Here is a 60,018-nt window from a genome sequence, read left to right on the forward strand (position 1 = left end):
CAGAGTTGTGTAACGGCTGAGCTGACGTGTTGAGAAGGAGCTTGAAGAGAAACAGAGAAACCGAACTTCAACATCTGTACCATGTAAGATGTCCCCCAGCTCGTCCTCCATGTCTCCTTCTCTGCAGAGTCCTCCATGTCTCCTTCTCTGCAGTCCTTCATGTCTCCTTCTCTGCAGAGGGTTTTGGTGTCTCCATGTCTCCTTCTCTGCAGAGGGTTTTGGTGTCTCCATGTCTCCTTCTCTGCAGTCCTCCATGTCTCCTTCTCTGCAGAGTCCTCCATGTCTCCTTCTCTGCAGAGTCCTCCATGTCTCCTTCTCTGCAGAGGGTTTTGGTGTCTCCATGTCTCCTTCTCTGCAGAGTCCTCCATGTCTCCTTCTCTGCAGAGGGCTTTGGTGTCTCCATGTCTCCTTCTCTGCAGAGTCCTCCATGTCTCCTTCTCTGCAGAGGGTTTTGGTGTGTCCATGTCTCCTTCTCTGCAGAGGGTTTTGGTGTCTCCATGTCTCCTTCTCTGCAGAGGGTTTTGGTGTGTCCATGTCTCCTTCTCTGCAGAGGGTTTTGGTGTCTCCATGTCTCCTTCTCTGCAGAGGGTTTTGGTGTCTCCATGTCTCCTTCTCTGCAGAGGGTTTTGGTGTCTCCATGTCTCCTTCTCTGCAGAGGGTTTTGGTGTGTCCATGTCTCCTTCTCTGCAGAGGGTTTTGGTGTCTCCATGTCTCCTTCTCTGCAGAGGGTTTTGGTGTCTCCATGTCTCCTTCTCTGCAGAGGGTTTTGGTGTCTCCATGTCTCCTTCTCTGCAGAGGGTTTTGGTGTCTCCATGTCTCCTTCTCTGCAGAGGGTTTTGGTGTCCCCCATGTCTCCTTCTCTGCAGAGTCCTCCATGTCTCCTTCTCTGCAGAGGGTTTTGGTGTCCCCCATGTCTCCTTCTCTGCAGAGTCCTCCATGTCTCCTTCTCTGCAGTCCTCCATGTCTCCTTCTCTGCAGAGGGTTTTGGTGTCTCCATGTCTCCTTCACTGCAGAGTTCTCCATGTCTCCTTCTCTGCAGAGGGTTTTGGTGTGTCCATGTCTCCTTCTCTGCAGAGGGTTTTGGTGTCTCCATGTCTCCTTCTCTGCAGAGTCCTCCATGTCTCCTTCTCTGCAGAGGGTTTTGGTGTCTCCATGTCTCCTTCTCTGCAGAGGGTTTTGGTGTCTCCATGTCTCCTTCTCTGCAGAGGGTTTTGGTGTCTCCATGTCTCCTTCTCTGCAGAGGGTTTTGGTGTCTCCATGTCTCCTTCTCTGCAGAGGGTTTTGGTGTCTCCATGTCTCCTTCTCTGCAGAGGGTTTTGGTGTCTCCATGTCTCCTTCTCTGCAGAGAGTTTTGGTGTCTCCATGTCTCCTTCTCTGCAGAGGGTTTTGGTGTCTCCATGTCTCCTTCTCTGCAGAGGGTTTTGGTGTCGGAGGGACCGTTTGCTGCTCTGTTTATTCACTTCACATAATCTTAAAATATCAACTAACGGTAACACGCCTGAGCCGTACTGCTGCTCTACACTTCTCAGCAGCTGTGTGAGAGTTCAGCTCGTCTCACACAGCTGCTGATGTTGACTCACATCTGGAGACCAAAACATCTCGCTACCCTTTAATCTACACACACCCTTTGACACGACAGTGTGTGTGTGTGTGTGTGTGTGTGGTATGTGTGATCTCATAGAATCAGAATCATCTTTATTTGACCATGTATGTGTTAATATCCATCCATTATCTGAACTGCTTATCCTGCTCTCAGGGTCGCGGGGATGCTGAAGCCTAGCCCAGCAGCCATTGGGCGGCAGGCGGGGAGACACCCTGGACAGGCCGCCAGATCATCACAGGGCCACACACACACACACACACACACACACACACACACACACACACACACACACACACACACACACACACACACAGACACACACACACACACACGCACACACACACACACGCACACATCTGTATAATGTCCAGAAACCCATGGTGTACTTCTACATTCTCCATTACAAAGAAGGTGAAAGGAGGCTGAATCAGTTCATCTGGACACGACGCTCACTGACAGACACGCCCCACCAGCCATCCAAGCGTCCCCCCCCCAGTCCAAACTGACTGCAGGCATCCCGCCCCCACAAACAACACAGTGGCACGACGACCGAAACCAACGACCGGCTCCACATGCAAACATGGGCTCGACCACCAGCCACAGTCCCAACGGCCAGGTGCACCATTCACAGAGGACCAGGGAATCCTCAGCTGACTCAGCCCACAACCATCCCTGAACCGGAAGGAGGGGGGAGGGGGGGGGCTAAGAGTACATCTGGCACCATCTTACAATGCTGTGATTGCAAACACTCCCAAATCCTCTGTGGATAGTACACATGGCCACTGCAGCTCCAGCCAATGGCCAGGCCCATACCCACACTCGCTGGTCCCGGGCGCCGTGCCACTCCACTGTCCACAAGGGTGGGGGACGCCTGCAGTCAGCCCAGACCGAAGAGGTCACCCAGGTGAGCAACGACACGCACCCGCCAACAAACGCTGCACCCAGATGAACCGATTCAACCCCCCCCCCTGCCCCCCCCCCGCCCGGTTTTCTTCCCTGGATTACTGAGCATGCATAAAGAGATTCCAGAGTAAGGGATCCGGGTGTGGCTTCGGCAGTGAAAAGCTTTGTTCTCAGAATCTGACTGAGACAGCGAGGCCTGTTGACACGTCCCTGTCACATGCACAGCTATTACTTTACTGCTTGTGACGTCACAAGCAGTAAAGCTGCCGTTCATACGATAATGCCGAGCTTCCAGTAACAGAGCCGCTGTGCTTGGGTTCGGCCAGGACGTACTTCCTGACATGTGTCTCCAGCTGTGTATGAACATGTGCAGAACATCAACTGATAACACAGCGCACAACAAGGAAATCAGTTCGGACTTTCATCACAGAATCCGTCGCCCTACAAATTCGATTTGCTTCGTTTTAATTCCATTTCCCATATTGCCCGGACTAACTGTCTTGAGTTTACTCCAAGAGTGCAATGGTGTGAGTGAAATACCGCTGTCTAGTGATAAGAATGCACCGTGTAATATGTCTAAACATATACGGTCCAATGAACTGGACTGTGGTTTAGTGGCTGTCAGTGTACTTACATAGAATAACAACACAACAGTCTTCAGGAATATATACATGGAATGACTCTACAGGTGAACCAGGCAGGCAGTAGTGCAGTGGTGCAGAGTGCAAAGCTGCTAGCATGAATATGTCACCTACATCAACAGGAGGTAGGGGGACATGACAGAACATGCATGTATACGTCCAATACACCGTATATAAAGGGTGCTGAGATGTATTACGACAGTGTCAAGTGTTCATCACAGTGACAGCCTGCAGAAAGAATCTTTTTATATCTGGTTGTTTTGGGGGTACAGTGCTCTGTAGCGCCTACCAGAGGGGAGAAGTGGGAACAGGTTGTGACCAGGGTGTGATGGGTCTGCAGTGATGTTGCCTGCCCATTTCCTCACTCCGGAGGTGTGTAAGTCCTGAATGGAGGGCAGCTTGGCACCAGTGGTTTTCTCTGCAGTCCGGACTGTCCATGGTAGTCTGGCCCTGTCCTGTTTGGTGGCCGATCCAAACCAGACAGTGATGGATGTGCAGAGGACAGACTGGATTACTGCAGAGTAGAACTGGATCAGCAGCTTCTGAGGCAGGTTGAGCTTCCTGAGCTGATGGAGAAAGTACATCCTCTGCTGGGCCTTCTTGGTGTTTGGTTACTGTGTTTGACACCCACTTCAGGTCCTGGGAGACTGTGGATCCCGGAAACCCAAAGGTGTCTACAGCAGGCACTGTGCTGTTGAGTATGGTGAGGGGGGGCTGTATGTAGACTCGTCACCATCCAGGATGATTGCTGCGTCGTCTACAAACTTCAGGAGTTTAACAGACGGGTCTCTGAGATGCAGTGGTGTTTGTAGAGTGAGAAGAGCAGAGGGGAGAGCACAGATCCCTGGGGGGCGCCAGGGCTGATTTTCTGGTTACTGGATGTGATTTTCTCTAGCCTCACCTGCTGCCTCCTGTCTGTCAGGGAGTTTTCGATCCACTGACAGGTAAGGGCTGGTATAGTTGAGCTGGGTAAGTTTGGAGTGGAGGATGCCCGGGACCGTGGTGTTGAACACTGAGCTGAAATCCATTAACAGGACACTTGTGTGTGTCCTTGGGCAGTTGAGGAGTTGCAAGACGTAGTGCAGTCCTGTGTTGACTGCATCAGCCACTGACCTCTTTGCCTGGTATGCAAACTGCACGGGGTCCAGCAGGGGACCTGTGATGTCTTTCAGGTGGGCTACCACCAGTCTCTCCAAGGATTTCATGACCACAGATGTCAGGGCAATGAACCTGTAGTCACTTAATCGTGAGATACAGGGTTTCTTGGGAACTGGGATGATAGTGGAGCTTCTGAAGCCTGGGGGACTTCACACAGCTCCAGTGATCTGTTGAAGATCAGTGTGAAAATGGAGGCCAGCTGGTCAACACAGACTTTCAGACAGAAGGGAGACACGCTGTCTGGGCCTGGTGCCTACCTGATCTTCTGTCTCTGGGAGAGCTGACTCACATCCTCCTCACAGATCCTGAGTGCAGGTGGGGGGTCAGTGGGGAGGGGGGAGGGACTGGCAGGGGGTGCAGTTGGTTATGTGATGTGGTCAGAGAGAGTGAGAGGTGTGAGAGTGAGTTTATCAAGCCTGCAGTAAAGCACGTTGACGTCGTCAGCCATCTGATGGTCTCCTCTGGTTGGTGATGTCCTGCAGGCTTCTCCACACAAATGCAGGATCATTAGCTGCAAACCTGTTTTTCAGGATGGGCCCTTATGGCTACTCTGATCTCCTTTGTCAGTGTGTTTGTACAAGATCCCGTCTCCACTCCTGTAGGCCTCTTCCTTGGCCTGAGAGAGCTGCCTGAGCTTTGCTATGAACCAGGGCTGATACATATTTAAGGTGTGGGAAGTTTTGGTGGGCACACACATATCCTCACACAAGCTGATGTAAGATGTCACAGTCCCACAAAGCTGAATCAGTTCATCTGCACACAGGGTTTATCAGGAGAATGGCTTCATCATCATCTCAGTGACCTCTTCAGTCTCACCTGACTGCAGGTACCCCCACCCTTATAAACAATACAGTGACTGCAGGTACCCCCACCCTTATAAACAATACAGTGACTGCAGGTACCCCACCCTTATAAACAATACAGTGACTGCAGGTACCCCCACCCTTATAAACAATACAGTGTCTGCAGGTGTCCCACCCTTATAAACAATACAGTGACTGCAGGTGTCCCCACCCTTATAAACAATACAGTGGCTGCAGGTGTCCCCACCCTTATAAACAATACAGTGGCTGCAGGTGTCCCCACCCTTATAAACAATACAGTGACTGCAGGTACCCCCACCCTTATAGACAATACAGTGACTGCAGGTGTCCCCACCCTTATAAACAATACAGTGACTGCAGGTGTCCCCACCCTTATAAACAATACAGTGACTGCAGGTGTCCCTACCCTTATAAACAATACAGTGACTGCAGGTACCCCACCCTTATAAACAATACAGTGACTGCAGGTGTCCCTACCCTTATAAACAATACAGTGACTGCAGGTGTCCCCACCCTTATAAACAATACAGTGACTGCAGGTACCCCCACCCTTATAAACAATACAGTGACTGCAGGTACCCCCACCCTTATAAACAATACAGTGACTGCAGGTACCCCCACCCTTATAAACAATACAGTGACTGCAGGTACCCCCACCCTTATAAACAATACAGTGGCTGCAGGTGTCCCCACCCTTATAAACAATACAGTGACTGCAGGTGTCCCCACCCTTATAAACAATACAGTGGCTGCAGGTGTCCCCACCCTTATAAACAATACAGTGGCTGCAGGTACCCCACCCTTATAAACAATACAGTGACTGCAGGTACCCCCACCCTTATAAACAATACAGTGACTGCAGGTACCCCCACCCTTATAAACAATACAGTGGCTGCAGGTGTCCCCACCCTTATAAACAATACAGTGGCTGCAGGTGTCCCCACCCTTATAAACAATACAGTGACTGCAGGTACCCCCACCCTTATAAACAATACAGTGACTGCAGGTGTCCCCACCCTTATAAACAATACAGTGGCTGCAGGTACCCCCACCCTTATAAACAATACAGTGACTGCAGGTGTCCCCACCCTTATAAACAATACAGTGACTGCAGGTACCCCCACCCTTATAAACAATACAGTGACTGCAGGTACCCCCACCCTTATAAACAATACAGTGACTGCAAGTATCCCCACCCTTATAAACAATACAGTGACTGCAGGTACCCCCACCCTTATAAACAATACAGTGACTGCAGGTACCCCCACCCTTATAAACAATACAGTGACTGCAGGTACCCCCACCCTTATAAACAATACAGTGACTGCAGGTACCCCCACCCTTATAAACAATACAGTGAGTGCAGGTACCCCCACCCTTATAAACAATACAGTGACTGCAGGTACCCCCACCCTTATAAACAATACAGTGACTGCATGTACCCCCACCCTTATAAACAAGGGTGGGGGTACGTGCAGTCAGCTGAGACTGAAGAGGTCACTTAGATGATGATGAAACGTTTCTCTTAATAAACCTCAAGATGGACTGGTTCAACTCTCTGGGGTGTGTTTAGCTGGATTACTGAGCCTGCATCAAGACAAGATGTCACAGTGTCAGTAGGATCACCCAGGTTTTTGGATGCAGCCTCAGAAACACTCCTGTCGGTGCAGGTAAAGCGCGCCTGAAGCCCCCATTTTGGCTCGTTGGGCCGTCTCCTCACAGTTTTAAGCACGGGCTTTGCAGATTGCAGTTTCTGCCTGTAGGCTGGGGGAAGATGAGCCAGACAGAGCTCTGGGAGTCCCAGGGCTGCCCGGGGACAGAGCGATGGGCGTCCCTTTGTGTAGCAGGGATCCCCAGTGTTTTTGTCTTAATGTGCTGTCTGTAGTTGGTGGCTGAGGTTGGCTCGGATAAAATCCTCCAGGATCATGAGACGAGAGTCTGGATTTCTGTGCTCCGTGTTGTTATGTGGTCAGCCAGGTGTAGTAACGCCTCCCGAGCACAGGCCTGGGGCGGGACACGGACACCAGGACAGGCCTGGGGCGGGACACGGACACCAGGACAGGCCTGGGGTGGGACACGGACACCAGCACAGGCCTGGGGCGGGACACGGACACCAGCACAGGCCTGGGGTGGGACACGGACACCAGCACAGGCCTGGGGCGGGACACGGACACCAGCACAGGCCTGGGGCGGGACACGGACACCAGCACAGGCCTGGGGCGGGACACGGACACCAGCACAGACCTGGGGCGGGACACAGACACCAGGACAGACCTGGGGCGGGACACGGACACCAGGACAGACCTGGGGCGGGACACAGACACCAGGACAGACCTGGGGCGGGACACAGACACCAGCACAGACCTGGGGCGGGACACAGACACCAGGACAGGCCTGGGGTGGGACACGGACACCAGCACAGGCCTGGGGCGGGACACGGACACCAGCACAGACCTGGGGTGGGACACAGACACCAGCACAGACCTGGGGCGGGACACAGACACCAGCACAGACCTGGGGCGGGACACAGACACCAGCACAGGCCTGGGGCGGGACACGGACACCAGGACAGGCCTGGGGCGGGACACAGACACCAGCACAGGCCTGGGGTGGGACACAGACACCAGCACAGACCTGGGGCGGGACACGGACACCAGCACAGGCCTGGGGTGGGACACGGACACCAGCACAGGCCTGGGGTGGGACACAGACACCAGCACAGGCCTGGGGCGGGACACAGACACCAGCACAGGCCTGGGGTGGGACACGGACACCAGCACAGGCCTGGGGTGGGACACGGACACCAGCACAGACCTGGGGCGGGACACAGACACCAGCACAGACCTGGGGCGGGACACGGACACCAGCACAGACCTGGGGCGGGACACAGACACCAGCACAGACCCGGGGTGGGACACGGACACCAGCACAGACCTGGGGCGGGACACGGACACCAGCACAGACCCGGGGTGGGACACGGACACCAGGACAGGCCTGGGGCGGGACACGGACAACAGGACAGGCCTGGGGTGGGACACGGACACCAGCACAGACCTGGGGCGGGACACGGACAACAGGACAGGCCTGGGGTGGGACACGGACACCAGCACAGACCTGGGGCGGGACACGGACACCAGGACAGGCCTGGGGCGGGACACGGACACCAGCACAGACCTGGGGCGGGACACAGACACCAGCACAGGCCTGGGGCGGGACACGGACACCAGCACAGACCCGGGGTGGGACACGGACACCAGCACAGGCCTGGGGCGGGACACAGACACCAGCACAGGCCTGGGGCGGGACACGGACACCAGCACAGGCCTGGGGTGGGACACGGACACCAGCACAGACCTGGGGCGGGACACAGACACCAGCACAGGCCTGGGGCGGGACACGGACACCAGCACAGGCCTGGGGTGGGACACGGACACCAGCACAGACCTGGGGCGGGACACAGACACCAGCACAGACCCGGGGTGGGACACGGACACCAGGACAGGCCCGGGGCGGGACACGGACAACAGGACAGGCCTGGGGTGGGACACGGACACCAGCACAGACCTGGGGTGGGACACGGACACCAGGACAGGCCTGGGGCGGGACACGGACAACAGGACAGGCCTGGGGTGGGACACGGACAACAGGACAGGCCTGGGGCGGGACACGGACACCAGCACAGACCTGGGGCGGGACACGGACAACAGGACAGGCCTGGGGTGGGACACGGACAACAGGACAGGCCTGGGGCGGGACACGGACACCAGCACAGACCTGGGGTGGGACACGGACACCAGCACAGGCCTGGGGCGGGACACAGACACCAGCACAGACCCGGGGTGGGACACGGACACCAGCACAGACCTGGGGCGGGACACGGACACCAGCACAGGCCTGGGGTGGGACACGGACACCAGCACAGACCTGGGGCGGGACACGGACACCAGCACAGACCCGGGGTGGGACACGGACACCAGCACAGACCTGGGGTGGGACACGGACACCAGCACAGACCTGGGGCGGGACACGGACACCAGCACAGACCTGGGGCGGGACACGGACACCAGCACAGACCCGGGGCGGGACACAGACACCAGCACAGACCCGGGGTGGGACACAGACACCAGGACAGGCCTGGGGCGGGACACAGACACCAGGACAGGCCTGGGGTGGGACACAGACACCAGCACAGACCCGGGGTGGGACACAGACACCAGGACAGGCCTGGGGCGGGACACAGACACCAGCACAGGCCTGGGGCGGGACACGGACACCAGGACAGGCCTGGGGCGGGACACGGACACCAGCACAGGCCTGGGGCGGGACACGGACACCAGCACAGACCTGGGGCGGGACACGGACACCAGGACAGGCCTTGGGGTGGGACACGGACACCAGGACAGGCCTGGGGCGGGACACGGACACCAGGACAGGCCTTGGGGTGGGACACGGACACCAGGACAGGCCTGGGGCGGGACACGGACACCAGGACAGGCCTGGGGCGGGACACGGACACCAGGACAGGCCTTGGGGTGGGACACAGACACCAGCACAGGCCTGGGGCGGGACACGGACACCAGCACAGACCTGGGACGGGACACGGACACCAGCACAGGCCTGGGGCGGGACACAGACACCAGGACAGACCTGGGGCGGGACACAGACACCAGGACAGGCCTGGGGCGGGACATGGACACCAGGACAGACCTGGGGTGGGACACGGACACCAGCACAGACCTGGGGCGGGACACGGACACCAGGACAGACCTGGGGCGGGACACAGACACCAGGACAGACCTGGGGCGGGACACAGACACCAGGACAGACCTGGGGTGGGACACGGACACCAGGACAGACCTGGGGTGGGACACAGACACCAGCCACAATGCAAGATGAAACCTGGCACGGTGAATAAACGTTCGTTCAGGTCGTTTCCAGTAATCCCAGCTATGATTCCATGTGATGCCATCTAATTCCAGGTGATGCCAGCTGTAATTCCATGTGATCCCAGCTATGATTCCATGTGATCCCAGCTATGACTCTATTTGATCCCAGCTATGATTCCAGGTTATGCCAGCTACGATTCCATGTGATGCCAGCTACGATTCCATGTGATGCCAGCTATGATTCCATGTGATGCCAGCTATGATTCCATGATCCCAGCTATGATTCCATGTGATGCCAGCTGTAATTCCATGTGATGCCAGCTGTAATTCCATGTGATCCCAGCTAAGACTCTATTTGATCCCAGCTATGATTCCATGTGATCCCAGCTATGACTCTATTTGATCCCAGCTATGATTCCATGTGATCCCAGCTATGACTCTATTTGATCCCAGCTATGATTCCATGTGATGCCAGCTATGATTCCATGTGATGCCATCTAATTCCATGTGATCCCAGCTAAGATTCCATGTGATGCCAGCTGTAATTCCATGTGATCCCAGCTATGATTTCATGTGATGCCAGCTATGATTTCATGTGATGCCAGCTATGATTCCATGTGATCCCAGCTATGATTCCATGTGATCCCAGCTATGATTTCATGTGATGCCAGCTATGATTTCATGTGATGCCAGCTATGATTCCATGTGATGCCAGCTGTAATTCCATGTGATGCCAGCTGTAATTCCATGTGATGCCAGCTATAATTCCATGTGATCCCAGCTGTGATTCCATGTCGCATGAATAATAATTCCATATTTTAGAGCGACAGCCCCGTTTGTTTGTGGACATGAAAAGAAGAAAACTCAGTCACACGGCCCAGTTGTAAACCAGTGAACTACCCGCTGGATGGATCACACACCACCGGGCCACTGGCTAGTGTGTCGTCAAAAACTCACACTCCTTTTGGTGTGTGTGTGTGTGTGTGTGTGTGTGTGTGTGTGTGTGTGTGTGTGTGTGTGTGTGTGTGTGTGTGTGTGTAATCTAACTATAACGACCAAAAGTGTTGTGTTATTCCATCAGCGAGGAATAAGAGACAAAGGGGGGGGGCACAGAAAAAGTGTGTGTCCGGGAAACATGAGTGTGTGGGAGAAAGTGTTTGTAAGGTTTTTTTCGGTGTGTGTGTGTGTGTGTGTGTGTGTGTGTGTGTGTGTGACTGTAGGCCCTTGGCAGAGCTTTTGTGTTACATGAACAGTTGTGAAGGTCACTCCTGCTGAGATGAGCTGCTACGGTCTGAGCAGCTCTCAGGATCTCCACCGGAACACACACACACACACACACACACACACACACACACACACACACACACACACACACACACACACACACACACACACACACACACACACAACGAACGTTCATAAATGCCACGTGGGGACAGAGAGCGAGCTCAGTGTCACCGTGCTACAAATAAACAAATGATGGTCTGGGTTTTTAAACTCATTGCATTCCATCATCCACTCAAAGCCGTTACGCTCCCGTGGTAATCGGGTGGTCTACTGCGCCTCCATGTGGACAAAGCTGGTATTGCTACCCCAAAATAAACTTTTTCATTCCTTCATTCATGTTCAGCCGCTTCTCCGGGGTCGGGTCGCGGTGGCAGCAAGCCAAGTAGGGCACTACTCCAGACGTCCCTCTCCCTAGCAGTGCCCTCCAGCTCCTCCTGGGGGATCCCAAGGTGTTCCCAGGCCAGACTGGACATGTAGTCCCTCCAGGAAGTTTTGGGTCTATCTCGGGGTCTCCTCCCAGTTGGACGTGCCTGGAAAACCTCCAAAGGAAGGCGCCCAGGAGGCATCCTGATCAGATGCTGAACCACCTCAACTGGCTCCTTTCCATGTGAAGGAGCAGCGGCTCTACTCCGAGCTCCCTCCTCACCCTGTCTCTAAGGCTGAGCCCAGACACCCTACGGAGGAAACTCATTTCAACCCGTCCACATTACTGCTGATGCTGCACCAATCCACCTGTCAATCTCCTGCTCCATCCTACCCTCACTCGTGAGCAAGACCCCGAGATACTTGAACTCCTTCACTCGAGGCAACAACTCAACCCCAACCTGGAGGGAGCAATCCACCATTTTCTGGTAGAGAACCATGGCCTCAGACTTGGAGGTGCTGACTCTCATCCCGGCCATTTCCCGCTCAGCTGCAAACCGCCCCAGTACAGGCTGGAGGTCGCGTTCTGATGAAGCCAACAAAACCACCTCATCTGAGAAGAGTTCTGAGGTTCCCAAAACGGACACACTGCTCACCTTGGCTTTTATCAGCTAAACATAATTTGGGTCTGAGCAACTGTTGAATAAATGAAAAGACGGCATTTCCACTTCTTTATTGAGTCCATACAAAAAAGAAAAATAGACAAAGGCTGAATACGTTAAACAACCGGTTTTAAACGGTGAAGACTGGTCTCGGAGGAGGTCATTCTTTCCTCGTCTTGGGCTTGGGAGCTGGAAGACACACAGAAAACAACGTTAGTTTGTTTCCTGTCTCCCGCCAAACCAGTCTGGATTAATCCGAGGAAAACACAGAGACGAAGAGGAGAGGAAGAGGAGGATCTTCACCGTTTGGGTTCTCCTGTTTGTAAAACGTCTTCAGCATCTCCACAGCTTCCTCTGCTCTGTAACCCGGCACACACTGCAGCACAAGAAGAGACTGGATCAGACACACACCCACACACACACACACATACACACACACACACACACACACACACACACACACACACACACACACACACACACACACACACACACACACACACACACACACACACACACACACACACACACACACACACCGCTGTGCTCTACAGTACCTTAAAGGTGGTTCCAGTATGGGGTAAATGAGCGGCTGAAATGTCCAACACAGAACCACAACCTCCAAACCTCTCGTTCCCACAACCATAAACAACAACTGGGATATCTGACGCAGCCGTTAATGAAACCATCAACACATCCTGTAGTGTAAACTTTGTTCTTCTTGTGCGTTTATGTTGCTTTTAAACTTGTAACACTGAGGCTTATAATCCTTCAATAAAATACATTTTTACTAAACGCTAATATGCATGCACACACATGCACACACATGCACACACATGCACACACATGCACACACATGCACACACATGCACACACATGCATGCAGAGGGAGGACAGTTGAATGGTGAGGATGCAAGGAGTAGAGGTGATGAAGGCATATGAGTTTAAATACTTGGGGTCAGCTGTGCAAAGTAACGGGGAGTGCAGGAGGGAGGTGAAGAAGAGAGTGCAGGCAGGGTGGAGCGGGTGGAGAAGAGTGTCAGGAGTGATGTGTGACAGAAGGGTACCAGCAAGAGTTAAAGGGAAGGTTTACAAGATGGTGCTGAGACCAGCTGTGTTGTATGGTGTGGAGACAGTGGCGCTGATGAAAAGACAGGAGGAGGAGCTGGAGGTGGTGGAGGTGAAGATGATAAGATTTTCATTGGGAGTGATGAAGAAGGACAGGATTAGGAAGGAGTATATTAGAGGGACAGCTCAGGTTGGACGGTTTGGAGACAAAGCAAGAGAGACAAGATGGAGATGGTTTGGACATGTGTGGAGGAGAGATGCTGGGTATACTGGGAGAAGGATGCTGAATATGGAGCTGCCAGGGAAGAGGAGAAGAGGAAGGCCAAAGAGGAGGTTTATGGATGTGGGGAGGGAGGACATGCAGGTGGCTGGTGTGACAGAGGAAGATGCAGAGGACAGGAAGAGATGGAGACAGATGATCCGCTGTGGCGCCCCCTAACGGGAGCAGCTGAACGTAGTAGTAGTAGTAGTAGTAGTAGTAGTAGTAGTAGTAGTAGTAGTTTGCATGCACACACACCCACACACACCCACACACACACACACACACACACACACACACACACACACACACACACACACACACACACAGTGAGGATACTGAGCAGGCGCAGAGCTCCGGCACACATGATGCACGGCTCCACGGTGACGTAAAGAACCGTTCGCTCACACACGCCCTTCAGCTCTAGGTTTCTATGACGACACCAATCCATCAGCTGGTCCAGGGCCACCATCTCTGCGTGGCGAGTAGCCTAGGAAACAAACCAACATGCATGTGAACGCACAAAAGCAAAGCTCCACTTTCGATGCCCTACATTACATCTCAGCACGGCCCCAGTGTGTGCAGCGTTCCTCTCCATGCAGGAGGAGTCTTCATATTCTCCTGGAGGAGTCTTCATATTCTCCAGGAGGAGTCTTCATATTCTCCTGGAGGAGTCTTCATATTCTCCAGGAGGAGTTTTCATATTCTCCTGGAGGAGTCTTCATATTCTCCTGGCCAAGTTCCAAACCAGCTGGAATAAAGCTCACAGCCCTGTCTAGAGTCTGGATTTACCAGGAAACCCAAGACAATTTCAGCATTCCTCATGGGTTCACGTGTTGCTCCTCCAGTCTCCCCCCCCCCCCCTCTTTTTCTCCCCAATTGTATCCGGCCAATTTCCCCACTCTTCCGAGTCGTCCCGGTCGCTGCTCCACCCCCTCTGCTGATCCAGGAGGGCTGCAGACTACCACATGCCTCCTCCCATACATGTGGAGTCACCAGCCACTTCTTTTCACCTGACAGTGAGGAGTTTCACCAGGGGGACGTAGCGCGTGGGAGGATCATGCTATTCCCCCCAGTTCCCCCTCCCCCCTGAACAGGCGCTCCGACCAACCAGAGGAGGCGCTAGTGCAGCGACCAGGACACATACCCACATCCAGCTTCCTACCCGCAGACACGGCCAATTATGTCTGTAGGGATGCCCGACCAAGCTGGAGGTAACACTGGGATTCGAACCGGCGAGCCCTGCGTTAGTAGGCAACAGAATAGACCGCCACGCCACCTGGACGCTCCTACCTCTGGTCTTTTTCACCCACAACACTTTGTGGAGTACAGTAGCAAATAGTGACTTTAACGGGGTGACCGTGAGCAAATGTGAGTGTCCTACATTTTTGCTCTCGTTGACTTCATTTCTTCCCCTGCCCACGACCTCGCCGCTGTAGACCATGAGACAACCCACGGGCACCTCTCCGTTCTCCAGAGCATCTCCAGCCTGCCAACACAGCCTCAGTATCAACGGACGTGACAGAATCAGTGGCAAAATGCATAAATACGCTAGGGTGGAAAGACGACAACACATCCATGCCCTCTGAGTAACGTTAATGTCCGTCAACAGATCCTGACTGAAAACCGGGCAGGCCGCTGAGACCACAGAACGCTGTCGGGCTGAAAAACAACAACCCATCCCCCAAGTGAACTGCTCGTTCTTCCCTCCCAACCACCGCCCTTTATACCACTTACCATCTCAAATGCACTGGCCATCCACCGCTGAATTTCCTCATCGGCTGGATGAAAACCTCCCCTCTCCGTCGTCATAGCGACTCTACAGCGACACCGTCCCAGTAGCTTTTTTGTTCCCACTACAACAAAGGAGAAATGATATTTGCTTTTGGCCTCATTTCTACATGTCATTTGCAGGGAGACCACCCAGTCGCTGCACACACGTGTACAGCATCCACGCAACACCGATGTCCTGCTCTACGCTGCACCGTATCCATAAGCTCACATCACATGACCGGACCCGTCTCTTTAACTGTATTTACTGGAGCACGCCATTTACACTACACTACTCCCGTTACACATCCCCACTCCGGCTCTACTCACACTGCAAACACAACACACAATATTTCAGCTATACCATCTCATTGCTAGTAGCATCAGAAGTGCGTAACACCTTTGTTTGTCACAACATGACCAACATGTGCATCGTTCAACCCCTCATCTCGTTGTTGGCCTTCCATGCACTTTGAGCAATGGCAGTTTAGTGGAGTAGAAGTGACCGAAGGGGGAAGGTAACATGCGTCGGACCACCGTCAGTGTCCCAACTCAGGGGCTGCAACTTTGGAAGGCCGCCTCCTCTGCAGGTGTGGTCTGCGGAGGACAGGAGCGAGGAGCTAGCTAACAGCCTACCGAGGCGTCACCATCGGTCCCCGCCCCGGCACTGCCGTGTCAGTAGTAACACCCGCCCTCCCTGTTTGTTAACGCCTCCACAACAACAAACCTGCAGGTGGAAATCAGCGACTCGGCCACTGTTTAATTTAATTTTCTATCTGCTGGAAGAAGTAGAGGAACGGAGAAGAAATGCCAATCGTCACACCCGCTGTAGGTTGGAGACAGGATGTGTCTGTTTTTGGCTTGAAGCACAAGAATGCACGGTCAGATTCTGACGTCGGTCAGATTCTGCAGCAAGTAACGACGACGTTGAACCTACCTCTTTACCTCCAAAGAGGCAACTCTCTAAACATCACACGAACATTAACAATCGCTCTACATGCTTTGTTTTAAGGTTGCCCCATTTCTTTTTGGCTCGCAAGGGAGTCACTCGGTCGGTCTTTCAGGCCCTGTAGAACCTGATAATGTAATAAATCCCCGGTGATGTCATAACCCTGATAATGTAATAAATCCCCCGGTGATGTCATAACCCTGATAATGTAATAAATCCCCGGTGATGTCATAACCCTGATAATGTAATAAATCCCCGATGATGTCATAACCCTGATAATGTAATAAAAAAATGCACTTGAGGCCATTGAAAATGCGATAAAACCTGATAATGTAATAACTTCCTGATAATGTAATAAAATGATCCAACTGAGGAAAAACATGTGTGGAAGTAGCTTGGAGGAAGAGTAGAGCATTCATGACCTCTCGAGCTTGCGTTGCTTAAACAGTATCAGCACTTGAATCCATTTATGGGTGGTCTGCTGTTAAATTATTACAATATTGGGGAATTATTACATTATCAGGACCAGGGAAATGAAGGCTAGCCTGATCATGTAATAACGTCCCGTTAATGTAACACATTATTACATTAATGGTAAAAAGTTTATTACATTATTGGGACATGCACTTTATTACATTATCGGGAAGGTATTACATTATCAGGTTTTATTGCATTTTCAATGGACTGAAGAGCAGATTTTTATTACATTATTGGGGTTATTACATTATTGGGAATTTATTACATTATCAGGTTCTACGGGCCCGTTTTCCCCAGAACCACCCGGATCACACAAAGCCACTCACTTAATCACACAAAGGAAACGGGTAAAACTGCAGCCAGCGGATACCAACTCATAAGCGACCTGACGTGACTCAGGGCACCGCCATGTGAAGGTAACACAGCATGCAGCTGGGTTACATCCTCAGCTACTGACATTACGGGTCTGTGGTGACGCTTCTCACGTTTTAATGCTTCGACTGTACATTGAAACTGCTATTATTATAAACACAACATAAACCTACATTTGAACATGAAATCCCCCTCGGTGCCGGGAGAGTTTTGACTTGCCGCCATACTTATTATTAGATTTACAATCACAGGCGGTTGAATCAGTTCCTCTGGACACAACGTTTATGAACGACTTTCTTACCTGGATTACTGAACCTGCATAAAGACATTAGATCTACTGTCTGCACACGGTGACAGATGAGACCGCCAGCCATGCAAAGGATACTGCCATCCATCCATTACCCGGACCCCTTACCCTGCTCTCAGGGTCGCGGGCATGCTGGAGCCCGTCCCAGCAGTCACTGGGCGGCAGGCGGGGAGACACCCTGGACAGGCCGCCAGGCCATCACACACACACACTCATACACACACACACACTCATACCTAGGGGTAATTTAATATGGCCGATTCACCTGACCTACATGTCTTTGGACTGTGGGAGGAAACTGGAGCACCCGGAGGAAACCCACGCAGACACGGGGAGAACATGCAAACTCCACACAGAGGACGACCTGGGACGACCCCCAGGTTGGGTTACCCCGGGGCTCGAACCCAGAACCTTCTTGCTTCTTGCAAAGGACACAACTGTTCTTCAATTTCTGACAAACTACTACTACTCCTTACAGCTGCTCCCGTTAGGGGGCGCCACAGCGGATCATCCGTCTCCATCTCTTCCTGTCCTCTGCATCTTCCTCTGTCCCACCAGCCACCTGCATGTCCTCCCTCACCACATCCATAAACCTCCTCTTTGGCCTTCCTCTTCTCCTCTTCCCTGGCAGCTCCATATTCAGCATCCTTCTCCCAGTATACCCAGCATCTCTCCTCCACACATGTCCAAACCATGTCCATCTTGTCTCTCTTGCTTTGTCTCCAAACCGTCCAACCTGAGCTGTCCCTCTAATATACTCCTTCCTAATCCTGTCCTTCTTCATCACTCCCAATGAAAATCTTATCATCTTCACCTCCACCACCTCCAGCTCCACCTCCTGTATTTTCATCAGTGCCACTGTCTCCAAACCATACAACATAGCTGGTCTCACTACCATCTTGTAAACCTTCCCTTTAACTCTTGCTGGTACCCTTCTGTCACACATCACTCCTGACACTCTTCTCCACCCACTCCACCCTGCCTGCACTCTCTTCTCCACCCACTCCACCCTGCCTGCACTCTCTTCTCCACCCACTCCACCCTGCCTGCACTCTCTCCTCCACCCACTCCACCCTGCCTGCACTCTCTTCTCCACCCACTCCACCCTGCCTGCACTGTCTCCTCCGCCTCTCTTCTGCACCCCCCGTTACTTTGCACAGGTGACCCCAGGTATTTAAACTCGTACTCCTTCGTCACCTCCACTCCTTGCGTCCTCGCCATGCCGCTGTCCTCCCTCTCCTTCACATTTCTGACAAACGAAGGCCACAGTTGACAGCCGTGGCCTTCGACGGATCCGGCCGGCCGCTGAACCGGGACACAGATAATACCACACAGCGACAGCCGCCTTCCTCCCGCTACCCGCTACACGCCGCTACCGCTGCCGTACTTGCGCCGGAGACGTGACCACACCTCGGCTCCGCCATTAGCATGACTGGTAGGTAGCATTAGCCACCGCCAGGCACGCGCAGTCGATGTCGGAACGTCCGATGGGCGCTGTGAGGTAAGGCGGCGCGCATGCGCGTCCCCGCTCCTGCCAGCTAGCATGGCGGCAGCGACGAGCTAGCGGCGATGAGTTAGCAGTGCGGGCGATGGCAGACAAGTAGCGAGGCCGGGTCAAAGCTCGCAGCGTGTCCGTGCCGCGGTCGGGTGAACGCTTCGCACCGCACCGCGCCAGCATGTTTTCGTCCGCCTGGAATTTTGTCAAGCGCCACAGAAGGAAATTCATCTTGGCCGGAGCCGTCGTGGGAGGTAACTGGTTAACCACCAGCTAGTTAGCTGCTAGTTAGCTTGGTTAGCGAGCAGCTAACTAGCCGACAACCGAGCTCCGTCATTTTCCAGCGATAATCGGCCCGTGTTGTTGGTGCTCAGTCAGCCCGACACGCTGAGAGAGAGGTGCGCGTAACGGGTACGGCACGTTTGGCACGTAATGCGGAGTGGTGCGCTTTGCCTTGGGTACAGGACACGTAGTAACGGGAGGTAATGGCAAACCGAGAAGACAGACAGAACCAAAGCAGAGCGTGTTTCTCTCGTACGGGGTTTAGTCGTCCTGTCAACCTCTGGGACTCGAACCCTATTCCTTCTCGGTGGGAATCAAACCTTCTGGGACGCGAAACCCAGTTCTGTTTAGGTGGGACTAAACCCCTCAGACGTTGGCTGTAGCGATGGTGGTCTTTAACCCACTCAGTCACCTTTTACAACGACAGTATATCTTGGGAGGTGGAGCAGATCGTCTGTTAACTGGAGGGTTGCCGGTTCGATCCTCGGGTACTCCTGGCAAATATTTGGAGGTGTCCCTGAGCAAGACCCCTAACCCCTGACTGCTCCAGATGAGCCGGATGTTACCTTGCATCGTTGACACTAACGTCAGTGTGTGGGTGGGTGTGTGTGTGTGGGGTGGGGGTGGAGGGGGTGAATGCGAGGCATTAATTAATCATAAAGCACCTTGAGTGGCTACTGCAGCTGGAAAGGCGATATATAAATACAGTCCATTTACAGTATATCTTCATTCCTGTGTGTCAGCCACTGGAGATGTTTCAGTCACTACATTGTACTGCACAGCCATGTTCCAGCTAGCTAGCTAGCATGCGTGGGTCTCTGTATGAGATACAAAGTGATGGGGGGAGGGGGATTAACCTTAATATGTTTCTCCTCAGTCTGTTGTCACTTAGTATAGTTTGTCTACAGAATAAAAATGAGTCCCTTATCGTTTTATTCTGCATCTGTTGTGTCAGTTCTACAGTTTACAGTTGTCAGAGCCAGCAACCACTGAGCAGGTCACACTCCTTGTTGCACCTGCGATGGATGTTGGGTCCATTTAAATAGACTCTTTAACAGCTGTATGAGCTTAATGTTTTCTCTCTTCCGGACTCTTCCCCCCAGGAGTGTACTTCCTGGGTAAGTATGCCCAGAAGAAGATGAGAGAGATCCAGGAGAGGGAGGCAACAGAATACATCGCCCAGGCCAGACGGCAGTTCCACTTTGAGAGTAACCAGAGGACGTGCAACATGACAGGTGAGGGGTTCACATCAACCTTCCAACAATTAAGCTGACTCAGCTGTCAACTGTAGACACAATGTAATACATTTCACTTGACATGGGATGGGCAAAGCACAATGGTGAGGTCAAGGGTCATAGTGACAGCGTCCTGACAACAGATGGCACAATACATTCCTGTCACCCCAGAGTTACTCTCTGTGACAGCTATGTTTTAAGTTCACGGGTCAAAGTTAACACACCAGCCAGATACTTAAAGGTAAAAACCCTTCCCAAAAGTTGCCTAAATATTATTACACAGTTTTTAGGTATTTAGTGGACACTGTACTCCAGACCACCTTTTAATAAGTTCAACGGTTAAATGAGATTCAGTTCCCGAAGTTTCGGCTCAAAAAACCTCATACTCATTAGGTTCAAATTAGGTGAAAGGTAATAACCTCAGTACCCATCTAATAGATACTGCAAATGTCTTTGTGACCCCAGAATAGTTGTGCGTGCTAGAAAAGTGTTACGGAAAGAAATGCAAGTAAGGGAGAAAAGTTATTTTGTTTTTCCAGATGTTCCTGTTTCATATCTTTCTTTCTGTGTGTGTGTGTGTGTGTGTGTGTGTGTGTGTGTGTGTTGGGGGGGGGGGTGTTGTGGGGGTTTACAGTACTGTCTATGCTCCCTACATTAAAGGAAGCCATCACTCACCATCTAAACTCGGAAAGCCTTACCGCCCTGCTAAAAACCAAGTAAGTACACAACTGAGAGATTTGAAATGTGATTATTTTAACTGTGCACAAATAACACCTGTTTAAATATTACACTGGAAGTGTCTATGAAAGAAATTCCTGTGCTTGTGACTGTTACACTCATTATAGCATTATTGCACCACACGTCCATATTGTATTCATGATAAGCTGTCCCAATAATCACTTGTAATATGACGATGGTTCTGTCTCCTTACTGACATGTCCTGTTTCCTACAGACCTGCCAATAAACTGGAGATCTGGGAGGACCTTAAGATCATCAGTAAGTTCCAGATTCAAGCATGACACGTTGTTCCAGTACAGTGTGGCACGCACCAGTTTTACTTCCACATGAGATCCAGTACTATTAGGAACCAGTTACTTCCACTTGAGATCCAGTACTATTAGGAACCAGTCACTTCCACATGGTATCCAGCACTATTAGGAACCAGTTACTTCCACATGGTATCCAGCACTATTAGGAACCAGTTACTTCCACATGGTATCCAGCACTATTAGGAACCATTTACTTCCACATGGTATCCAGTACTATTAGGAACCAGTTACTTCCACATGGTATCCAGCACTATTAGGAACCAGTTACTTCCACATGGTATCCAGTACTATTAGGCACCAGTTACTTCCACATGGTATCCAGCACTATTAGGAACCAGTTACTTCCACATGGTATCCAGCACTATTAGGAACCAGTTACTTCCACATGGTATCCAGTACTATTAGGAACCAGTTACTTCCACATGGTATCCAGCACTATTAGGCACCAGTTACTTCCACATGGTATCCAGTACTATTAGGCACCAGTTACTTCCACATGGTATCCAGCACTATTAGGAACCAGTTACTTCCACATGGTATCCAGCACTATTAGGAACCAGTTACTTCCACATGGTATCCAGTACTATTAGGAACCAGTTACTTCCACATGGTATCCAGTACTATTAGGCACCAGTTACTTCCACATGGTATCCAGCACTATTAGGAACCAGTTACTTCCACATGGTATCCAGCACTATTAGGAACCAGTTACTTCCACATGGTATCCAGTACTATTAGGCACCAGTTACTTCCACATGATATCCAGTACTATTAGGCACACATGAGTTTTACTTCCACATGGTATCCAGTACTATTAGGCACCAGTTACTTCCACATGGTATCCAGTACTATTAGGCACCAGTTACTTCCACATGATATGCAGTACTATTAGGCACACATGAGTTTTACTTCCACATGGTATCCAGTACTATTAGGCACCAGTTACTTCCACATGGTATCCAGTACTATTAGGCACACATGAGTTTTACTTCCACATGGTATCCAGTACTATTTGACATGCACGAGTTTTACTTCCACATGGTGTCCATCCCCACAGCCACGGGGACCTTGTCACAAATCAGAGCAAAACGACAAACTTTTACACATTTAGAGTTGTCATTTTACTGACAGTTATACAAAATACACCAGAATGTGTCCAACATCAGAATAAGTACATAATAATAACAATAATAATAATAATAATAAGCAGTAATAAGTAATGCGTATCAGATGTACGTCACTTTGGGTAAAAGCGTCCGCTAAATGAAATTGTGATTCTAACAAGTTTCAGGGACTGATCAGACGTTTTTATTTGTACTGTAGCAGACTTAACGTCTTTTTTTAGGGAGTTATTCCTTATCCGATGCCAGGGTCTCTGGACAGGATGTTGTGTTGCTGAGGCACGTTTGTCGTGTGTGTTATTGGGCTATACAACTGAAACTGACTTGACTTGAGAAAGCTGTGTACACCAGGGGAGGGCAGGGGAGGTGTTGACCTTGTTGTTGTGCTGGCTAGGTTTCACCCGTAGTATCGTGGCCGTGTACAGCACCTGTATGTTGGTCGTCCTCCTGAGGGTTCAGCTGAACATCATAGGAGGATACCTCTACCTGGAAAACTCCGTGGGGAGCAGCGGGAAGGTAGGGACGCACGTGTGCGAGGGATTAGACCCCTGTGCATTTTTCCATGTTTATTTATCATGGAGTAGGAGATGGCTGATCTGACTTGCATGTAAATCTGTGTGTGTGTGTCCTCCTCCTCCAGACTTCCTTGGCTCCTCCAGATGTCCAGCAGCAGTACCTATCCAGTATCCAGCACCTACTGGGAGATGGTTAGCAGCACACACGTACACACTCGCATGCATGTATGCACACAGCTAAAGACTCACACGACACACAAACGGACCAACACGGAGTTGGTGACGGAAGACAGAGACAGACATTCGCACATTTATAGACATAAACATACAAATACACTTATGTTTGGAGTCAGTGGCGTGCTCAGTCCTCTCTGTAGTTAAGTAATATATTTGTTGGGTACTCTTTGGTCCAAGGTTAGTAGTTTCAGATGAGAAAAAGAGAACAAATCTCTCTGACCAAGACACTCCGTGTAATTAAAAATGTCTTTATTGAAACTTAGACATATCCAAAAGGACCTAAAAATGGCCACGCGTAGCGGCTCGGGCCTTCTTCAGTACACACTGTCTCCACCCTGTCTTTCTCCTCCATCTCTTCTGTCTCTCCACCCTTTCCTCCACCAAGGGTCGTTGTCACAGTTTAATTAGAGGCTGTTTTGGTGTCACTGTCAAAAGTCAGTAAACTTGGACTAGTGGTTTACACCACCAGACTGGGTCTCTGTGTCTCTTACCCTTTTCTTTCTCTCTCTTTCTCATTGTGGATCTGTGCTTCTTTCTCTCTCTTTCTCACTGTGGATCTGTGCTTCTTTCTCTCTTTGTCACTATGTATCTGTCCTTCTTTCTCTCTCTCTCTCTCTTTCTCACTGTGGATCTGTCGTTTCTCTTTCTCACTGTGGATCTGTCCTTTCTCTCTCTTTCTCACTATGTATCTGTCCTTCTTTCTCTCTCTTTCTCACTGTGGATCTGTCCTTCTTTCTCTCTCTTTCTCACTGTGGATCTGTCCTTCTTTCTCTCTCTTTCTCACTGTGGATCTGTGCTTCTTTCTCTCTCTCTTTTTCACTGTGGATCTGTGCTTCTTTCTCTCTTTGTCACTATGTATCTGTCCTTCTTTCTCTCTCTCTCTTTCTCACTGTGGATCTGTCGTTTCTCTTTTTCACTGTGGATCTGTCCTTTCTCTCTCTTTCTCACTATGTATCTGTCCTTCTTTCTCTCTCTTTCTCACTGTGGATCTGTCCTTTCTCTCTCTTTCTCACTGTGGATCTGTCCTTCTTTCTCTCTCTCTCTTTCTCACTATGGATCTGTCCTTTCTCTTTTTCACTGTGGATCTGTCCTTTCTGTCTCTTTCTCACTATGTATCTGTCCTTCTTTCTCTCTCTTTCTCACTGTGGATCTGTCCTTTCTCTCTCTTTTTCACTGTGGATCTGTCCTTCTTTCTCTCTCTCTCTCTTTCTCACTGTGTATCTGTCCTTCTTGCTGTCTCTCACTTTCTCTGACTCCCTTTGTCTCGCTCCCTGCCTTTTCCTCTGCCTCCGCCATGCCCTCTCATCCTGTCATGCCCTCCCGTCCTGTCTTTTGCAGGTTTGATAGAGTTAATGACAGTGGTGAAGCGAGCAGTACAGGACACACTAGGAGGGTGAGTGTCTGCCTGCCTGTCTGTCCAGCCGTCTCTGTCCGTGTGTGTGGTGGGGACGCTAAAAAACAATATACAGCAAAATCCTCTAGGTGAGGGTCAGACCGCAAACACAAACAGGTGTGTGTGTGCGTGTGTCTGTCTGTGTGTGTCTGTGTGTGTGTGTGTGTTTGTGTTTTGTTTTGTTTGTTTGCAGGATGTCTCTTAAACAGAACATGTCCCTCTTGGAGTTGGAGCAGCAGTTGAACTGGATCAGAGCTCAGGTGGAGGGGGGGTCTCTCCTGGACCAAGGGGCCAGCGCGGAGCCCGGTGCCCAGCGTCCCTTAACGTGCTACATGATGACTGATGAGGAAAACAGTCTTTCTGACCAGGTCCGTACGACATTCACAGCAACTGTATGTGGTTGTACACTCACTTAACCACAACACTCCATGTGGTTGCGTAACACCCCACTACACACAAACTGCATTTCATTTAAGTTTTCCATTTGCTGAACTTGCAACAATGATGACTGGGCGTCCGTGTGGCGTGGCGGTCTATTCCGTTATCTACCAACACGGGGATCACCGGTTCAAATCCCTGTGTTGCCTCCGGCTTGGTCAGGCGTCCCTACAGACACAATTGGCCGTGTCTGTGGGTGGGAAGCCGGATGTAGGTATGTGTCCATTTGCTGCACTAGCGTCTCCTCTGGTCGGTTGGGGCACCTGTTCGGGGGGGACTGGGGGGAATAGCTTGATCCTCCCACGCGCTACATCCCCCTGGTGAAACACCTCACTGTCAGGTGAAAAGTCAAGTCAATTTTATTTGTATAGCCCAATATCACAAATTACAAATTTGCCTCAAGGGGCTTAAGAAGCAGCTGGCGACTCCACATATGTGGGAGGAGGCATGTGGTAGTCTGCAGCCCTCCCCTGATCAGCAGAGGGGGTGGAGCAGCGACTGGGGCGGATGGCTCAGAAGAGTGGGGTAATTAGCTTGATACAATTGGGGGGAAATACAAAAAAACAAAACATCTCTTCTCTTGCCTTGTTTTCTGTTCTAATCTATTCCCTCTACTCTGTTGTTTGACCAGGCATGTGGGCTGACAGAGAGTGATGTTATGACCATCAAGCTGCTAAATGAGACAAGAGACATGTTGGACAGGTATATGGTGTCTATCTGTGTCTATGTATGTATTCTGTGTTGGTAACTGGCACATACACTGTATCGATCAATCGATCAATCAATCAATCAATCAATCAGATTTTATTTGTATAGCACTTTTCATACAAACAAATGTAACACAAACTGCTTCACACAATACAACAATGAAATCAATAACCCCCCCCCCACAAAAACTGAATAAATAAAAGTACAGGCAAATTTTAGAAAAGTACAAACAAGTTTAAAACTGAGTTAGTAAAATAAATAAAAGTGCTACAAACACGGATTAATTAAAATTAACAACAGAGCAGAACATATAAAAATAGCAGAATATATAAAAAACATACACACACACATATTATGAACTTAGCTGTAGGCTGTTTTAAAAAGTAAGGTTTTTAACCTGCTTCTAAATGTATCCAGTGTGGAGGCCTCTCTCAGGTCCTCAGACAGGGTGTCCAGTGTGGGGGCCTCTCTCAGGTCCTCAGGCAGGGTGTCCAGTGTGGGGGCTTCTCAGTTTCTCAGGCAGGGTGTTCCATCTACTTGGGGTGTAAAGAGAAAATGCAGCTTCCCCTGCTCTAGACCTAGCACGAGGGATGGTTAAAAGACCACTGCCGTTGGACCTGAGAGTTCTTGCTGGTTTATAAGGAATTAACATATCTTTTATATAGTGTGGTGCAAGGCCATTTAGCGCTTTGTGTACAATTAAAAGAAAATCAATTGCAGTTTTAATGGGGAGCCAATGCAGAGATCTAAGAACAGGTTTAATGTGCTCATACTTTTTAGTTCTGGTGAGATCACGTGCTGCCGCATTTTGAATTAACTGTAGTTGGTGCACAACTGATTTTGGGAGGCCGGTGAATGGTCCATTGCAGTAGTCTAGTCTACTTGTTATAAATGCATGGATTAATTTCTCACAGTCTGATGTTGATAGAAATCCCCTTAGTTTTGAAATTTTTTTAAGATGGTAGAAGGCTGATCTTGTGAGATGATTGATGTGGCTCTTAAAATTTATATCACTGTCCATGATTACACCAAGATTTCTAGCTTCACCTTTGCATGGACAGAAGTATTGGGACACACTTCTTAATCATTGAATATCAGGTGTTTCATTCAGACTCATTGCCACAGGTTTATAAAATCAAGCAACTAGCCATGCAGTTTGCATTTACACACATTTGTGAAAGAATGGGTCGTTCTGAAGAGCTCAGTGAATTCAAGTGTGGTACTGTCATAGGATGCCACCTTTGCAATAAGTCAGCTCATGAAATTTCTTCCCTGCTAGATATTCCATGGTCAACTGTAAGTGGTATTATTGAAAAGTGGAAGCCTTTAGGAACAACTGCAACTCAGCCAGGAAGTGGCAGACCACATAAAGTCACACAGCGGGGTCAACGAGTGCTGAGGCGTGTAGTGCGTAAAAGTTGCCAACGCTCTGTTGACTCAGTAACTGCAGAGTTCCAAACTTCCTCTGGCATTAACATCAGCACAAAAACTGTGTGCCAGGAGCTTCATAGAATGGGTTTCCATGGCCGAGCAGCTGCATGCAAGCCTTGCATCACCAAGCACAATGCCAATCATCGGATGGATGGTGTAAAGCACGCCGCCACTGGACTCTGGAGCAGTGGAAACGTGTTCTGTGGAGTGATGAATAACACTTCTCTGTCTGGCAGTCTGATGGACGAGTCTGGGTTCGGTGGATGCCAAGAGAACGTTACCTGCCTGACTGCATTGTGCCAACTGTACAGTTTGGTGGAGGAGGGATAATGGTATGGGGTTGTTTTTCAGGGGTTGGGCTGGGCCCCTTAGTTCCAGTGAAGGGAAATCTTAATGCTTCAGCATACCAGGACATTTTGGACAATTCTATGCTTCCAACTTTGTGGGAATAGTTTGGGGAGGGCCCTTTTCTGTTCCAGCATGACTGTGCTCCAGTGCACAAAGCAAGGTCCATTAAGACATGGTTGGGTGAGTTTGGTGTGGAAGAACGTGACTGGCCCACACAGAGCCCTGACCTCAACCCCATCCAACACCTTTGGGATGAAGTAGAACGGAGATTGTGAGCCAGGTCTTCTCGTCCAACATCAGTGCCTGACCTCACAAATGCTCTTCTGGATGAATGGGCAAAAATTCTCAGAGACACACTCCCAAATCTTGTGGAAATCCTTCTCAGAAGAGTGGAAGCTGTTATAGCTGCAAAGAGGGGACCAACTCCATATTAATGCCTATGGATTTAGAATGGGATATCATAAAAGCTCCTGTAGGTGTAATGGCCAGGTGTCCCAATACTTTTGTCCATATAGCTTATATCATACACACATTTGTGTCTGTATACATGCATGCACATGTGATTGTGCTTGTGAACACACGTTCGGTCCTAACGTGTGTGTGTGTGTGTGTGTGTGTGTGTGTGTGTGTGTGTGTGTGTGTTTTCGTTCAGTCCGGACTTAAGCACTGTTCTCAACACTTGTCTGAACCGAGGCTTCTCTCGTCTCCTCGACAACCTGGCCGAATTCTTCCGCCCACCTCCTGGTGACCCCACCTTTTGCTCAGCTCCTGATAGGTCAGCTGCTTGATTGGCATCTTTGTTGATCAAAAACATTTTTGGCTTTGGCATCTTTGCAGTTTGTTGAGATTCCATCCATCATTTGATCAAAATTAACTATTAATATTTGAGGACTGTGTTTATTTATGATATTGGATTGTACATACATCATTTGGTATCGGTCTGAACTGACGTCTGTCAGCCTCTCTACCCTTTTGTCTGTTTCTTTCCATACATCTCTGTCTTGTCTGTCCTTGCAGCCTGTCTGCTGTCAGCCTACCGCTGGCCAAGATCATCCCCATCGTCAATGGTCAGATCAACACTATCTGCAGTGAGAACCCAAGTCACTTTGTCCAGGTGAGACTAGTCGACATTCACCAGCCTCTCTGGCCTGACCCAGAAATATAACAGCATTAAGCTAACATGTTCATCCAAACAAAGCAACACCATGAGTGCACCCGAACATCACACCTACATCACACCTATATGTGCTTGCTGAACATCTCATTCTAAAAGCATGGACATTTATATGGAGCTGGTCCTCCCTTTGCTGCTATAACGGCCTCCACTCCCCTGGGAAGGCTTTCCACTAGATTTTGGAACATGACGTCTGGGATTTGCTCCCAGTCAGCCACAAGAGCATTAGTGAGGTTGGGTACTGATGTTGGAGAGAGGGCCTGGTTTACCATCGGCATTCCAATTCATCCCAAAGGTTTTGGATAAGAATGAGGTCAGGGCTCTGTGCAGGCCAGTCAAGTTCTCCCAAACCAAGCTCAGCAGACCATGTCTTTATGGACCTCACTTTGTGCACGGGAGCATTGTCATGCTGAAACAGGAAAGGGCCTTGTTATTGTATAATGTAGCATTAAGTTTTCCCTTCACTTGCCTGCCAACACGGGGATCGCCGGTTCGAATCCCCGTGTTACCTCCAGCTTGGTTGGGCGTCCCTACAGACACAATTGGCCGTATCTGCAGATGGGAAGCCGGATGTGGGTATGTGCACTAGCGCCTCCTCTGGTCAGTCGGGGCGCCTGTTTGGGGGGGGACTGGGGGGAATAGCATGATCCTCCATGTACTCCGTCCCCCTGGTGAAACTCCTCACTGTCAGGTGAAAAGAAGCGGCTGGTGACTCCACTTGAATGGGAGGAGGCATGTGGTAGTCTGCAGCCCTCCCCGGATCAGCAGAGGGGATGGAGCAGCGACCGGGACGGCTCGGAAGAGTGGGGTAATTGTCTGGATACAATTGGAGAGAAAAAAAGGGGGGGGGAGCAAAAAAAAGTTTTCCCTTTGCTGGAACTAAGGGGCCTAACCCAAACCATGAAAAGTAGCTCCAGACCATTATTCCTCCTCCAACAACATTGAAAGAGGATAACGGTAATAATGGTATTATAAGACATGTGAAGAATATGATGAGGTGGATGCCAAGCAGCGTCCAGATGCCACTGGAACAGCCTAGGTCCTGAGCCACACGACCACCATCACCATGTAGACCATTATTCCTCTTCCACCAAACTGTACAGTTGGCACTATGCATGCAGGCAGGTAGCGTTGTCCTCATTCGCCAAACCCAGACTGGTGCATTAGACTGCCAGGTAGTGAAGTGTCACGTAGTTTATCTGTATGCATACACAATAGAGTGAATGAATCAGAATAACCAGTGACCCTGACTATCTCTCTGTCTCTGTCGCTCGATAGGATTTGCTGATGATTGATCAGGTGAAGGAGTTTGCGGCCATCGTGTATGACACCTTCAGCACCCCAGCACTTCAGAAGTAATGTGACAGAGACGTATTCATCTTCTCTCCCCCTTGGGAGAAACCAACATGACGACGTTCCTCTTCTGGACTCTGCACAACAAACACTCTCTCTCTCTCTGTCTGTCTGTCCCTTTTTCTATCGTCATCTCTCTTTTCCTCCCTCTTTCCGTTTCTGTCTTTCTGTCTCTGACGATGAAGAGTTGTGCTGCGAGCGAGCTATGCAGACTGTAGGACTCACGTGACCTTAAGGCCAGCATTTTGACTGGTCCTTCTTTTGCAGTCAAATGCATCTTGGGAAGTGGAGTGTTATTTGGCCTAGGATATGGTTCTGTTAAAAAGATCTGCATCCGGTCCTGTACAGGACTAGAGGTCTGCACGCTGGTGAAACCTCTGGAGCAGACCACGACCTGCTGCCTGATGATGCTGAGGTAATGTGGGGTGTTTCTCTTGATCTTGCCTGTTTTAAAATACCATGGCAGTCATAACCTTTTTCACAACTAACTGCTCGATCTCCAGCTGTTGGTTGTGTACTTCTGTACTTACTTTTGTCACCCACTAGATGTCACTGCTGTTTAGTAGGTTGGCGTCATTTTAAAACACTATCATCCATTGAGCGTAAAGGTTTTCATGTTAAACCCTCCATGACTTTTTTTTAAAAGGCAAAAATCTGAAAAACTCATCCCTCAATAGTTAACAAAAGTATTTTTGTACTATTCCAGTGTTCAGATATGTCGGTATTTGGGAAACGGGTATTGAAACGGGCAACAATTTTAGATGTTTCTTTTGAAGGCGATACTCATGTCGGCAGTTATTCTGTAAGACTTCTTGTTTTTCTCTCCTGGAAGCGGCGGGGATCTCGTCTAGAAACTTCTTCACTCTTTTATTTCCTTCATGTTGTTTTTTTACAAGAACTGTTTCTTCGTGCGCAGTCGTAAGTCAAATGGAATGAATGACTGGTTCAAGGTTCTTTTTTTGCATCCAGGAATTTGGGAAACTTGGTTTTATAAAGCTACCAACTCGGTCCTTGAGGTGAGGTTTTCTCTAGACGTCGTGTAATAATTGATCATTTTAGTCAGGCGATGTGAATCTGTCAGAGACAGTTGGCACCCATTCAAATGGCCCTCCAGGGAGTCGGTCAGAGATGTCTACTTTTTGTTTTTGTCGAAGTGATCCAGTTGTTCGGGACATCTTTTCTGTGGTTGCACCTTGCGTGCATGTTTGTCGCAGATAGAAATACATTCCTGGGTGTTGTCGTCATTCTCCGTGGAGGCTCTGGCTCAAACACAACAGTACTTTGCTTTTTTTCTTTTTATTTATGGTTTTTGTCGCTCTTCGGTGACGGGTTGGTGCATCCAGGGCAAATCTGTCTTTATTTTTAGACAATCGGTCCGGTGTTTGTGAGTAAATGCAACACGTTTCTCTGATTGGCTGCTGACATAATAATTTTTAATTCACCCTGTTGAGATCACACGCATCTGTCTGGTGCTCCAACACGAACGCCGTGGACCACATGGAAAACCCTGTGACGGAGGAGCCCCCCGTGCCCCCTTATTAATCACACCAGTCCCCACGTGTTACGTCTGTCGTTGTCCTCTGTATACGACAGACCAACCATCCAAAAACGTTTCAGCTATGTTAAATGTACAGTTTCATTTATAGGTTATGGTAGATTCATTCTTTCCCATCTGATTGGTCGGAAGGCCTCAGCATCAGTTACACATTACTGGGCGAAGCTTTAAATTCCCTCCTTCCGTTACTCCAGTGAAGAAAGGTAGAAACCAGATAAGCTGACCATGTGGAGGTCCGGTCTGTCTGGAAAGTGGGCTGGTTAGGTAACCACTGGGATGAAGGGGAATGGGACAAAGTGGCCTGTGGACTGGGAAGTGTTTGTTCCCCTCCCGGCTGATGAAAGTGGGGGATAGTGTAAGGTTGTTGAGACTTTTTTGTTTCTTTATTTCTGTTTTCTGCTTTGGTCGCCACAGGCTGGGGCAGGTGGGAATGTCAGATCCGGTTGGTGTTAATGTGATGGTATGCCTTTTTGTAACATAGCGCTCAGAATGACAACGGAAATGTATGTTTGTAGTAATTCGTTGAAAATAAATAAAGTATGTTATTTGATACATTTCATGTATATGTGTGTGCGTGTGTGTGTGTGTGCGTGTGTGTGTGTGTGTGTGTGTGTGTGTGTGTGGTTGAGATCCAAAGTCAGATTTTTTTTATGAATTAAAGGGCAAATCCATAAAAGCGAAAAACAAGACTGCTGACGACTTGAAAAACACCCATAAAATATAAAGTATGTGTCCTGAGGAGAGGGTAAAGGAATTAAAACCAATGTCTTACCTCGTTTATGTACCTGTTTCATAAGCCAATTACCCCACTCCTCCGAGCCGTCCCGGTCTCTGCTCCACCCCTCTGCTGATCCGGGGAGGGCTGCAGACTACCACATGTCTCCTCCCATACATGTGGAGTCACCAGCCGCTTCTTTTCACCTGACAGTGAGGAGTTTCACCAGGGGGACGTAGCGCGTGGGAGGATCATGCTATTCCCCCCAGTTCCCCCTCCCCCCTGAACAGACGCCCCGACCGACCAGAGGAGGCGCACATACCCACATCCAGCTCCCCACCTGCAGACACGGCCAATTGTGTCTATATGGACACCCGACCAAGCCGGAGGTAACACGGGGATTCGAACCGGCGATCCCTGTATTGGTAGGCAGCAAAATGGACCGCCACACCACCTGGATGCCCTTGTGTCCCCCTTTGTGTGGAACGGTAAGGCAACTAGAATTAGAAAAGAGACAAAGCAGGAGGTGGATTAAGTCTCTCTAATCTAAGAACTTATTACAGTCCCTGGATCCAGGAACCTAAATTAAATTGGTGTGAAACTGGACAATCCAGTTGTTACGCACCACCCTTAGGTGGCCCTATGGAGCGAACAACACTCCACCACTGACCCACATCAGCCACAGGAATAACGCCTTTAAAACAACCCAAATCCTTGGGATTTATTAACATAAAGACATACAAACAACCTACATATAAAAGACACTCTTAGCCCCCCCCCCCCCCCCCCGGTTCAGGTCTGGTCGTTCTCTCTTCACATAGATGGCCTCTTTGACTCCCCATTCAAACCAGCGTCCCTCCCTACCAAGGATGTGCACATCCTCATCCTTGAAAGAGTGGCCACTGGCCTGTTGATGGTGTAGACTGTGGAGTCCTGGCCTGTAGATGGTGTAGGCTGTGTAGATGGTGTAGACTGTGTAGATGGTGTAGATTGTGGAGTCCTGGTCTGACGTGTTAGCTCTCCTGTGTTATGTCATCCTCTTGGCCAGTGTGTGTTGAGTTTCCCCGATGTACAAGTCACGAGAATCCTCCTGGCGCTGAACAGCTACACTATATTGCTCCGTTTGTGCCGGGTTACCTGATCCTTGGGGTGGACCAACTTCTGGTGCAGCGTGTTTTGGGGTTTGAAAGCAACGGAGACACGGTGTTTGGAAAATACGGGTCTCAACTGTTCCGACACTCCCACCACATACAGAATCACCACTGGTTTACTCTCCTCCTCCTCTCTTCGATCGGCTGGTGCACTGTTTGGGGTCTTCCTGGCTTTGACAAACGCCCAGTTAGGATAACCACACTTAACCAGGACCTGTTTAATGTGGGGTTTCTCCTCTTCCCCGGCCGCTGTGTCGGTGGGGGCCTTGTCAGCTCGGTGGTCCAGCGTCCTGGTGACTCCTAGTTTGTGTTCCAGTGGATGATGAGAGTCAAACCTTAAGTACTGATCAGTATGTGTTGGTTTATGGTAAACATCAACAATCAAATGTCCCCATCACCAACTGCTGAGAAGGCTACCCTGCCATGTTCCACATCCTCCCTGGTGAACCTGATGTGGTGTCCACAGAGTTAATGTGGTCGGTGAAATGTGGTACCTCCTGAGATTTAATTTTAACCCAGGTGTCGTCCACAAATCTGAACCAATGGCTAGGTGGTGTCTCTGGATAGGACATCAGAGCCTCTTTTCCACTTCCTCCATGTACAAGTTGGCCACTACAGGTGAGACTGGGAACCCCATAGCACACCCCTGCCTCTGCCTATAGTACTGCCCCCTGTATGTGAAGTACGTGGACTGAAGACACAGCTTCAGGAGCAGACACACTTGGTCAGTGTTAAGAGTGGTCCTATTGCTAAGGGTGGGGTCGTCCTGTAGTTTCATATGGACTACCCCCACTGCTTCATCAACAGGAACGCATGTGAGGAGAGACGTACCATCATAAGACACCATTGTTTCATCCTCTCCATGATGACGTCCCTCACCGTGTCCACAACATCCATAGTGTTCTGATGTGATGTTCATTACTGCCTCCCAACGGGTTCAGAACAGATTCCAGAAACTTAGAGAGGTCATAGGTCACTGACTTAATCATACTAACAATAGGCCGTAATGGCACATCCTGTTTATGTATCTTCAGTAAACCATACAGAGTAGGTGTAGCGCCCCCTGGGTATAATGTGTGGCACAACATCCTGACAATAGCATTGTCCTGTTCTAACAGCTTCAGACAACTCATCACCTTTTTCTTTTAACCAGTCTGGATCTCGTTTCAGGGGCTCATAAGTATTCATGTTGCTAAGTAACGTCATAACTTTCCCTGTCAGTGATAGGGAGGAACGCTGGTTTGAACGGGGAGTCAAAGAGGCCATCTATGTGAAGAGGGAACAACCAGACCTGAACCGGGGGGGCTAAGCGTACATCTGTCACCATCTTACAATGCTGTGATTGCAACTATTCCCCAATCCTCTGTGAATCCACATGGCCATTGTAACTCTAATTGATGGTCATAGTAATTTGCATATGAAACTGATTGTTAGTTGGGTTGTAGGTATTCAGATAAGTGGTTGAGGAGGATGGTGTGGGAAACAGTGTCGAAGGCTGCAGAGAGGTCCAGGAGGATCAGAATACTGATGTGACAGGAATCAGCAGCAATGAGGAGGTCATTGGTGATTCTGATAAGGGCCGTCTCCGTGCTGTGGCGGGCTCTGAAGCCAGATTGGAGGGGTTCATAGAGCTCACAGTTGGACACGTGCTGATGGAGTTGGGCAGCAACTGCTCTTTCCGGGGTTTTACTGAGAAATGGAAGGTTGGAGATCGGCTGGCAGTTAGTGAGGTCATCTGGGTTCAGGCCTGGCTTTTTGAGGATGGGTGTGACTGCAGCCATTTTGAAGCTGGAGGGTACCATGCCAGATTCCAAAGAGGAGTTGATAATGTCCACAACTGTGGGGCACAGGGTAGGTAAACATGCCTTGACCAGGATGGTGGGCATGGGGTCCAGGGAAGAGGTGGAAGCCTCGGCCATGGTGACCAACTTAGCAACTTGAGGAGCTTCCACAGGGGAGAAAGAGGAGAGACAGGCATGCAGTGGGGGGAGCAGCATCCTGCAACTGAGGTGCGTGCAGGGGAGGGGAGGTGCAAGTACCAGAAGCTGCTGGTGGATAGAATCCACTTTGGCCTGGAAGAAGTCCAGGAACTTGGAGCAGAGGTCAGGGGCACCTGAAGGGTGGGGGGCATCAAGGGGCGAAGTAGTCGACTGATGGTGGAGAAGAGCATTCTGGGGTGATTTTGCTGGTTGCCAATGGTAGTGGAGTTGATCTGGGGGAGAGCTTCTTCATGTGATCTTGAAAGGCCTCGAGACGGACAGTGAAGCCAGACCTTTTATAGCACAGGGACCATTTAGCACAGGGAACACACACAGATGTAACAACCACATGCTTAAAACAATGAATAAATAGGTTGTCACAGGTGTCCGGGTAGCATAGCGGGCTATTCCGTTGCCTACCAATACGGAGATTGTGGGTTCGAATCCCCGTGTTACCGCCAGCTTGGTCGGGCGCCCCTACAGACACAATTGGCCGTGTCTGCGGATGGGAAGCCGGATGTGGGTATGTGTCCTGGTCGCTGCACTAGCGCCTCCTCTGGTGGGAGGGGAAACTGAGGGCAATAGCGTGATCCTCCCACGCGCTACCTCCCCCCGGTGAAACTCCTCACTGTCAGGTGAAAAGAAGCGGCTGGTGACTCCACATGTATGGGAGGAGGCATGTGGTAGTCTGCAGCCCTCCCTGGATCGGTGAAGGGGGTGGAGCAGAGACCGGGACGGCTCGGAAGAGTGGGGTAATTGGCCAAGTGCAATTGGGGAGAAGTCCAAATAAATGAATAAATAAATAGGTTGTCGCACATCACTCACACAAATACCGAAAACATTTAAACAGCACTAATGTGGCGCCAGAGTTCGCCGTGACAAGTAACCACGGTGCTGTTGGGTCATGAGATGAAGTGTAGCACTGAAAATGAGGAAACGAGAGCTACTCACCAAGTCTGCTAAAGATGAAACGAAGCCAAGCGCACAGACTAAAACCACTCAGTCCCCAAGACTAAGAAAAGCAACACCTCCCTACCTCTGAGCATGTGGACTCATCCAGACTGAACTCGATGTCTGGCACCTAGCAATGCTGCGCACAGGGCCCTGCGCTGCACACAACACAACGCTTCACACCTCAGTACCAAGCAAGCAATATGCATCAAGTCACACAACCAACTGAGACTTTACTCCACTTTATCAAGCACACGACAAGGCCAGCTGAGACGCTGCCAGGGGTTACGAAAAGCAGCAACCGCACCTGTAGCCAAATCAGAGGGTGCCGCTCCCCCTGGGTTCAATATGGCTACCACAAACATGGAGTTACTGCGTTTAAAAACAAACAAGTAGTAACACAGGTGAGCAACACAAAAGTGGAGTGCAACAGCCACAAACCAGAAAGGGTCAAAACAAGCAGACCGACTACACAGTTGCTGCCATACACCAACAGCAACACCCAAAGACCCAACACAAATGAAGTGCCACTACTACAACACACAAATGAACACCATGTGGTCTTTCACAACATACACGTTACAACACACAACAGCAGTAACATACAAGTGACCCCGCCAAAAGTGGACTGCAACAATCACAACACACAACGGTCACGCTGTAGTCAACCACTACACACCAGTGATACCGACGTGCACCTAAGCAGCAACCAACAAGTGACCCAACAAATGTGTAGTGCAGTTACCACAACACAAAGGTCAGAAACCACGAGTTACTGCACACAAAAGTATGTATCACAGCTACACAAGACGAAGTCACCAAACAGTAAGTACAGTCATCTCACACCAAAAAGATCACAACCAAGTTGCTGTGCAAAGTGCAAAAAACCAGGGAGACGAGCTGCAGAGAGGCACCCCAAGCCCTACCTACCTGCCAAGGCGGCTGTCTAACCTAGCTAGTCTTCAGGGGCTTGCCGAGCCCGAGGCGACTTTAAACGCTGAACTCAGTGCATCACCAAAGACCAGAGATGTAGCCAACTGCAACACACTAAAGTGTGCCCCCACCAGGAGCACCGGTAAGAATTCCCCCCACAGCCCAGACACATGCAGGTCCGGTGACTCGTTGTCCCTAGGAGTGTGTGAGTCGGCCCTGTGGTGGACTGGCGGCCTGTCCAGGGTGTCTCCCCACCTGCCGCCCAATGACAGCTGGGATAGGCTCCAGCATCCCGTGACCCCAACTAGAATAAGCAGCTTGCATAATGGATGGATGGATGGACGGATGGAAAACAACAACAAGGCAAGCTCTTCAAACCTGCCCAGTGGCTACCTAGTCAGGGTGCTCAAGACTGCAACTCCAGGCTACTAAAGCACTGCACTCAACACAAAGGCCACTAGAGACACATGTTTACCTCACCTCATGGGCAGCGTGCTGGAAGGGCACGGTACTCCAGGCACCTTTCACCTACAGGACACCTGGGAAAGGGAAGCCATCACAGAGATTATGGATGATGCTTGGGAGGGTACAAACCCTTGAGTGTCTGTAACAGAGTAAAAGCAAATCAACTCGAGGTTTTACACAGAGCCCATGCATCCCCCTCTCAGCGCCTTAGCTTTAACATGGACTCCTCCCCCCGGTGTCCCACGTACAGAGCAGACCAGTAGTCTCCCCCATGGCCTGTCATGGTGCTGGAAAACACAGCGATTGTGGCAGATTAAAGGGCAGCAAATGAACAAACTCTCATCTGTTTCTATAGAGGGTGATGTGTGTAACTGGGATGTGGAGTGGATGTGGAGTGGATGTGGAGTGGTGGATGTGGAGCGGATGTGGAGCGGATGTGGATGTGGAGTGGTGGATGTGGAGTGGATGTGGAGTGGTGGACGTGGAGTGGATGTGGAGTGGATGTGGAGTGGTGGATGTGGAGTGGATGTGGATGTGGAGTGGTGGATGTGGAGTGGATGTGGAGTGGTGGATGTGGAGTGGTGGATGTGGAGCGGATGTGGAGCGGATGTGGATGTAGAGTGGTGGATGTGGAGTGGAGTGGATGTGGAGTGGATGTGGAGTGGTGGACGTGGAGTGGATGTGGAGTGGATGTGGAGTGGATGGGGAGTAGTGGACGTGGAGTGGATGTGGATGTGGAGTGGATGTGGATGTGGAGTGGTGGACGTGGAGTGGATGTGGAGTGGTGGATGTGGAGTGGATGTGGAGTGGCCTTATGCTGCTCAGTATAAAGGGAACCTCTACAAAATGCTAACGTTCTGTGCAAGGACACGCACCCTTTTCAACTGGACAACAGACAAAGTTCCATCATCTAGAACATATTAGCATAAGGTCATGCATCTGTTCCAACACCTCCCCTCTGGTGGGCGCTACTGAGCACTGTACACCGTAATTACCAGACATAAGAACAGTTTCTTTCAACGGGCTGTCAATCAAATTAATGCTTAACATTATCAAATAAATCCAGCCACGTGGTACATACTGTACTGTACATGTGGTACATACTGTACTGTACATGTACATACGGTAGTGTACATGTTGTATATACAGTAATGTACATATTGTATATACAGTACTGTACATGTGGTATATACTGTACTGTACATATTGTATATATGGTACTGTACATGTGGTATATACTGTACTGTACATGTGGTACAGAGAAGAGGTTGGGGCAGGACAGAGAAGACTTGGGGCAGAACAGAGAAGAGGTTGGGGCAGAACAGAGAAGAGCTTGGGGCAGGACAGAGAAGAGGTTGGGGCAGAACAGAGAAGAGGTTGGGGCAGAACAGAGAAGAGGTTGGGGCAGAACAGAGAAGACTTGGGGCAGAACAGAGAAGAGGTTGGGGCAGAACAGAGAAGAGGTTAGGGCAGAACAGAGAAGAGGTTGGGGCAGAACAGAGAAGAGGTTGGGGCAGAACAGAGAAGACTTGTGGCATAACAGAGAAGAGGTTGGGGCAGAACAGAGAAGAGGTTAGGGCAGAACAGAGAAGAGGTTAGGGCAGAACATAGAAGAGGTTGGGGCAGAACAGAGAAGAGGTTAGGGCCGAACAGAGAAGACTTGGGGCAGAACAGAGAAGAGGTTAGGGCAGAACAGAGAAGAGGTTGGGGCAGAACAGAGAAGAGGTTAGGGCAGGACAGAGAAGAGGTTGGGGCAGAACAGAGAAGAGGTTGGGGCAGAACAGAGAAGAGGTTGGGGCAGAACAGAGAAGAGGTTAGGGCAGAACAGAGAAGAGGTTGGGGCAGAATTGGGGCAGAACAGAGAAGAGGTTGGGGCAGAACAGAGAAGACTTGTGGCATAACAGAGAAGAGGTTAGGGCCGAACAGAGAAGACTTGGGGCAGAACAGAGAAGAGGTTAGGGCAGAACAGAGAAGAGGTTGGGGCAGAACAGAGAAGAGGTTGGGGCAGGACAGAGAAGAGGTTGGGGCAGAACAGAGAAGAGGTTGGGGCAGAACATAGAAGAGGTTGGGGCAGGACAGAGAAGAGGTTGGGGCAGAACAGAGAACAGGTTGGGGCAGAACAGAGAAGAGGTTGGGGCAGAACAGAGAAGACTTGTGGCATAACAGAGAAGAGGTTAGGGCCGAACAGAGAAGACTTGGGGCAGAACAGAGAAGAGGTTAGGGCAGAACAGAGAAGAGGTTGGGGCAGAACAGAGAAGAGGTTGGGGCAGGACAGAGAAGAGGTTGGGGCAGAACAGAGAAGAGGTTGGGGCAGAACATAGAAGAGGTTGGGGCAGGACAGAGAACAGGTTGGGGCAGAACAGAGAACAGGTTGGGGCAGAACAGAGAAGAGGTTGGGGCAGAACAGAGAAGAGGTTAGGGCAGAACAGAGAAGAGGTTGGGGCAGAACAGAGAAGAGGTTGGGGCAGAACAGAGAAGAGGTTAGGGTAGAACAGAGAAGAGGTTGGGGCAGAACCGAGAAGAGGTTGGGGCAGAACAGAGAAGAGCTTGGGGCAGAACAGAGAAGAGGTTGGGGCAGAACAGAGAAGAGGAGAAAGAGAATAAACGGCAGGTATCGATCACACGAAGCCGGAAGTCTGTTCTGTGTACCACATTACAATAAGACTACCCTTATAAAGCATTCATGAATGGTTTATAATTAGTCTATTAATGAGGTTGTGAGCACTATTAATAAGCTGTTATAACACATCCAATAAAAACGGCAACCGTGACCCGGTGCTTGCCAAATAGTGAGCCCACATTTATCTGTACTGTTAAGCCTCAGCTCTCAGGATGAGTGCGGCAGTAACTTGATCATGCCAAATAGTGAGCCTGCCCTGCGTCGACGTAGGAAAACTGTGTTATAACTTGTTTATTAATGATTTATAAAGTGTTTTGACTTCCACTTGACCTCGGACACGTGACTGCATGCAGCTGACATGAGCGTGACTCTGGAATGACTCAGCACTTCCTGTCCAGCACTCGTCTCACAACACCAAACTTCCTCCTTCCTTGTTCCAGATCTTTCTAAATCTCTTTTTTAATTCCTTTCTTTACAATGCAACTCAAGACGTCAATCAATCAATCAACCAATCAATCAATCAATCAATCAATGAAATTACACCATCACTCGTTTTTTAAAAGAATACAGTTTGAAATAAAAATGGAGGAAATAATGTCGATGATATAATTCATGTAAGTAGAGTGTTTCGATAGAGGGGACACGTGGTGAGAGGGACAGGCGGTGAGAGGGACACGTGGTGAGAGGGACGGGTGGTGAGAGGGACGGGTGGTGAGGGACGGGCGCTGAGAGGGACACGTGGTGAGAGGGACGGGTGGTGAGAGGGACACGTGGTGAGGGGGACAGGCGGTGAGAGGGACGGGTGGTGAGAGGGACGGGCGGTGAGAGGGACGGGTGGTGAGAGGGACGGGCGGTGAGAGGGACACGTGGTGAGAGGGACGGGCGGTGAGAGGGACACGTGGTGAGAGGGACGGGCGGTGAGAGGGACACGTGGTGAGGGGGACAGGCGGTGAGAGGGACGGGTGGTGAGAGGGACGGGCGGTGAGAGGGACGGGTGGTGAGAGGGACGGGCGGTGAGAGGGACACGTGGTGAGGGGGACAGGCGGTGAGAGGGACGGGTGGTGAGAGGGACGGGTGGGGAGAGGGACGGGTGGTGAGAGGGACAGGCGGTGAGAGAGACGGGTGGGGAGAGGGACGGGTGGGGAGGGACGGGGACAGAAAGACAGCGAGTCTAAGCTGATGAAAGGGACGCAGCGCGTGTTATTCAGATTTAACATGTGACTCTAGAAACCAGTCAAACCGAGGAGCTGAGCAGCAGCACGAGTCTCCAACCAATCAGTAAAACCCACGTCCCCCTGGTTTCCGGTGGGGCCAACTTTAAAGACAACAGACAACCCCTCCACAGACAGACAGACAGACAGACGGGGATCCGGGGCCAGGCGTGCAGCATGCTAGCTTGTCTCTGGCCAGATGTTTCTGTTATCCGTCCTTAACAATACACAGTCACACGCTGAGAGAGCAACAGCTGGAAACGCATGAGGCCGTTTAACGTGTTTGACCCTGAAGGTCTGTTTAACACAGGAAAATCCAAAACCAGATGGGGACTAAACACACAACGAGAGGAAGATACCGTTCAGACAGTGGTGGTAATAATGTTACACCAAATACAAACACACACAAACGAAAGGAAACAGTTGGGTAAACAGCTGGAGAGCAGAGAGGAGCGGGTTTAGAGGAGCTACAACAGCAGGACCGACACACAGAAGCCCCGCCCCCCCCTCCACCTTCTCTTGTTGTTGTTGTTGTTGTTGTTGTTGTTGTTGTTGTTGTTGCTTTTCTATTCGTTGTTTCCAAATGTTTCAATGACTTGAAGTCATTTACAGATGTATATCGAGCCTAAAGGTCGCCTAGGACCTTCCGGTTTCAGCTCCGCTCTCAGCTGATCGGACCGTCCAGCGGCCCGGCGACCTCTGACCCGCCGCTGAGAAGGACCACGTGACGCTGTCTCTGACAGCGTGCCTTTGTAAAACGGGCCAGTCAAAACGAAACCAATCGGGGGGGGGGGGGGGTTGAATGACGCATACGGTGGAAGAAAGCGTGGAGAGTCTGTGATCAATACTCTATCCATAACAAGTTTCAGCAAAACCTTGTGATCAATTTTCTATCCATAACAAGTTTCAGGAAGGGTCTTTAAACTTTGTGATCAATACTCTATCCATAACAAGTTTCAGGAAGTGTCTTTAAGCCTTGTGATCAATACTCTATCCATAACAAGTTTCAGGAAGTGTCTTTAAGCCTTGTGATCAATACTCTATCTATAACAAGTTTCAGCAAAGCCTTGTGATCAATACTCTATCCATAACAAGTTTCAGCAAGTTTCTTTAAGCCTTGTGATCAATACTCTATCCGTAACAAGTTTCAGGAAGTGTCTTTAAGCCTTGTGATCAATACTCTATCCGTCACAAGTTTCAGGAAGGGTCTTTAAGCCTTGTGATCAATACTCTATCCTTGACACGTTTCAGGAAGGGTCTTTAAGCCTTGTGATCAATACTCTATCCATGACAAGTTTCAGGAAGGGTCTTTAAGCCTTGTGATCAATACTCTATCCATAACAAGTTTCAGGAAGGGTCTTTAAGCCTTGTGATCAATACTCTATCCATTACAAGTTTCAGCAAGTGTCTTTAAGCCTTGTGATCAATACTCTATCCATAACAAGTTTCAGCAAGTGTCTTTAAGCCTTGTGATCAATACTCTATCCACGACAAGTTTCAGGTAGGGTCTTTAAGCCTTGTGATCAATACTCTATCCGTAACAAGTTTCAGGAAGGGTCTTTAAGCCTTGTTATCAATACTCTATTCATGACAAGTTTCAGGAAGGGTCTTTAAGCCTTGTGATCTATACTCTATCCACGACAAGTTTCAGGAAGGGTCTTTAAGCCTTGTGATCAATACTCTATCCGTAACAAGTTTCAGGAAGGGTCTTTAAGCCTTGTGATCAATACTCTATCCATAACAAGTTTCAGGAAGGGTCTTTAAGCCTTGTTATCCATACTCTATCCATGACAAGTTTCAGGAAGGGTCTTCAAGCCTTGTGATCAATACTCTATCCACGACAAGTTTCAGGAAGTGTCTTTAAGCCTTGTGATCAATACTCTATCCGTAACAAGTTTCAGCAAGGGTCGTTAAGCCTTGTGATCAATACTCTATCCGTAACAAGTTTCAGGAAGGGTCTTTAAGCCTTGTGATCAATACTCTATTCATGACAAGTTTCAGGAAGGGTCTTTAAGCCTTGTGATCAATACTCTATCCATGACAAGTTTCAGGAAGGGTCTTTAAGCCTTGTGATCAATACTCTATCCGTAACAAGTTTCAGGAAGTGTCTTTAAGCCTTGTGATCAATACTCTATCCATAACAAGTTTCAGGAAGGGTCTTTAAGCCTTGTGATCAATACTCTATCCATAACAAGTTTCAGGAAGGGTCTTTAAGCCTTGTGATCAATACTCTATCCACGACAAGTTTCAGGAAGCTTCTTTAAGCCTTGTGATCAATACTCTATCCGTAACAAGTTTCAGGAAGGGTCTTTAAGCCTTGTGATCAATACTCTATCCGTGACAAGTTTCAGGAAGGGTCTTTAAGCCTTGTGATCAATACTCTATTCATGACAAGTTTCAGGAAGGGTCTTTAAGCCTTGTGATCAATACTCTATCCACGACAAGTTTCAGGAAGGGTCTTTAAGCCTTGTGATCAATACTCTATCCTTGACAAGTTTCAGGAAGGCTCTTTAAGCCTTGTGATCAATACTCTATCCTTGACAAGTTTCAGGAAGGGTCTTTAAGCCTTGTGATCAATACTCTATCCTTGAGAAGTTTCAGGAAGGGTCTTTAAGCCTTGTGATCAATACTCTATCCATGACAAGTTTCAGGAAGGGTATTTAAGCCCGGTGATCAATACTCTATCCGTAACAAGTTTCAGGAAGTGTCTTTAAGCCTTGTGATCAATACTCTATCCATGACAAGTTTCAGGAAGGGTCTCTAACCTTGCAGCACAGACGTGGTCCGGTAGAGTTTGTGTTAGAGAGATTTAAACTACCCACTGTTATCAGCATGATTTCTGTGGACTAGAAAAAGAGACTATTACCCATTTCCTCTTCCGGTGTACATATACCAGAATGTTCTGGACTGATGTGGCCGGCTTTGTAAAAAAAGAGACTGAGGCTGAATCTTGAAATTGTGGAGTTAGAAAACAACGAGACAGGAGACGTGAGAGTAGACGTAGTCGAGGTAGTTTACTAGCTCCAACTTTGCATGTCATACGTTCGACAACGACACTGAACTCTGTGTACCGGAAGCGGAAGTGCATTATCTGACCTCTTAGGTGAATGTCTCTAGTTATATAGATGTGGTTCACCACAGAATATACATATTTGATGTGATGCTATATGTTATACGAAGATAAGACTGGAAATGACATGCTGTGTATCCTACAACTAGTTGCTACTTTTGGAAAGTTCCACATTCATAAGAACAAAAGGTGAGGATCCAAACCAAAGCTCCTGCACTTTATTCATGGATGTAAACAACGTGGCACCGTTTTATCTCATCTTAAAAACAGAACAGCTGTTAACACCGTTACGTCACCAGGCCAATTTAATATGCTGCATTAACACAAAGTCTGGCATTGTCAAATGTCATCTTTTTGTTGTGTATTGTTGTCTCCTCTAGAGTTCTGTTTTCTATTGTTTGTCTTTGCATCATTGTATAAGACAATGTGTTCAATAAAGAATAGAGGGGAAAACGGGCCACACACAAAAGGTGGGGGTGGCGGGTGGGGGGGGGGTGAAACGCGTCCCGGAGCCAGTCATTATGACGAATGGCTTTTCCCCTCAGCTAAAAATAGAGCGGAGGTCGGCGTCACCCGGCAGCCGGGCAGAACGGAGGCTTTGTCGGGTGAAGACACCCAGCCGCTGACTAACCCCCCGAGGGGGGGGGGGTCCGCGAGAGTTGCTGGGCAGAGTCACGTTCGACACCGCACAACAGGTTTGGCTCCGGCCGACTCGTGTCACATGACCGCGTGTCACATGACCTCGCTGTTCCCGCGCGTCTTTGTTGTTGTTCCGCCACGCCCCCCTGTGGCAGCGGGCTGGAAGTCCCCGTGGCTCTCGTTCTCAAACCCGCGTGCCAGGTGTACGTCACACGACTTTTCAAACCTTTTAGAAATCCCGTGAAAGGAGAGCAGCTCTGCCGGCTGTCCGAGGACCGTCTTCCACGACTCGTCGTGGACACGGCGCACACTGGGCGACTCGGGAAGGACAGAATCGTAGCGGGGTCGCACGTCACAGGATGTTTACAACATTTTCTCAAGTCCTCGCGCTGCTACAGCGATTCGCCATGGCAACGCGGTGCGTGTTCCGGGACGCCCGTCAGCGCAGCCGGGTCCTGCCAAGCCGGGTTTCTCCGGTTCCTCCTCTCTGTCGTGGTGGGGTCCTCCCTATAGTCCCCGGGTCCCTATATTCCCCGGGTCCTATAGTCCCCGGTTCCCCGATCGGGGAACATAGGGGGCCGTGCCTATAGTCCCCGGGTCCTATGTTCCCCGATCGGGGAACCGGGGACTATAGGACCCGGGGAATATAGGGACCCGGGGACTATAGGGGGCCCTGCCTATAGTCCCTTCTGGGCTTCAGCCTCTCCCTCTCTCTGGGTTTCAGCCTCTCCCTCCCTCTGGGCTTCAGCCTCTCCCTCCTTCTGGGCTTCAGCCTCTCCCTTCCTCTGAGCTTCAGCCTCTCCCTCCCTCTGGGCTTCAGCCTCTCCCTTCCTCTGAGCTTCAGCCTCTCCCTCCCTCTGGGCTTCAGCCTCTCCCTCCCTCTGGGCTTCAGCCTCTCCCTTCCTCTGAGCTTCAGCCTCTCCCTTCCTCTGAGCTTCAGCCTCTCTCTCCCTCTGGGCTTCAGCCTCTCCCTCCTTCTGGGCTTCAGCCTCTCCCTCTCTCTGGGTTTCAGCCTCTCCCTCCCTCTGGGCTTCAGCCTCTCCTCTCCCTCCCTCTGGGTTTCAGCCTCTCCCTCCCTCTGGGCTTCAGCCTCTCCCTCCTTCTGGGCTTCAGCCTCTCCCTCTCTCTGGGTTTCAGCCTCTCCCTCCCTCTCTCTGGGCTTCAGCCTCTCCCTCTCTCTGGGCTTCAGACTCTCCCTCCCTCTGGGCGTCAGCCTCTCCCTCCCTCTGGGCTTCAGCCTCTCACCCTCTCTGGGCTTCAGCCTCTCCCTCTCTCTGGGTTTCAGCCTCTCCCTCCCTCTGGGCTTCAGCCTCTCCCTCCTTCTGGGCTTCAGCCTCTCCCTTCCTCTGGGCTTCAGCCTCTCCCTCCCTCTCTCTGGGCTTCAGCCTCTCCCTCTCTCTGGGCTTCAGCCTCTCCCTCCTTCTGGGCATCAGCCTCTCCCTCCCTCTGGGCTTCAGCCTCTCCCTCCCTCTGGGCTTCAGCCTCTCCCTCTCTCTGGGCTTCCGTCTCTCCCTCTCTCTGGGCTTCAGCCTCTCCCTCTCTCTGGGCTTCAGCCTCTCCCTCCCTCTCTCTGGGCTTAAGCCTCTCCCTCCTTCTGGGCTTCAGCCTCTCTCTCTCTCTGGGCTTCCGTCTCTCCCTCCCTCTGGGCTTCAGCCTCTCCCTCTGGGCTTCAGCCTCTCTCTCCCTCTGGGCTTCAGCCTCTCCCTCCCTCTGTGCTTCAGCCTCTCCCTCCCTCTGGGCTTCAGCCTCTCCCTCTCTCTGGGCTTCCGTCTCTCCCTCCCTCTGGGCTTCAGCCTCTCCCTCTGGGCTTCAGCCTCTCCCTCTCTCTGGGCTTCAGCCTCTCCCTCCCTCTCTCTGGGCTTAAGCCTCTCCCTCCTTCTGGGCTTCAGCCTCTCTCTCTCTCTGGGCTTCCGTCTCTCCCTCCCTCTGGGCTTCAGCCTCTCCCTCTGGGCTTCAGCCTCTCTCTCCCTCTGGGCTTCAGCCTCTCCCTCTCTCTGGGCTTCAGCCTCTCCCTCCCTCTCTCTGGGCTTAAGCCTCTCCCTCCTTCTGGGCTTCAGCCTCTCTCTCCCTCTGGGCTTCGGCCTCTCCCTCCTTCTGGGCTTCAGCCTCTCCCTCCTTCTGGGCTTCAGCCTCTCTCTCCCTCTGGGCTTCAGCCTCTCCCTCCTTCTGGGCTTCAGCCTCTCCCTTCCTCTGGGCTTCAGCCTCTCCCTCCCTCTGGGCTTCAGCCTCTCCCTCCCTCCCTCTGGGCTTCGGCCTCTCCCTCCTTCTGGGCTTCAGCCTCTCCCTCCTTCTGGGCTTCAGCCTCTCCCTCCCTCTGGGCTTCAGCCTCTCCCTCCTTCTGGGCTTCAGCCTCTCCCTCCTTCTGGGCTTCAGCCTCTCCCTCCTTCTGGGCTTCAGCCTCTCCCTTCCTCTGGGCTTCAGCCTCTCCCTCCCTCCCTCTGGGCTTCAGCCTCTCCTCTCCCTCTGGGCTTCAGCCTCTCCCTCCTTCTGGGCTTCAGCCTCTCCCTCCTTCTGGGCTTCAGCCTCTCCCTCCTTCTGGGCTTCAGCCTCTCCCTTCCTCTGGGCTTCAGCCTCTCCCTCCCTCCTTCTGGGCTTCAGCCTCTCCCTCCCTCTGGGCTTCAGCCTCTCCCTCCCTCTGGGCTTCAGCCTCTCCCTCCCTCCCTCTGGGCTTCAGCCTCTCCTCTCCCTCCCTCTGTCATTGACTGAGTTGTGCTGTGTGAAATGGACTGATGTACACATGTACGATGCTTTTCGTTTCTTTTCTGTCTGTCGCATATGAACACAAAAGTATGACCGAAATAAATCATTCATCCGTTCATTCATTCATCCGTTCATTCATTCATCCGTTCATTCATTCATCCGTTCATTCATTCCAGCATCCAGACTCACGTGAGGTCAACAGTTGGTCTTTAATGGTCCAGCTCGTTCCAGATGACTTGTTAGAAACAAGTGGTTATGGAGGTGCGGCCAGTCAGAGCTAACACAGCATTGCTCACCTGCTGGCCGGCAGGGCGCTTCGTGTAACCTGCCACGTTACAACCGGACCCAACTGCTCGGAACCGTCCGCTTTCTGAGTGACGTGGCAACTGGACCACCCAAATAACACCGTCACCGCCTGTCACATATGAAAACCAGCAACGGGTGTGTGTGTGTGTGTGTGTGTGTGTGTGTGTGTGTGTGTGTGTGTGTGTGTGTGTGTGTGTGTGTGTGTGTGTGTGTGTGTGTGTGTGTGTTTACTAGAAATCCCACAGGGAGGATATTTCCTACTGAGAGAGACTGGGCCCGGTTGGTCTTGCTAAAGGTTTCAGGTGTGTTTCATCACTGGACTCTCTGTAGTCTTTCCAGACCAGGCAGAATGACTCAGGCCGTTCAAATCCACGTGACGTCACCGGTGACCTCCTTCATCACGTGTCTGTCCCACAGATGCTCCGAGCACCACGTGACACATTGACACTGGACAGGAACTTGTCTGAAGTCAGACATTCAATACAATATACGAGATACACCGTTTTACAGTCTGAACTTAAGGAAAGGACGATGGTCTAGAACTGCTCCCAAAGCGAAGCCTGGGGACTCGTTTTGGTCTGATATTGTGCTTTTCCTGAACAGGACGAACCTCGCACACATTCTCAACACGGGGTTTTAGCATGTTTAAGTGGCAATCGTGATTTGTATCAATATCAGGTCCTATTCCCTGTTATTATCAGGATATGGATGTGTTCTATGTTGCTCAGCACTGACCGCTGCTATCGATGCTGGTGGTGTGACTACAACCAGAACCACAAGGTGTTTATCGTGTCACCGAGGAGTACCAGGAACCCTGAGCCGGGTCAGTACTGCCTCATCAATACTTCTCCCACAGTCACGATCAGAAACACTTTACCTGTCCTTTCATTTCATCCACCTGCACACATGAAAAGAAAGGACACATGGTTTCCCCAGCCCACAGCAGGGCAACACAAAGACAGAAATACACAACCAAACTGTAAGAACTACAAGGACACACACACACATACCCACACTAACACACACATACCCACACTAACACACACATCCCCACACTAACACACACATACCCACACTAACACACACATACCCCAACTAACACACATACCCACACTAACACACACATACCCACACTAACACACACATACCCCAACTAACACACACATACCCACACTAACACACACATCCCCCAACTAACACACACATACCCACACTAACACACACATACCCACACTAACACACACATACCCACACTAACACACACATACCCCAACTAACACACACATACCCACACTAACACACACATACCCACACTAACACACACATACCCACACTAACACACACATACCCACACTAACACACACATACCCACACTAACACACATACCCCAACTAACACACATACCCCAACTAACACACATACCCACACTAACACACACATACCCACACTAACACACACATACCCACACTAACACACACATACCCCAACTAACACACACATACCCACACTAACACACACATCCCCCAACTAACACACACATACCCACACTAACACACACATACCCACAATAACACACACATACCCACACTAACACACACATACCCACACTAACACACACATATCCACACTAACACACACATACCCACACTAACACACACATACCCACACTAACACACACATACCCACACTAACACACACATACCCACACTAACACACACATACCCCAACTAACACACACATACCCACACTAACACACACATACCCACACTAACACACACATACCCACACTAACACACACATACCCCAACTAACACACACATACCCACACTAACACACACATACCCACACTAACACACACATACCCACACTAACACACACATACCCCAACTAACACACACATACCCACACTAACACACACAGACCCCAACTAACACACACATACCCACACTAACACACACAGACCCCAACTAACACACACATACCCACACTAACACACACATACCCACACTAACACACACATACCCCAACTAACACACACATACCCCAACTAACACACACATACCCCAACTAACACACATATCCACACTAACACACACATACCCCAACTAACACACATACCCACACTAACACACACATACCCACACTAACACACACATACCCCAACTAACACACACATACCCACACTAACACACACAGACCCCAACTAACACACACATACTCACACTAACACACACATACCCACACTAACACACACATACCCCAACTAACACACACATACCCACACTAACACACACATACCCACACTAACACACACATACCCCAACTAACACACACATACCCCAACTAACACACACATACCCACACTAACACACATACCCACACTAACACACACATACCCCAACTAACACACACATACCCCAACTAACACACACATACCCACACTAACACACATACCCACACTAACACACACATACCCACACTAACACACACATACCCCAACTAACACACACATACCCACACTAACACACACATACCCACACTAACACACACATACCCACACTACACACACATACCCACACTAACACACACATACCCCAACTAACACACACATACCCACACTAACACACACATACCCCACACTAACACACACATACCCACACTAACACACACATACCCACACTAACACACACATACCCCAACTAACACACACATACCCACACTAACACACACATACCCCCAACTAACACACACATACCCACACTAACACACACATACCCACACTAACACACACATCCCCCAACTAACACACACATACCCACACTAACACACACATACCCCAACTAACACACACATACCCCAACTAACACACACATACCCACACTAACACACACATACCCCAACTAACACACACATACCCCAACTAACACACACATACCCCAACTAACACACATACCCACACTAACACACACATACCCCAACTAACACACACATACCCCAACTAACACACACATACCCCAACTAACACAAACATACCCACACTAACACACACATACCCACACTAACACACACATACCCCAACTAACACACACATACCCACACTAACACACACATACCCCAACTAACACACACATACCCCAACTAACACACACATACCCACACTAACACACACATCCCCCAACTAACACACACATATCCACACTAACACACACATACCCCAACTAACACACACATACCCACACTAACACACACATACCCCAACTAACACACACATCCCCCAACTAACACACACTTACCCACACTAACACACACATACCCCAACTAACACACACATACCCCAACTAACACACACATACCCCCACTAACACACACATACCCCAACTAACACACACATACCCACACTAACACACACATACCCCAACTAACACACACATACCCACACTAACACACACATACCCCAACTAACACACACATACCCCAACTAACACACACATCCCCCAACTAACACACACATACCCACACTAACACACACATCCCCCAACTAACACACACATACCCACACTAACACACACATACCCCAACTAACACACACATACCCACACTAACACACACATACCCCAACTAACACACACATACCCCAACTAACACACACATACCCCACACTAACACACACATACCCACACTAACACACACATACCCCAACTAACACACACATCCCCCAACTAACACACACATACCCACACTAACACACACATACCCACACTAACACACACATACCCCAACTAACACACACATACCCCAACTAACACACACATACCCAAACTAACACACACATACCCCAACTAACACACATATCCAAACTAACACACATATCCAAACTACCACACATATCCAAACTAACACACATATCCACACTAACACACACATCCAAACTAACACACACATACCCACACTAACACACACATACCCCAACTAACACACACATACCCACACTAACACACACATACCCACACTAACACACACATACCCACACTAACACACACATACCCACACTAACACACACATACCCCAACTACACACACATACCCAAACTAACACACACATACCCCGACTAACACACACATACCCACACTAACACACACATACCCACACTAACACACACATACCCACACTAACACACACATACCCCAACTAACACACACATACCCACACTAACACACACATACCCCAACTAACACACACTACCCCAACTAACACACACATACCCACACTAACACACACATACCCCACTAACACACACATACCCCAACTAACACACACATACCCACACTAACACACACATACCCCAACTAACACACACATACCCACACTAACACACACATACCCCAACTAACACACACATACCCCAACTAACACACACATACCCACACTAACACACACATACCCCAACAAACACACACATACCCCAACTAACACACACATACCCCACTAACACACACATACCCACACTAACACACACATACCCCAACTAACACACACATACCCCAACTAACACACACATACCCCAACTAACACACACATACCCAAACTAACACACCATACCCCAACTAACACACACATACCCACACTAACACACACATACCCCAACTAACACACACATACCCCAACTAACACACACATACCCACACTAACACACACATACCCACACTAACACACACATACCCACACTAACACACACATACCCCAACTAACACACACATCCCCCAACTAACACACACATATCCACACTAACACACACATACCCCAACTAACACACACATACCCACACTAACACACACATACCCCAACTAACACACACATCCCCCAACTAACACACACTTACCCACACTAACACACACATACCCCAACTAACACACACATACCCCAACTAACACACACATACCCCCACTAACACACACATACCCCAACTAACACACACATACCCACACTAACACACACATACCCCAACTAACACACACATACCCACACTAACACACACATACCCCAACTAACACACACATACCCCAACTAACACACACATCCCCCAACTAACACACACATACCCACACTAACACACACATCCCCAACTAACACACACATACCCACACTAACACACACATACCCAACTAACACACACATACCCCAACTAACACACACATACCCACACTAACACACACATACCCCAACTAACACACACATACCCCAACTAACACACACATACCCCAACTAACACACACATACCCCAACTAACACACACATACCCCAACTAACACACACATACCCCCAACTAACACACACATACCCCAACTAACACACACATACCCCAACTAACACACACATACCCCACTAACACACACATACCCCAACTAACACACACATACCCCAACTAACACACACATACCCCAACTAACACACACATACCCACACTAACACACACATACCCACACTAACACACACATACCCCAACTAACACACACATCCCCCAACTAACACACACATACCCACACTAACACACACATCCCCCAACTAACACACACATACCCCAACTAACACACACATACCCACACTAACACACACATACCCACACTAACACACACATACCCCAACTAACACACACATACCCCAACTAACACACACATACCCACACTAACACACACATACCCCAACTAACACACACATACCCCAACTAACACACACATACCCCAACTAACACACACATACCCACACTAACACACACATACCCCAACTAACACACACATACCCCAACTAACACACACATACCCCAACTAACACAAACATACCCACACTAACACACACATACCCACACTAACACACACATACCCCAACTAACACACACATACCCAAACTAACACACATACCCCAACTAACACACACATACCCACACTAACACACACATACCCCAACTAACACACACATACCCCAACTAACACACACATACCCCAACTAACACACATACCCACACTAACACACACATACCCACACTAACACACACATACCCCAACTAACACACACATACCCCAACTAACACACACATACCCCAACTAACACACACATACCCCAACTAACACACACATACCCACACTAACACACACATACCCACACTAACACACACATACCCCAACTAACACACACATACCCCAACTAACACACACATACCCCAACTAACACACACATACCCACACTAACACACACATACCCACACTAACACACACATACCCCAACTAACACACACATATCCAAACTAACACACATACCCCAACTAACACACACATACCCACACTAACACACACATACCCAACTAACACACACATACCCCAACTAACACACACATACCCCAACTAACACACATACCCACACTAACACACACATACCCACACTAACACACACATACCCCAACTAACACACACATACCCCAACTAACACACACATACCCACACTAACACACACATACCCCAACTAACACACACATACCCCAACTAACACACATACCCACACTAACACACACATACCCAACTAACACACACATACCCACACTAACACACACATACCCCAACTAACACACACATACCCCCAACTAACACACACATACCCACACTAACACACACATACCCCAACTAACACACACATACCCCAACTAACACACACATACCCCACACTAACACACACATACCCACACTAACACACACATCCCCCAACTAACACACACATACCCACACTAACACACACATACCCACACTAACACACACATACCCACACTAACACACACATACCCCAACTAACACACACATACCCACACTAACACACACATACCCCAACTAACACACACATACCCACACTAACACACACATACCCACACTAACACACACATACCCCAACTAACACACACATACCCACACTAACACACACATACCCCAACTAACACACATACCCACACTAACACACACATACCCCAACTAACACACACATACCCCAACTAACACACACATACCCACACTAACACACACATACCCACACTAACACACACATCCCCCAACTAACACACACATACCCACACTAACACACACATACCCACACTAACACACACATACCCACACTAACACACACATACCCCAACTAACACACACATACCCACACTAACACACACATACCCCAACTAACACACACATACCCACACTAACACACACATACCCACACTAACACACACATACCCAACTAACACACACATACCCACACTAACACACACATACCCCAACTAACACACACAACCCCCAACTAACACACACATACCCCAACTAACACACACATACCCACACTAACACACACATACCCCAACTAACACACACATACCCCAACTAACACACACATACCCCAACTAACACACATACCCACACTAACACACACATACCCACACTAACACACACATACCCCAACTAACACACACATACCCAACTAACACACATACCCCAACTAACACACACATACCCACACTAACACACACATACCCCAACTAACACACACATACCCCAACTAACACACACATACCCCAACTAACACACATACCCACACTAACACACACATCCCCAACTAACACACACATACCCAACTAACACACACATACCCCAACTAACACACACATACCCACACTAACACACACATACCCCAACTAACACACACATACCCCAACTAACACACACATACCCCCAACTAACACACACATACCCACACTAACACACACATACCCCAACTAACACACACATACCCCAACTAACACACACATACCCACACTAACACACACATACCCACACTAACACACACATCCCCCAACTAACACACACTTACCCCACACTAACCACACACATACCCACACTAACACACACATACCCACACTAACACACACATACCCCAACTAACACACACATACCCACACTAACACACACATACCCCAACTAACACACACATACCCACACTAACACACACATACCCACACTAACACACACATACCCAACACACACACATACACCACCCCCAACTAACACACACATACCCACACTAACACACACATACCCCAACTAACACACACATACCCCAACTAACACACACATCCCCCAACTAACACACACATACCCACACTAACACACACATCCCCCAACTAACACACACATACCCACACTAACACACACATACCCCAACTAACACACACATACCCCACACTAACACACACATACCCACACTAACACACACATACCCCAACTAACACACACATACCCCAACTAACACACACATACCCACACTAACACACACATACCCACACTAACACACACATACCCCAACTAACACACACATACCCCAACTAACACACACATACCCACAACTACACACACATACCCCCACTAACACACCATACCCCAACTAACACACACATACCCACACTAACACACACATACCCCACTAACACACACATACCCAACTAACACACACATACCCCAACTAACACACACATACCCACACTAACACACACATACCCCAACTAACACACACATACCCCAACTAACACACACATACCCCAACTAACACACATACCCACACTAACACACACATACCCCAACTAACACACACATACCCCAACTAACACACACATACCCCAACTAACACACACATACCCACACTAACACACACATACCCACACTAACACACACATACCCCAACTAACACACAATCCACACTAACACACATACCCCAACTAACACACACATACCCCAACTAACACACACATACCCCAACTAACACACACATACCCCAACTAACACACACATACCCCAACTAACACACATACCCACACTAACACACACATACCCACACTAACACACACATACCCCAACTAACACACACATACCCCAACTAACACACACATACCCCAACTAACACACACATACCCCAACTAACACACATACCCCAACTAACACACACATACCCACACTAACACACACATACCCCAACTAACACACACATACCCCAACTAACACACACATACCCCAACTAACACAAACATACCCACACTAACACACACATACCCACACTAACACACACATACCCCAACTAACACACACATACCCAAACTAACACACATACCCCAACTAACACACACATACCCACACTAACACACACATACCCCAACTAACACACACATACCCCAACTAACACACACATACCCCAACTAACACACATACCCACACTAACACACACATACCCACACTAACACACACATACCCCAACTAACACACACATACCCCAACTAACACACACATACCCACACTAACACACACATACCCCAACTAACACACACATACCCCAACTAACACACATACCCACACTAACACACACATACCCAACTAACACACACATACCCACACTAACACACACATACCCCAACTAACACACACATACCCCAACTAACACACACATACCCCCAACTAACACACACATACCCACACTAACACACACATACCCCAACTAACACACACATACCCCAACTAACACACACATACCCACACTAACACACACATACCCACACTAACACACACATCCCCCAACTAACACACACATACCCACACTAACACACACATACCCACACTAACACACACATACCCACACTAACACACACATACCCCAACTAACACACACATACCCACACTAACACACACATACCCCAACTAACACACACATACCCACACTAACACACACATACCCACACTAACACACACATACCCCAACTAACACACACATACCCCACACTAACACACACATACCCCAACTAACACACATACCCACACTAACACACACATACCCCAACTAACACACACATACCCCAACTAACACACACATACCCACACTAACACACACATACCCACACTAACACACACATACCCCAACTAACACACACATACCCACACTAACACACATACCCACACTAACACACACATACCCACACTAACACACACATACCCCAACTAACACACACATACCCACACTAACACACACATACCCCAACTAACACACACATACCCACACTAACACACACATACCCACACTAACACACACATACCCCAACTAACACACACATACCCACACTAACACACACATACCCCAACTAACACACACATCCCCAACTAACACACACATACCCCAACTAACACACACATACCCACACTAACACACACATACCCCAACTAACACACACATACCCCAACTAACACACACATACCCCAACTAACACACACATACCCACACTAACACACACATACCCACACTAACACACACATACCCACACTAACACACACATACCCCAACTAACACACACATACCCCAACTAACACACACATACCCCAACTAACACACACATACCCAACTAACACACACATACCCACACTAACACACACATACCCCAACTAACACACATACCCACACTAACACACACATACCCCAACTAACACACACATACCCACACTAACACACACATACCCCAACTAACACACACATACCCACACTAACACACACATACCCCAACTAACACACACATACCCCAACTAACACACACATACCCCCAACTAACACACACATACCCACACTAACACACACATACCCCAACTAACACACACATACCCCAACTAACACACACATACCCCAACTAACACACACATACCCACACTAACACACACATCCCCAACTAACACACACATACCCACACTAACACACACATACCCACACTAACACACACATACCCACACTAACACACACATACCCCAACTAACACACACATACCCACACTAACACACACATACCCCAACTAACACACACATACCCACACTAACACACACATACCCACACTAACACACACATACCCCAACTAACACACACATACCCCACACTAACACACACATACCCACACTAACACACACATCCCCCAACTAACACACACATACCCCAACTAACACACATACCCACACTAACACACACATACCCACACTAACACACACATACCCCAACTAACACACACATACCCCAACTAACACACACATACCCACACTAACACACACATACCCACACTAACACACACATACCCACAACTAACACACATACCCCAACTAACACACACTACCACACTACCCACATACCCCAACTAACACACACATACCCCAACTAACACACACATACCCAACTAACACACATACCCACAACTAAACACACACATACCCCAACTAACACACACATCCGCCAACTAACACACACATACCCCAACTAACACACATACCCACACTAACACACAACCCACTACCCCAACTAACACACACACCACCATA

The 60,018-nt window shown here is 49.5% G+C and overlaps 3 protein-coding genes across 8 annotated transcripts; 2 read left to right on the top strand and 1 right to left on the bottom strand.

Annotated features, from left to right (window-relative positions):
• The first annotated feature begins 2,378 nt into the window (after window positions 1–2,378).
• Window positions 2,379–10,025, top strand: LOC130124897 (putative per-hexamer repeat protein 5). Its single transcript, XM_056294244.1, has 4 exons — window positions 2,379–2,507; window positions 7,015–7,097; window positions 7,247–7,738; window positions 7,907–10,025. The coding sequence occupies exons 1-4, from the start codon at window positions 2,379–2,381 to the stop codon at window positions 10,023–10,025; spliced, it is 2,823 nt and encodes a 940-aa protein (XP_056150219.1).
• A 2,356-nt stretch (window positions 10,026–12,381) lies between these two features.
• On the bottom strand, window positions 12,382–19,859 carry adat2 (adenosine deaminase tRNA specific 2). Of its 6 annotated transcripts, none has more exons than XM_056294120.1 (7): window positions 19,719–19,859; window positions 15,392–15,510; window positions 15,039–15,143; window positions 13,994–14,144; window positions 12,885–12,991; window positions 12,631–12,703; window positions 12,382–12,516 (listed from the first exon to the last, which is right to left on the bottom strand). In XM_056294120.1, the coding sequence occupies exons 2-7, from the start codon at window positions 15,464–15,466 to the stop codon at window positions 12,488–12,490; spliced, it is 540 nt and encodes a 179-aa protein (XP_056150095.1). In that variant the 5' UTR covers window positions 15,467–15,510; window positions 19,719–19,859; the 3' UTR covers window positions 12,382–12,487. The 6 variants fall into 6 exon arrangements, with proteins under 6 accessions (XP_056150095.1, XP_056150091.1, XP_056150094.1 ...); XM_056294116.1 differs by lacking the exon at window positions 19,719–19,859 and adding an exon at window positions 18,917–19,024; XM_056294119.1 differs by lacking the exon at window positions 19,719–19,859 and adding an exon at window positions 18,727–18,949.
• pex3 (peroxisomal biogenesis factor 3) lies at window positions 19,057–32,487 on the top strand. The gene is made up of 12 exons (XM_056294114.1): window positions 19,057–19,278; window positions 20,410–20,541; window positions 21,176–21,257; window positions 21,495–21,538; window positions 23,107–23,228; window positions 23,353–23,419; window positions 24,803–24,857; window positions 25,051–25,225; window positions 25,927–25,997; window positions 28,435–28,557; window positions 28,800–28,896; window positions 30,235–32,487. Exons 1-12 carry the CDS (start codon window positions 19,206–19,208, stop codon window positions 30,313–30,315), a joined length of 1,122 nt encoding a protein of 373 aa, XP_056150089.1. The 5' UTR covers window positions 19,057–19,205; the 3' UTR covers window positions 30,316–32,487.
• The last annotated feature ends 27,531 nt before the right edge of the window (window positions 32,488–60,018 follow it).

This window comes from Lampris incognitus, chromosome 15 (assembly GCF_029633865.1).
Source record: "Lampris incognitus isolate fLamInc1 chromosome 15, fLamInc1.hap2, whole genome shotgun sequence".
Taxonomy (NCBI): domain Eukaryota; kingdom Metazoa; phylum Chordata; class Actinopteri; order Lampriformes; family Lampridae; genus Lampris; species Lampris incognitus.

Bases quoted from the DNA above. Each gene is read 5' to 3' on its own strand.
- LOC130124897 (XM_056294244.1), top strand. From the start codon at position 2,379: ATGGCCACTGCAGCTCCAGCCAATGGCCAGGCCCATACCCACACTCGC. The intron at 7,098-7,246 runs GTCAGCCAGGTG...CACGGACACCAG, and splicing joins GTGCTCCGTGTTGTTATGTG to CACAGGCCTGGGGTGGGACA. The intron at 7,739-7,906 runs GTGGGACACAGA...CACGGACACCAG, and splicing joins GACACCAGCACAGGCCTGGG to CACAGGCCTGGGGTGGGACA.
- adat2 (XM_056294115.1), bottom strand. From the start codon at position 17,870: ATGTTCTCCCCGTGTCTGCGTGGGTTTCCTCCGGGTGCTCCAGTTTCC. The intron at 15,144-15,391 runs GTAAGTGGTATA...CTGTGTTGGCAG, and splicing joins TGGCCAGTGCATTTGAGATG to GCTGGAGATGCTCTGGAGAA. The intron at 14,145-15,038 runs GTAGGACACTCA...TTTGTTTCCTAG, and splicing joins AAGTCAACGAGAGCAAAAAT to GCTACTCGCCACGCAGAGAT.
- pex3 (XM_056294114.1), top strand. From the start codon at position 19,206: ATGTTTTCGTCCGCCTGGAATTTTGTCAAGCGCCACAGAAGGAAATTC. The intron at 23,420-24,802 runs GTTAGCAGCACA...TGTCTTTTGCAG, and splicing joins CCAGCACCTACTGGGAGATG to GTTTGATAGAGTTAATGACA. The intron at 28,897-30,234 runs GTGAGACTAGTC...GTCGCTCGATAG, and splicing joins ACCCAAGTCACTTTGTCCAG to GATTTGCTGATGATTGATCA.